At 35.1% G+C, this 64,927-nt stretch overlaps 1 protein-coding gene, 1 long non-coding RNA gene and 18 other non-coding genes across 20 annotated transcripts; 2 read left to right on the top strand and 18 right to left on the bottom strand.

Moving 5' to 3' along the window:
* Positions 1 to 12,157: 12,157 nt before the first annotated feature.
* On the bottom strand, positions 12,158 to 12,238 carry TRNAL-UAG (transfer RNA leucine (anticodon UAG)). Its single transcript has one exon. It is a non-coding gene; the product is annotated as a tRNA-Leu (tRNA).
* Positions 12,239 to 15,584: 3,346 nt separating this feature from the next.
* Positions 15,585 to 15,665, bottom strand: TRNAL-UAG (transfer RNA leucine (anticodon UAG)). Its single transcript has one exon. It is a non-coding gene; the product is annotated as a tRNA-Leu (tRNA).
* Positions 15,666 to 18,749: 3,084 nt separating this feature from the next.
* TRNAL-UAG (transfer RNA leucine (anticodon UAG)) lies at positions 18,750 to 18,830 on the bottom strand. The gene has a single exon. It is a non-coding gene; the product is annotated as a tRNA-Leu (tRNA).
* A 5,331-nt stretch (positions 18,831 to 24,161) lies between these two features.
* TRNAL-UAG (transfer RNA leucine (anticodon UAG)) lies at positions 24,162 to 24,241 on the bottom strand. The gene has a single exon. It is a non-coding gene; the product is annotated as a tRNA-Leu (tRNA).
* A 1,648-nt stretch (positions 24,242 to 25,889) lies between these two features.
* On the bottom strand, positions 25,890 to 25,970 carry TRNAL-UAG (transfer RNA leucine (anticodon UAG)). The gene has a single exon. It is a non-coding gene; the product is annotated as a tRNA-Leu (tRNA).
* A 1,647-nt stretch (positions 25,971 to 27,617) lies between these two features.
* On the bottom strand, positions 27,618 to 27,698 carry TRNAL-UAG (transfer RNA leucine (anticodon UAG)). The gene has a single exon. It is a non-coding gene; the product is annotated as a tRNA-Leu (tRNA).
* A 1,626-nt stretch (positions 27,699 to 29,324) lies between these two features.
* TRNAL-UAG (transfer RNA leucine (anticodon UAG)) lies at positions 29,325 to 29,404 on the bottom strand. Its single transcript has one exon. It is a non-coding gene; the product is annotated as a tRNA-Leu (tRNA).
* A 1,648-nt stretch (positions 29,405 to 31,052) lies between these two features.
* TRNAL-UAG (transfer RNA leucine (anticodon UAG)) lies at positions 31,053 to 31,133 on the bottom strand. Its single transcript has one exon. It is a non-coding gene; the product is annotated as a tRNA-Leu (tRNA).
* A 1,559-nt stretch (positions 31,134 to 32,692) lies between these two features.
* TRNAL-UAG (transfer RNA leucine (anticodon UAG)) lies at positions 32,693 to 32,772 on the bottom strand. Its single transcript has one exon. It is a non-coding gene; the product is annotated as a tRNA-Leu (tRNA).
* Positions 32,773 to 34,344: 1,572 nt separating this feature from the next.
* TRNAL-UAG (transfer RNA leucine (anticodon UAG)) lies at positions 34,345 to 34,425 on the bottom strand. The gene has a single exon. It is a non-coding gene; the product is annotated as a tRNA-Leu (tRNA).
* Positions 34,426 to 35,984: 1,559 nt separating this feature from the next.
* On the bottom strand, positions 35,985 to 36,064 carry TRNAL-UAG (transfer RNA leucine (anticodon UAG)). Its single transcript has one exon. It is a non-coding gene; the product is annotated as a tRNA-Leu (tRNA).
* Positions 36,065 to 37,623: 1,559 nt separating this feature from the next.
* On the bottom strand, positions 37,624 to 37,703 carry TRNAL-UAG (transfer RNA leucine (anticodon UAG)). Its single transcript has one exon. It is a non-coding gene; the product is annotated as a tRNA-Leu (tRNA).
* Positions 37,704 to 39,351: 1,648 nt separating this feature from the next.
* On the bottom strand, positions 39,352 to 39,432 carry TRNAL-UAG (transfer RNA leucine (anticodon UAG)). The gene has a single exon. It is a non-coding gene; the product is annotated as a tRNA-Leu (tRNA).
* Positions 39,433 to 40,991: 1,559 nt separating this feature from the next.
* On the bottom strand, positions 40,992 to 41,071 carry TRNAL-UAG (transfer RNA leucine (anticodon UAG)). The gene has a single exon. It is a non-coding gene; the product is annotated as a tRNA-Leu (tRNA).
* Positions 41,072 to 42,718: 1,647 nt separating this feature from the next.
* Positions 42,719 to 42,799, bottom strand: TRNAL-UAG (transfer RNA leucine (anticodon UAG)). Its single transcript has one exon. It is a non-coding gene; the product is annotated as a tRNA-Leu (tRNA).
* A 1,559-nt stretch (positions 42,800 to 44,358) lies between these two features.
* Positions 44,359 to 44,438, bottom strand: TRNAL-UAG (transfer RNA leucine (anticodon UAG)). Its single transcript has one exon. It is a non-coding gene; the product is annotated as a tRNA-Leu (tRNA).
* Positions 44,439 to 46,086: 1,648 nt separating this feature from the next.
* On the bottom strand, positions 46,087 to 46,167 carry TRNAL-UAG (transfer RNA leucine (anticodon UAG)). Its single transcript has one exon. It is a non-coding gene; the product is annotated as a tRNA-Leu (tRNA).
* Positions 46,168 to 47,726: 1,559 nt separating this feature from the next.
* TRNAL-UAG (transfer RNA leucine (anticodon UAG)) lies at positions 47,727 to 47,806 on the bottom strand. The gene has a single exon. It is a non-coding gene; the product is annotated as a tRNA-Leu (tRNA).
* A 4,376-nt stretch (positions 47,807 to 52,182) lies between these two features.
* On the top strand, positions 52,183 to 53,767 carry LOC127128835 (uncharacterized). The gene is made up of 2 exons (XM_051058199.1): positions 52,183 to 52,590; positions 52,839 to 53,767. The coding sequence occupies exons 1-2, from the start codon at positions 52,416 to 52,418 to the stop codon at positions 53,015 to 53,017; spliced, it is 354 nt and encodes a 117-aa protein (XP_050914156.1). The 5' UTR covers positions 52,183 to 52,415; the 3' UTR covers positions 53,018 to 53,767.
* Positions 53,768 to 53,780: 13 nt separating this feature from the next.
* LOC127128838 (uncharacterized) lies at positions 53,781 to 55,114 on the top strand. Its single transcript, XR_007806048.1, has 2 exons — positions 53,781 to 54,475; positions 54,570 to 55,114. It is a non-coding gene; the product is annotated as an uncharacterized LOC127128838 (long non-coding RNA).
* Positions 55,115 to 64,927: the final 9,813 nt, after the last annotated feature.

The following is a 64,927-nucleotide window of genomic DNA, read 5'->3' on the forward strand; positions in this document are numbered from 1 at the left end:
GCCTGCGTTAACCGGTTAACCCAGGGTGTTAACCGGTTAACACTGTTATAAATTGAGAAAATGTTGAGTTTTGCCTGCGTTAACCGGTTAACCTATAGCGTTAACCGGTTAACACTGTTGCGTTTTGCCTGGAAGTGTAATTTTCCTGCGTTAACCGGTTAACCTATAGCGTTAACCGGTTAACACTGTTACAGTAAAGAAAAATAGTTGATTTTTATGTTGTCAATGCAATTGGTAGCTAGCCTATCATAGTAAATTGTGATGAACGAAATTATTGAGTTTATGTTGTGAAATATTGATGCAAATATGTTGATAAGTTGTTTTGTGGAAAACATTAAGTTGTAGGCTGATGAGCCAAAGTTGAATATAAGTTGTTCTGTTGAAAATACTAAGTTGTAGGCTGATGAGCCAACGTTGATTTTAAGTTGTTTTGTTGAAAAAGCTGTTGTGTTGCTGTTGTTATTATGTTGTTGAAGTTGCAAGTCGTACATGCCATATACATTCATATGCATTAAGTCGGGGCTTTTGCTCACACCACGTTGGCCTGGATTGGCAAAATTATGGGGCTTTTGCTCACACCACGTTGGCCTGGATTGGCAAATTTTTAAGTTGAAAGTTGAAGGCTTATGCCTTGATGCCCACCAAACTGGCAATGATTTTAAGTTGGGAGTTTTACTCCAAATGGTACCACATGCATGAAGAGTCGAGTCTCATTTGAGTTGCATTTACGTTGTGTTTGAATATGATGTTGAGTTGAATATGCTGCTACCGAATGCATGATATGATGTGGGTGATTAACGTGTAAAGTTACTTAACATAACATGATGATTTATAATATTTGTTATATCGATTGAGGAACTCACCCTTACAGTTATATTTTTCAGGTAACGAGCAGTGAGTCGAATAGAAGCTAGTGCTTGAAGTCTAGTGTGGTTAGAGGGTCATGCTCTGATAGATGTAACATCGGGACGGGATGTTGAATTGTTGAATAAATGTTAATTTTGATGAATTACAGATGTTGAAATATTTTATCCGCTGCGTATTGTTAAAGAAGTTTTTATGTTGAATAAAATTGAGTATGACTGCTTTTATGTTGAAATTTGTGAAGAAGTTGTTATGTGACACCCTTGAGTTGCAATATTTACTCTGATATGTATGATTTAATTGTTGTTGTTTTAATTAAATAATTGGGGTATTTAGAAGGGTGTTACATTAGTGGTATCAGAGCAGGTCGGTCTGTCCGGCCAGTTGTCGTGTCGTTACTGTCTAACAATTGTGTAATTGTTACTAGTCTAACTTTTAAGTTGTGTTGTAGTGACAAGTTGAAATGGCTGGAAGGAATGACGCTGCAATGGCTGCCGCAATGCAAGCAATGGCACAAGCTGTGCAGAACTTGCCAAATGCTGGTGGAGATGCTGGATCACGTAGCTTGGCGACTTTTCAGAGAGAGAATCCGCCGGTGTTTAAAGGGAAGCATGATCCAGATGCAGCCTTGGGATGGTTGAAAGAGATTGAGCGAATCTTTCGTGTTATGGATTGCACTCCAGCTCAGAAGGTTCGGTATGGTACTCACATGCTAGCAGTCGAAGCTGATGACTGGTGGCTAGAGACTCACGAGAGGTTGACCGTGGCAGGTGAAGACGTTACTTGGGATGTATTCCGTAGGGAATTTCTGAGGAAGTATTATCCAGAGGATGTCCGTGGTAAGAAGGAAATTGAATTCCTTGAGCTGAAGCAAGGAAGCATGTCTGTCACTGATTATGCTGCAAAAATTGTGGAGTTGTCCAAATTTTATCCTCATTACACTGGTGCTGGTGCTGAATTTTCAAAGTGCATCAAGTTTGAGAACGGATTGCGCTCTGAGATTAAGAAGGCTGTTGGGTATCAGAAGATACGCATTTTTACTGAATTGGTTGATAGCTGCAGGATATTTGAAGAGGACAATAATGCTCATTATAAGATTGTCAGTGACCGCAGGGGAAAGCAGCATCAAAATCGTGGCAAGCCATATGATGTTCCAGCTGGAAAGGGGAAGCAAAGAGCTGCTCCGGCCCAGAGAACTAGTGGGGGAGGTACTCCTGCTGGTATAGTTTGCTTCAAATGTGGTCAGGCTGGTCATAAGAGTAATGTATGCACTGCTGAAGTAAAGAGGTGTTTTCGCTGTGGTAAGATTGGCCATGCATTAGCTGATTGCAAGCACAAGGAAGTGATTTGTTTTAATTGTGGTGAAGAAGGGCATATTGGAAGCCAGTGTCAGAAGCCGAAGAAAGGGAATCAGTCCGGAGGCAAGGTCTTTGCTTTATCGGGTCTGAGACTTCTGCTGATGATCGTTTGATCCGAGGTACGTGTTATATTAATGGCTTTCCTCTTGTAGCTATTATTGACACAGGTGCGACTCATTCCTTTATATCTTTGGATTGTGCTGTGAAACTTAAGTTAGAGATATCTGATATGTTTGGTAGTATGGTAATTGATACTCCTGCGAAGGGTTCAGTGACTACTACGTCGGTTTGTTTAAGTTGTCCTTTGAGTATTTTTGGTAGAGACTTTGGGATGGACCTAGTGTGTCTTCCACTAGTGCAGATTGATGTTATTCTGGGTATGAACTGGTTGGTGTTTAATCGAGTTTCTATCAATTGTTTTGATAAGACTGTGGTCTTTCCGGAGATTGAGGAAGGAAAGAGTTTGTTTCTATCAGCAAGACAGGTGAATGAAGAAGTAGTTGATGGAGCAGAGTTGTTTATGCTGTTAGCGACTTTGGAGGCTAAAGATAAACTGGTGATTGGCGATCTAGCCGTGGTGTGTGATTTTCCTGATGTGTTTCCTGAAGAGGTGAATGAATTGCCGCCAGAGCGTGAAGTGGAGTTCTCGATTGATTTGGTACCTGGTACTAGACTGATATCGATGGCTCCGTACCGTATGTCTGCTGTTGAGTTAACTGAATTGAAGAGTCAGTTGGAAGATCTGTTGGATAAGAAATTTATTCGTCCGAGTGTGTCACCGTGGGGTGCACCAGTGTTGTTGGTTAAGAAGAAAGAAGGTACTATGAGGTTGTGTGTGGACTACAGGCAACTGAATAAAGTGACGATCAAGAATCGGTATCCGTTGCCGAGGATTGATGATTTGATGGATCAGTTGGTTGGTGCAAGTGTGTTCAGCAAGATAGATTTGAGATCTGGGTATCATCAGATTCGTGTGAAAACCGAGGATATTCAGAAGACTGCTTTCAGAACAAGGTATGGACATTATGAGTATTCTGTAATGCCTTTTGGTGTGACTAATGCGCCTGGAGTATTTATGGAGTATATGAATAGGATTTTCCATCCGTACCTAGATAAGTTTGTTGTGGTGTTTATTGATGACATTTTGGTGTATTCGAAATCGGAAGAAGAGCATGCTGAGCATTTGAGAATGGTTTTAGAAGTTCTACGAGAAAAGAAGTTATTTGCTAAATTGTCCAAATGTGAATTTTGGTTGGAAGAGGTTAGTTTTCTGGGTCATGTGATTTCAAGAGGTGGTGTTGCTGTTGATCCTTCTAAGATAGAAGCGGTATCTAAGTGGGAAGCTCCGAAGTCTGTTGCTGAGATTCGAAGTTTCCTTGGTTTGGCTGGTTATTATAGGAAGTTCATTGAGGGATTTTCTAAGTTGGCATTACCGTTGACAATGTTGACTAGAAAGGGGCAAGCGTTTATTTGGGATTCAAAATGTGAAGGAGGTTTCCAAGAGTTAAAGAGAAGGTTAACTAGTGCTCCTATTCTGATATTACCGAGTTCGTCGGAATCATTTGAAGTTTATTGCGATGCTTCATTGTTGGGTTTGGGTGGCGTGTTGATGCAGAATAAGCAGGTTATAGCTTATGCTTCAAGACAGCTGAGGGTTCATGAGAGGAATTATCCGACGCACGATTTAGAGTTGGCAGCCGTGGTATTTGTTCTGAAGTTATGGAGGCATTACTTGTATGGGTCAAGATTTGAGGTTTTCAGTGACCATAAGAGTTTAAAGTATTTGTTTGATCAGAAAGAGCTGAATATGAGACAGAGAAGATGGTTAGAGTTTCTGAAGGATTATGACTTTGGTTTGAATTACCATCCGGGTAAAGCAAACGTAGTGGCGGATGCATTGAGTCGGAAATCATTGCATATGTCTATGCTAATGGTTAAGGAATTGGATTTAATTGAGCAGTTTAGAGACTTGAGTTTGGTGTGTGAGAGTACTCACAATAGTGTTAAATTGGGAATGTTGAAGTTAACAAGTGGTATTCTGGATGAGATCAGAGAGGGTCAGAAATCTGATATGCGTTTGGTTGATAAGTTGACTCTAGTGAATCAAGGTCAAGGTGGCGAATTCAGAGTTGATGAGAATGGTGTTTTGAGATTTGGTAGTCGGGTGTGCGTTCCGGATGTTACCGAACTTAAGAAGAGTATTCTGGAAGAAGGACATCGTAGTGGGTTGAGTATTCACCCTGGAGCTACGAAGATGTACCATGATTTGAAAAAGTTATTTTGGTGGCCGGGAATGAAAAGAGAAATTGCAAGTTTTGTCTATTCTTGTTTGACTTGTCAGAAGTCAAAGATTGAGCACCAGAAGCCGTCTGGGCTAATGCAACCGTTGGCTATTCCAGAGTGGAAGTGGGATAGTATCAGTATGGATTTTGTTTCTGGTTTACCGAGGACAAGTAAGAATTTTGAAGCCATTTGGGTGATTGTTGATAGATTGACGAAATCGGCTCATTTTATTCCGATCAGAATGGATTATCCGTTAGAGAAATTGGCTGAGTTGTATATTGAGAAGATTGTAAGTCTGCATGGTATTCCGTCGAGTATTGTTTCGGACAGAGATCCTAGATTTACATCGAAGTTCTGGGAAGGTTTGCAGAAGGCTTTGGGAACTAAGCTGAGATTGAGTTCTGCATATCATCCGCAGACTGATGGTCAGACTGAGAGGACGATTCAGTCACTAGAGGATCTTTTGAGAGCTTGCGTTTTGGAAAAGGGAGGTGCTTGGGATTGTTATTTACCTTTGATTGAGTTTACCTACAACAATAGTTTTCATTCGAGCATTGGTATGGCGCCGTTTGAAGCTTTGTATGGTAGGAGATGTCGGACACCGTTATGTTGGTATGAGTCCGGTGAGAGTGCTGTGGTTGGACCGGAGATTGTTCAACAGACTACAGAAAAGATTAAGATGATTCAGGAAAAGATGAGAATTGCTCAGAGTCGTCAGAAGAGTTATCATGATAAGAGGAGGAAGTCACTTGAGTTCCAAGAGGGAGATCATGTGTTTCTTCGTGTTACTCCGATAACAGGTGTTGGTCGAGCTTTGAAGTCGAAGAAGTTGACACCGCGATTTATTGGTCCTTATCAGATTCTGGAGAGGATAGGAGAAGTAGCCTATCGTATCGCTTTACCGCCGTCACTTGCGAATTTGCATGAGGTTTTTCATGTGTCTCAGTTGAGGAGGTACATTCATGATCCGTCGCATGTAGTCCAAGTAGATGATGTACAGGTGAAAGATAACCTGACTGTTGAAACATCGCCTATGAGGATTGAAGATCGAGAGTTGAAGCAGTTGCGGGGTAAAGAGATTGCCTTGGTGAAGGTAGCTTGGGGAGGACCAGCGGGTGGCAATGTGACTTGGGAACTGGAGAGTCAGATGAAAGAGTCCTATCCAGAGTTATTTGTTTGAGGTATGTTTTCGAGGACGAAAACTCTTTTAGTAGGGGAGAGTTGTAACACCCCAAATAAAGAAAAAAGAATTATTTAATTAAGTTGATAATATATTTATTAATTTAATTAAATAAATTGGATTATTATTATTATTATTATTTTGGAATAATAATATTTGGAAAATATATAAGTGGGAATAAAGAAAAGGTTTTCATTTGTTGGAAAAGGTTTTCACGTGAAATTCTGAGAAGCTGCAGAGAAGAGGAAAAAGGGCAAAGAGCCGAAAAGCGCGGTTGAGGAACGGAAGAGCTAAAGCTTGGAGATTTGCCGGATTATCTCAGGTAAGGGGGGTTTATCGTCGTTTAATGGGTATTATCGATTAACATGTAATGGGTAGTGATAAGCCGTCGATTGACCCTAATTGGGATTTAGAATGCTGAGAAATTATGTTGAATAAGTTGTATTAAAGCTGAAATTGAATTGTGTTTGAGTGTATTGTGAAATTCTGAGCGTATAGCTTTTTACGGAAGTTGAATCGGAGGTCCGGAAGTCCTCCAACGGCGGAAAATGCGGAAACTCTGCATTCTGCCTTGTGTTAGCGCAGGAACTGCTGTTTCGCCTGCGTTAACCGGTTAACCCAGGGTGTTAACCGGTTAACACTGTTATAAATTGAGAAAATGTTGAGTTTTGCCTGCGTTAACCGGTTAACCTATAGCGTTAACCGGTTAACACTGTTGCGTTTTGCCTGGAAGTGTAATTTTCCTGCGTTAACCGGTTAACCTATAGCGTTAACCGGTTAACACTGTTACAGTAAAGAAAAATAGTTGATTTTTATGTTGTCAATGCAATTGGTAGCTAGCCTATCATAGTAAATTGTGATGAACGAAATTATTGAGTTTATGTTGTGAAATATTGATGCAAATATGTTGATAAGTTGTTTTGTGGAAAACATTAAGTTGTAGGCTGATGAGCCAAAGTTGAATATAAGTTGTTCTGTTGAAAATACTAAGTTGTAGGCTGATGAGCCAACGTTGATTTTAAGTTGTTTTGTTGAAAAAGCTGTTGTGTTGCTGTTGTTATTATGTTGTTGAAGTTGCAAGTCGTACATGCCATATACATTCATATGCATTAAGTCGGGGCTTTTGCTCACACCACGTTGGCCTGGATTGGCAAAATTATGGGGCTTTTGCTCACACCACGTTGGCCTGGATTGGCAAATTTTTAAGTTGAAAGTTGAAGGCTTATGCCTTGATGCCCACCAAACTGGCAATGATTTTAAGTTGGGAGTTTTACTCCAAATGGTACCACATGCATGAAGAGTCGAGTCTCATTTGAGTTGCATTTACGTTGTGTTTGAATATGATGTTGAGTTGAATATGCTGCTACCGAATGCATGATATGATGTGGGTGATTAACGTGTAAAGTTACTTAACATAACATGATGATTTATAATATTTGTTATATCGATTGAGGAACTCACCCTTACAGTTATATTTTTCAGGTAACGAGCAGTGAGTCGAATAGAAGCTAGTGCTTGAAGTCTAGTGTGGTTAGAGGGTCATGCTCTGATAGATGTAACATCGGGACGGGATGTTGAATTGTTGAATAAATGTTAATTTTGATGAATTACAGATGTTGAAATATTTTATCCGCTGCGTATTGTTAAAGAAGTTTTTATGTTGAATAAAATTGAGTATGACTGCTTTTATGTTGAAATTTGTGAAGAAGTTGTTATGTGACACCCTTGAGTTGCAATATTTACTCTGATATGTATGATTTAATTGTTGTTGTTTTAATTAAATAATTGGGGTATTTAGAAGGGTGTTACATATCCAACTCATTTCCACCTCCAAATCCATCAGATCATGTACAGTTGACCACAATTGACTTTTTCATCTGATAGATGAATCTGGCAATGCATAGATCAATCTGAGCTCCAATCTTCAACTGAAATGGCTCAAGGGTGAAACCCTAGCCTCAATAAGCACAAAATAATCATATTATGAACCCCATAACCATCATAAACCCCATCTCCTGATTATGCCCTGATTGGCCCAATGCAACTGATTAGGGTTGACCAGTGGTCAAAACCCTAATCTCAAGGAATCTGCTTCAACACTTGATTCTTCTGATGATAACCAACCATGATGATGATGATGTATCATTGTAATCAAGATGAAGACCAATATCCTTTGAGAATCACCAAACCCTAATTCACAGCCCAATCCTCAGATGGCCCATGATCAGTCAATAAACCCTAGGCTTGCACTTGACCTCCTCATCTTCTGATCAAGACTTGGGAGGATAGCTTGCACAGTGTAACCATATGATATGCAATATGCAATTCCTAATGACCTAAAATGATATGCAATATGTTAAGCTTAGTCCCAAGAGAGGAGGGCAAATTTTGAGGTGTTACACTAGTTAACTGACTTTATAATCGTCTTATGACAAACAATGTTTGACGCTACTAAAATGATTAACTCCTCAATGTCCTTTTGTATGGACTTAATGGTTTCCGGTCAAATGGTAGCATACACCACTGTGATTATAAAAATAACTTATGAGACTTACATAACAAACTATGTAGTATTCTTATCGCAGGTCATTCCAATATAAATATTACTTATAACATTCTCTATGCATTGGCGTTGCTATATTCGATAGTAAGACATACATATAGATACTTTTAGAGTGATATCTTTTGTATTTAATGATGTCTCACATTTAAGTCACATTTAATGTTCCATGAAACCAACTAAATACTATAAAAAACTAATTACTTTGAAAATAAACATAATAAAAATGTATTTTTATTATAAATAATCAACTTGATACAAGTTTTAAATACATTAATCATAAATATGTTGGCCTATGAGTCTTACACCAATAGTTTATGGATAAATTTGGACTAATCTCACACCTTATAGAAATTTGGTGGAATAACTTATTTACCTCACTAACACAAGACTATCTAGACCTTTCATACACAGTCCAACAACTCAGTCAATTCCCGAACCAACCAACAACTGCTAACTTGAAAGTAGTTGTGAGAATCAAGACTTTTTGTATTTATGATTGGGCCATTAGCTAAGATATAAGGAAGTCCATCACTGATTTTTGAATATTTTTAGACAACTCCTTCATTTAAGATTGTTCATAGTTAATTATGTCAAAATTTTGAATTGAATCGAATTATTATAAAATGGTAGCATACACCACTGTGATTATAAAAATAAGTTATGAGACTTACATAACAAACTATGTAGTATTCTTATCGCGGGTCATTCCAATATAAATATTACTTATAACATTCTCTATGCATTGGCGTTGCTATATTCGATAGTAAGACATACATATAGATACTTTTAGAGTGATATCTTTATATTTAATGATGTCTCACATTTAAGTCACACTTAATGTTCCATGAAACCAATTAAATACTATAAAAAACTAATTACTTTGAAAATAAACATAATTAAAATGTATTTTTATTATAAATAATCAACTTGATACAAGTTTTAAATACATTAATCATAAATATGTTGGCCTATGAGTCTTACACTAATAGTTTATGGATAAATTTGGACTAATCTCACACCTTATAGAAATTTGGTGGAATAACTTATTTACCTCACTAACACAAGACTATCTAGACCTTTCATACACAGTCCAACAACTCAGTCAATTCCCGAACCAACCAACAACTGCTAACTTGAAAGTAGTTTTGAGAATCAAGACTTTTTGTATTTATGATTGGGCCATTAGCTAAGATATAAGGAAGTCCATCACTGATTTTTGAATATTTTTAGACAACTCCTTCATTTAAGATTGTTCATAGTTAATTATGTCAAAATTTTGAATTGAATCGAATTATTATAGCATAAGAAGGATTCAAAAGAAACAAATTGAACCGGTATAGTTTTATAAAATGCCCTTTCAGACCAGAGCCTAAATCTGGCGCCTTAGACCACTCGGCCAAACTGTCTCAATGTTGTTATTGTTTATTAAATTTAAACACGTATACAATACTCACCCTATGCTAGCTTCCCGTGGGCCGTATTTTCCTAATTAACATTAGTGTATCGTAACAATGTACCACAAAATCATAAATGTATCTTATTAATTTATTTTATCTCTCGTTTATTTATCCTTACGTGTGCGACCTTTTACGTTCTCGTAACATTGACAACAATGTTAAATAATTTACTTAATATTATAAAGAGAGAGAGGGTGTCTAGCCAGACATCATTGCTTTCCAATTAACGATAATTTCATGTGATCTCATATAACCTTTATACGATAATGATCATATGTATAATTATTGTTTTGCCCTTATATGTATACCTAACACAAGACATAATTCTTACCTCCTCTGTATAATTCAATATTATGTTTCTTGATGCCCGAGTGTACTTAGTATTAACAAATAAGCTCAATATCGCATATTCATTTATTTCAGCATTATAATGCATTTTAAAATCAAACTTAATTAAGGAGTATGTAGATATTACTCATGCATATGTAGGATGAGAAAAATCCTTCCAGGCCGCTCATGTCCATCCACATGACTCATTGAATACCTAGTTAACTGACTTTATAATCGTCTTATGACAAACAATGTTTGACGCTACTAAAATGATTAACTCCTCAATGTCCTTTTGTATGGACTTAATGGTTTCCGGTCAAATGGTAGCATACACCACTGTGATTATAAAAATAACTTATGACACTTACATAACAAACTACGTAGTACTCTTATCGCGGGTCATTCCTAATTAACATTGACAATAATGTTAAATAATTTACTTAATATTATAAAGAGAGAGAGGGTGTCTAGCCAGACATCATTGCTTTCCAATTAACCATAATTTCATGTGATCTCATATAACCTTTATACGATAATGATCATATGTATAATTATTGTTTTGCCCTTATATGTATACCTAACACAAGACATAATTCTTACCTCCCCTGTATAATTCAATATTATGTTTCTTGATGCCCGAGTGTACTTAGTATTAACAAATAAGCTCAATATCGCATATTCATTTATTTCAGCATGATAATGCATTTTAAAATCAAACTTAATTAAGGAGTATGTAGATATTACTCATGCATATGTAGGATGAGAAAAATCCTTCCAGGCCGCTCATGTCCATCCACATGACTCATTGAATACCTAGTTAACTGACTTTATAATCGTCTTATGACAAACAATGTTTGACGCTACTAAAATGATTAACTCCTCAATGTCCTTTTGTATGGACTTAATGGTTTCCGGTCAAATGGTAGCATACACCATTGTGATTATGAAAATAACTTATGAGACTTACATAACAAACTACGTAGTATTCTTATCGCGGGTCATTCCAATATAAATATTACTTATAACATTCTCTATGCATTGGCGTTGCTATATTCGATAGTTAGACATACATATAGATACTTTTAGAGTGATATCTTTATATTTAATGATGTCTCACATTTAAGTCACACTTAATGTTCCATGAAACCAATTAAATACTATAAAAAACTAATTACTTTGAAAATAAACATAATAAAAATGTATTTTTATTATAAATAATCAACTTGATACAAGTTTTAAATACATTAATCATAAATATGTTGGCCTATGAGTCTTAGGCCAATAGTTTATGCATATGTAGGATGAGAAAAATCCTTCCAGGCCGCTCATGTCCATCCACATGACTCATTGAATACCTAGTTAACTGACTTTATAATCGTCTTATGACAAACAATGTTTGACGCTACTAAAATGATTAACTCCTCAATGTCCTTTTGTATGGACTTAATGGTTTCCGGTCAAATGGTAGCATACACCATTGTGATTATGAAAATAACTTATGAGACTTACATAACAAACTACGTAGTATTCTTATCGCGGGTCATTCCAATATAAATATTACTTATAACATTCTCTATGCATTGGCGTTGCTATATTCGATAGTTAGACATACATATAGATACTTTTAGAGTGATATCTTTATATTTAATGATGTCTCACATTTAAGTCACACTTAATGTTCCATGAAACCAATTAAATACTATAAAAAACTAATTACTTTGAAAATAAACATAATAAAAATGTATTTTTATTATAAATAATCAACTTGATACAAGTTTTAAATACATTAATCATAAATATGTTGGCCTATGAGTCTTAGGCCAATAGTTTATGGATAAATTTGGACTAATCTCACACCTTATAGAAATTTGGTGGAATCACTTATTTACCTCACTAACACAAGACTATCTAGACCTTTCATACACAGTCCAACAACTCAGTCAATTCCCGAACCAACCAACAACTGCTAACTTGAAAGTAGTTGTGAGAATCAAGACTTTTTGTATTTATGATTGGGCCATTAGCTAAGATATACGGAAGTCCATCACTGATTTTTGAATATTTTTAGACAACTCCTTCATTTTTTAGAAGTCTAAACGAAATGACAGAAACAAGAAAAAGTTGACAGCTGTGGGATTTGAACCCACAGCCCTTTCGGACCAGAGCCTAAATCTGACGCCTTAGACCACTCGGCCAATCTGTCTCAATGTTGTTATTGTTTATTAAATTTAAACACGTATACAATACTCACCCTATGCTAGCTTCCCGTGGGCCGTATTTTCCTAATTAACATTAGTGTATCGTAACAATGTACCACAAAATCATAAATGTATCTTATTAATTTATTTTATCTCTTGTTTATTTATCCTTACGTGTGCGACCTTTTACGTTCTCGTAACATTGACAATAATGCTAAATAATTTACTTAATATTACAAATAGAGAGAGGGTGTCTAGCCAGACATCATTGCTTTCCTATTAACCATAATTTCATGTGATCTCATATAACCTTTATACGATAATGATCATATGTATAATTATTGTTTTGCCCTTATATGTATACCTAACACAAGACATAATTCTTACCTCCCCTGTATAATTCAATATTATGTTTCTTGATGCCCGAGTGTACTTAGTATTAACAAATAAGCTCAATATCGCATATTCATTTATTTCAGCATGATAATGCATTTTAAAATCAAACTTAATTAAGGAGTATGTAGATATTACTCATGCATATGTAGGATGAGAAAAATCCTTCCAGACCACTCATGTCCATCCACATGACTCATTGAATACCTAGTTAACTGACTTTATAATCGTCTTATGACAAACAATGTTTGACGCTACTAAAATGATTAACTCCTCAATGTCCTTTTGTATGGACTTAATGGTTTCCGGTCAAATGGTAGCATACACCACTGTGATTATAAAAATAACTTATGAGACTTACATAACAAACTATGTAGTATTCTTATCGCGGGTCATTCCAATATAAATATTACTTATAACATTCTCTATGCATTGGCGTTGCTATATTCGATAGTAAGACATACATATAGATACTTTTAGAGTGATATCTTTATATTTAATGATGTCTCACATTTAAGTCACACTTAATGTTCCATGAAACCAATTAAATACTATAAAAAACTAATAACTTTGAAAATAAACATAATAAAAATGTATTTTTATTATAAATAATCAGCTTGATACAAGTTTTAAATACATTAATCATAAATATGCTGGCCTATGAGTCTTACACCAATAGTTTATGGATAAATTTGGACTAATCTCACACCTTATAGAAATTTGGTGGAATCACTTATTTACCTCACTAACACAAGACTATCTAGACCTTTCATACACAGTCCAACTGCTAACTTGAAAGTAGTTGTGAGAATCAAGACTTTTTGTATTTATGATTGGGCCATTAACTAAGATATACGGAAGTCCATCACTGATTTTTGAATATTTTTAGACAACTCCTTCATTTTTTAGAAGTCTAAGCAACAAACGTGTGTGAAAATCATCGTATGAGATCGAGTACCAGGACGGTAATGACCACAACTAAGATTGTTCATAGTTAATTATGTCAAAATTTTGAATTGAATCGAATTATTATAGCATAAGAAGGATTCAAAAGAAACAAATTGAACCGGTATAGTTTTATAAAATCATATCGACCCAAATAAATTGTTTGGTGAACCAAATTTTTATTTATAACTAAAGTGAACCAATATTAAGAAAATTTCCCCAACCTAGTCTATTTAATAGATTAAATTATAATTTGGAACGAAATGACAGAAACAAGAAAAAGTTGACAGCTATGGGATTTGAACCCACGCCCTTTCGGACCAGAGCCTAAATCTGGCACCTTAGACCTCTCGGCCAAACTATCTCAATGTTGGTATCGTTTATTAAATTTAAACACGTATACAATACTCACCCTATGCTAGCTTCCCATGGGCCGTATTTTCCTAATTAACATTAGTGTATCGTAACAATGTACCACAAAATCATAAATGTATCTTATTAATTTATTTTATCTCTCGTTTATTTATCCTTACGTGTGCGACCTTTTACGTTCTCGTAACATTGACAATAATGTTAAATAATTTACTTAATATTATAAATAGAGAGAGGGTGTCTAGCCAGACATCATTGCTTTCCAATTAACCATAATTTCATATGATCTCATATAACCTTTATACGATAATGATCATATGTATAATTATTGTTTTGCCCTTATATGTATACCTAACACAAGACATAATTCTTACCTCCCCTGTATAATTCAATATTATGTTTCTTGATGCCCGAGTGTACTTAGTATTAACAAATAAGCTCAATATCGCATATTCATTTATTTCAGCATGATAATGCATTTTAAAATCAAACTTAATTAAGGAGTATGTAGATATTACTCATGCATATGTAGGATGAGAAAAATCCTTCCAGGCCGCTCATGTCCATCCACATGACTCATTGAATACCTAGTTAACTGACTTTATAATCGTCTTATGACAAACAATGTTTGACGCTACTAAAATGATTAACTCCTCAATGTCCTTTTGTATGGACTTAATGGTTTCCGGTCAAATGGTAGCATACACCACTGTGATTATAAAAATAACTTATGAGACTTACATAACAAACTATGTAGTATTCTTATCGCGGGTCATTCCAATATAAATATTACTTATAACATTCTCTATGCATTGGCGTTGCTATATTCGATAGTAAGACATACATATAGATACTTTTAGAGTGATATCTTTTGTATTTAATGATGTCTCACATTTAAGTCACACTTAATGTTCCATGAAACTAATTAAATACTATAAAAAACTAATTACTTTGAAAATAAACATAATAAAAATGTATTTTTATTATAAATAATCAACTTGATACAAGTTTTAAATACATTAATCATAAATATGTTGGCCTATGAGTCTTACACCAATAGTTTATGGATAAATTTGGACTAATCTCACACCTTATAGAAATTTGGTGGAATCACTTATTTACCTCACTAACACAAGACTATCTAGACCTTTCATACACAGTCCAACAACTCAGTCAATTCCCGAACCAACCAACAACTGCTAACTTGAAAGTAGTTGTGAGAATCAAGACTTTTTGTATTTATGATTGGGCCATTAGCTAAGATATAAGGAAGTCCATCACTGATTTTTGAATATTTTTAGACAACTCCTTCATTTTTTAGAAGTCCAAGCAACAAACGTGTGTGAAAATCATCGTATGAGATCGAGTACCAGGACGGTAATGACCACAACTAAGATTGTTCATAGTTAATTATGTCAAAATTTTGAATTGAATCGAATTATTATAGCATAAGAAGGATTCAAAAGAAACAAATTGAACCGGTATAGTTTTATAAAATCATATCAACACAAATAAATTGTTTGGTGAACCAAATTTTTATTTATAACTAAAGTGAACCAATATTAAGAAAATTTCCCCAACCTAGTCTATTTAATACAGTAAATTATAATTTGGAACGAAATGACAGAAATAAGAAAAAGTTGACAGCTGTGGGATTTGAACCCACAGCCCTTTCGGACCAGAGCCTAAATCTGGCGCCTTAGACCACTCGGCCATACTGTCTCAATGTTGTTATTGTTTATTAAATTTAAACACGTATACAATACTCACCCTATGCTAGCTTCCCGTGGGCCGTATTTTCCTAATTAACATTAGTGTATCGTAACAATGTACCACAAAATCATAAATGTATCTTATTAATTTATTTTATCTCTCGTTTATTTATCCTTACGTGTGCGACCTTTTACGTTCTCGTAACATTGACAATAATGTTAAATAATTTACTTAATATTATAAATAGAGAGAGGGTGTCTAGCCAGACATCATTGCTTTCCAATTAACCATAATTTCATGTGATCTCATATAACCTTTATACGATAATGATCATATGTATAATTATTGTTTTGCCCTTATATGTATACCTAACACAAGACATAATTCTTACCTCCCCTGTATAATTCAATATTATGTTTCTTGATGCCCGAGTGTACTTAGTATTAACAAATAAGCTCAATATCGCATATTCATTTATTTCAGCATGATAATGCATTTTAAAATCAAACTTAATTAAGGAGTATGTAGATATTACTCATGCATATGTAGGATGAGAAAAATCCTTCCAGGCCGCTCATGTCCATCCACATGACTCATTGAATACCTAGTTAACTGACTTTATAATCGTCTTATGACAAATAATGTTTGACGCTACTAAAATGATTAACTCCTCAATGTCCTTTTGTATGGACTTAATGGTTTCCGGTCAAATGGTAGCATACACCACTGTGATTATAAAAATAACTTATGAGACTTACAAAACAAACTATGTAGTATTCTTATCGCGGGTCATTCTAATATAAATATTACTTATAACATTCTCTATGCATTGACGTTGCTATATTCGATAGTAAGACATACATATAGATACTTTTAGAGTGATATCTTTATATTTAATGATGTCTCACATTTAAGTCACACTTAATGTTCCATGAAACCAATTAAATACTATAAAAAACTAATAACTTTGAAAATAAACATAATAAAAATGTATTTTTATTATAAATAATTAACTTGATACAAGTTTTAAATACATTAATCATAAATATGTTGGCCTATGAGTCTTACACCAATAGTTTATGGATAAATTTGGACTAATCTCACACCTTATACAAATTTGGTGGAATAACTTATTTACCTCACTAACACAAGACTATCTAGACCTTTCATACACAGTCCAACAACTCAGTCAATTCCCGAACCAACCAACAACTGCTAACTTGAAAGTAGTTGTGAGAATCAAGACTTTTTGTATTTATGATTGGGCCATTAGCTAAGATATAAGGAAATCCATCACTGATTTTGAATATTTTTAGACAACTCCTTCATTTAAGATTGTTCATAGTTAATTATGTCAAAATTTTGAATTGAATCGAATTATTATAGCATAAGAAGGATTCAAAAGAAACAAATTGAACCGGTATAGTTTTATAAAATCATATCGACCCAAATAAATTGTTTGGTGAACCAAATTTTTATTTATAACTAAAGTGAACCAATATTAAGAAAATTTCCCCAACCTAGTCTATTTAATACTTGGAACGAAATGACAGAAACAAGAAAAAGTTGACAGCTATGGGATTTGAACCCACGCCCTTTCGGACCAGAGCCTAAATCTGGCACCTTAGACCTCTCAGTTAAACTGTCTCAATGTTGTTATTGTATATTAAATTTAAACACGTATACAATACTCACCCTATGCTAGCTTCCCGTGGGCCGTATTTTCCTAATTAACATTAGTGTATCGTAACAATGTACCACAAAATCATAAATGTATCTTATTAATTTATTTTATCTCTCGTTTATTTATCCTTACGTGTGCGACCTTTTACGTTCTCGTAACATTGACAATAATGTTAAATAATTTACTTAATATTATAAATAAAGAGAGGGTGTCTAGCCAGACATCATTGCTTTCCAATTAACCATAATTTCATGTGATCTCATATAACCTTTATACGATAATGATCATATGTATAATTATTGTTTTTCCCTTATATGTATACCTAACACAAGACATAATTCTTACCTCCCCTGTATAATTGAATATTATGTTTCTTGATGCCCGAGTGTACTTAGTATTAACAAATAAGCTCAATACCGCATATTCATTTATTTCAGCATGATAATGCATTTTAAAATCAAACTTAATTAAGGAATATGTAGATATTACTCATGCATATGTAGGATGAGAAAAATCCTTCCAGGCCGCTCATGTCCATCCACATGACTCATTGAATACCTAGTTAACTGACTTTATAATCGTCTTATGACAAACAATGTTTGACGCTACTAAAATGATTAACTCCTCAATGTCCTTTTGTATGGACTTAATGGTTTCCGGTCAAATGGTAACATACACCACTGTGATTATAAAAATAACTTATGAGACTTAAATAACAAACTATGTAGTATTCTTATCGCGGGTCATTCCAATATAAATATTACTTATAACATTCTCTATGCATTGGCGTTGCTATATTAGATAGTAAGACATACATATAGATACTTTTAGAGTGATATCTTTATATTTAATGATGTCTCACATTTAAGTCACACTTAATGTTCCATGAAACAAATTAAATACTATAAAAAACAAATTACTTTGAAAATAAACATAATAAAAATGTATTTTTATTATAAATAATCAACTTGATACAAGTTTTAAATACATTAATCATAAATATGTTGGCCTATGAGTCTTACACCAATAGTTTATGGATAAATTTGGACTAATCTCACACCTTATAGAAATTTGGTGGAATCACTTATTTACCTCACTAACACAAGAATATCTAGACCTTTCATACACAGTCCAACAACTCAGAACCAACCAACAACTGCTAACTTGAAAGTAGTTGTGAGAATCAAGACTTTTTTTATTTATGATTGGGCCATTAGCTAAGATATAAGGAAGTCCATCACTGATTTTTGAATATTTTTAGACAACTCCTTCATTTTTTAGAAGTCCAAGCAACAAACGTGTGTGAAAATCATCTTATGAGATCGAGTACCAGGACGGTAATGACCAACCTAGTCTATTTAATACAGTAAATTATAATTTGGAACGAAATGACAGAAACAAGAAAAACTTGACACTTGTGGGATTTGAACCCACAGCCCTTTCGGACCAGAGCCTAAATCTGGCGCCTTAGACCACTCGGCCAAACTGTCTCAATGTTGTTATTGTTTATTAAATTTAAACACGTATACAATACTCACCCTATGCTAGCTTCCCGTGGGCCGTATTTTCCTAATTAACATTAGTGTATCGTAACAATGTACCACAAAATCATAAATGTATCTTATTAATTTATTTTATCTCTCGTTTATTTATCCTTACGTGTGCGACCTTTTACGTTCTCGTAACATTGATAATAATGTTAAATAATTTACTTAATATTATAAATAGAGAGAGGGTGTCTAGCCAGACATCATTGCTTTCCAATTAACCATAATTTCATGTGATCTCATATAACCTTTATACGATAATGATCATATGTATAATTATTGTTTTGCCCTTATATGTATACCTAACACAAGACATAATTCTTACCTCCCCTGTATAATTCAATATTATGTTTCTTGATGCCCGAGTGTACTTAGTATTAACAAATAAGCTCAATATCGCATATTCATTTATTTCAGCATGATAATGCATTTTAAAATCAAACTTAATTAAGGAGTATGTAGATATTACTCATGCATATGTAGGATGAGAAAAATCCTTCCAGGCCGCTCATGTCCATCCACATGACTCATTGAATACCTAGTTAACTGACTTTATAATCGTCTTATGACAAATAATGTTTGACGCTACTAAAATGATTAACTCCTCAATGTCCTTTTGTATGGACTTAATGGTTTCTGGTCAAATGGTAGCATACACCACTGTGATTATAAAAATAACTTATGAGACTTACAAAACAAACTATGTAGTATTCTTATCGCGTGTCATTCTAATATAAATATTACTTATAACATTCTCTATGCATTGACGTTGCTATATTCGATAGTAAGACATACATATAGATACTTTTAGAGTGATATCTTTATATTTAATGATGTCTCACATTTAAGTCACACTTAATGTTCCATGAAACCAATTAAATACTATAAAAAACTAATAACTTTGAAAATAAACATAATAAAAATGTATTTTTATTATAAATAATTAACTTGATACAAGTTTTAAATACATTAATCATAAATATGTTGGCCTATGAGTCTTACACCAATAGTTTATGGATAAATTTGGACTAATCTCACACCTTATACAAATTTGGTGGAATAACTTATTTACCTCACCAACACAAGACTATCTAGACCTTTCATACACAGTCCAACAACTCAGTCAATTCCCGAACCAACCAACAACTGCTAACTTGAAAGTAGTTGTGAGAATCAAGACTTTTTGTATTTATGATTGGGCCATTAGCTAAGATATAAGGAAATCCATCACTGATTTTTGAATATTTTTAGACAACTCCTTCATTTAAGATTGTTCATAGTTAATTATGTCAAAATTTTGAATTGAATCGAATTATTATAGCATAAGAAGGATTCAAAAGAAACAAATTGAACCGGTATAGTTTTATAAAATCATATCGACCCAAATAAATTGTTTGGTGAACCAAATTTTTATTTATAACTAAAGTGAACCAATATTAAGAAAATTTCCCCAACCTAGTCTATTTAATACTTGGAACGAAATGACAGAAACAAGAAAAAGTTGACAGCTATGGGATTTGAACCCACGCCCTTTCGGACCAGAGCCTAAATCTGGCACCTTAGACCTCTCAGCCAAACTGTCTCAATGTTGTTATTGTTTATTAAATTTAAACACGTATACAATACTCACCCTATGCTAGCTTCCCGTGGGCCGTATTTTCCTAATTAACATTAGTGTATCGTAATAATGTACCACAAAATCATAAATGTATCTTATTAATTTATTTTATCTCTCGTTTATTTATCCTTACGTGTGCGACCTTTTACGTTCTCGTAACATTGATAATAATGTTAAATAATTTACTTAATATTATAAATAGAGAGAGGGTGTCTAGCCAGACATCATTGCTTTCCAATTAACCATAATTTCATGTGATCTCATATAACCTTTATACGATAATGATCATATGTATAATTATTGTTTTTCCCTTATATGTATACCTAACACAAGACATAATTCTTACCTCCCCTGTATAATTCAATATTATGTTTCTTGATGCCCGAGTGTACTTAGTATTAACAAATAAGCTCAATATCGCATATTCATTTATTTCAGCATGATAATGCATTTTAAAATCAAACTTAATTAAGGAGTATGTAGATATTACTCATGCATATGTAGGATGAGAAAAATCCTTCCAGGCCGCTCATGTCCATCCACATGACTCATTGAATACCTAGTTAACTGACTTTATAATCGTCTTATGACAAACAATGTTTGACGCTAGTAAAATGATTAACTCCTCAATGTCCTTTTGTTTGGACTTAATGGTTTCCGGTCAAATGGTAACATACACCACTGTGATTATAAAAATAACTTATGAGACTTAAATAACAAACTATGTAGTATTCTTATCGCGGGTCATTCCAATATAAATATTACTTATAACATTCTCTATGCATTGGCGTTGCTATATTAGATAGTAAGACATACATATAGATGCTTTTAGAGTGATATCTTTATATTTAATGATGTCTCACATTTAAGTCACACTTAATGTTCCATGAAACAAATTAAATACTATAAAAAACAAATTACTTTGAAAATAAACATAATAAAAATGTATTTTTATTATAAATAATCAACTTGATACAAGTTTTAAATACATTAATCATAAATATGTTGGCCTATGAGTCTTACACCAATAGTTTATGGATAAATTTGGACTAATCTCACACCTTATAGAAATTTGGTGGAATCACTTATTTACCTCACCAACACAAGACTATCTAGACCTTTCATACACAGTCCAACAACTCAGTCAATTCCCGAACCAACCAACAACTGCTAACTTGAAAGTAGTTGTGAGAATCAAGACTTTTTTTATTTATGATTGGGCCATTAGCTAAGATATAAGGAAGTCCATCACTGATTTTTGAATATTTTTAGACAACTCCTTCATTTTTAGAAGTCCAAGCAACAAACGTGTGTGAAAATCATCTTATGAGATCGAGTACCAGGACGGTAATGACCACAACTAAGATTGTTCATAGTTAATTATGTCAAAATTTTGAATTGAATCGAATTATTATAGCATAAGTGGGATTCAAATGAAACAAATTGAACCGGTATAGTTTTATAAAATCATATCGACCCAAATAAATTGTTTGGTGAACCAAATTTTTATTTATAACTAAAGTGAACCAATATTAAGAAAATTTCCCCAACCTAGTCTATTGAATACAGTAAATTATAATTTGGAACGAAATGACAGAAACAAGAAAAAGTTGACACTTGTGGGATTTGAACCCACAGCCCTTTCGGACCAGAGCCTATATCTGGCGCCTTAGACCACTCGGCCAAACTGTCTCAATGTTGTTATTGTTTATTAAATTTAAACACGTATACAATACTCACCCTATGCTAGCTTCCCGTGGGCCGTATTTTCCTAATTAACATTAGTGTATCGTAACAATGTACCACAAAATCATAAATGTATCTTATTAATTTATTTTATCTCTCGTTTATTTATCCTTACGTGTGCGACCTTTTACGTTCTCGTAACATTGACAATAATGTTAAATAATTTACTTAATATTATAAATAGAGAGAGGGTGTCTAGCCAGACATCATTGCTTTCCAATTAACCATAATTTCATGTGATCTCATATAACCTTTATACGATAATGATCATATGTATAATTATTGTTTTGCCCTTATATGTATACCTAACACAAGACATAATTCTTACCTCCCCTGTATAATTCAATATTATGTTTCTTGATGCCCGAGTGTACTTAGTATTAACAAATAAGCTCAATATCGCATATTCATTTATTTCAGCATGATAATGCATTTTAAAATCAAACTTAATTAAGGAGTATGTAGATATTACTCATGCATATCGTATAGAGAATGTTATCTCTCGTTTATTTATCCTTACGTGTGCGACCTTTTACGTTCTCGTAACATTGACAATAATGTTAAATAATTTACTTAATATTATAAATAGAGAGAGGGTGTCTAGCCAGACATCATTGCTTTCCAATTAACCATAATTTCATGTGATCTCATATAACCTTTATACGATAATGATCATATGTATAATTATTGTTTTGCCCTTATATGTATACCTAACACAAGACATAATTCTTACCTCCCCTGTATAATTCAATATTATGTTTCTTGATGCCCGAGTGTACTTAGTATTAACAAATAAGCTCAATATCGCATATTCATTTATTTCAGCATGATAATGCATTTTAAAATCAAACTTAATTAAGGAGTATGTAGATATTACTCATGCATATGTAGGATGAGAAAAATCCTTCCAGTCCGCTCATGTCCATCCACATGACTCATTGAATACCTAGTTAACTGACTTTATAATCGTCTTATGACAAATAATGTTTGACGCTACTAAAATGATTAACTCCTCAATGTCCTTTTGTATGGACTTAATGGTTTCTGGTCAAATGGTAGCATACACCACTGTGATTATAAAAATAACTTATGAGACTTACAAAACAAACTATGTAGTATTCTTATCGCGTGTCATTCTAATATAAATATTACTTATAACATTCTCTATGCATTGACGTTGCTATATTCGATAGTAAGACATACATATAGATACTTTTAGAGTGATATCTTTATATTTAATGATGTCTCACATTTAAGTCACACTTAATGTTCCATGAAACCAATTAAATACTATAAAAAACTAATAACTTTGAAAATAAACATAATAAAAATGTATTTTTATTATAAATAATTAACTTGATACAAGTTTTAAATACATTAATCATAAATATGTTGGCCTATGAGTCTTACACCAATAGTTTATGGATAAATTTGGACTAATCTCACACCTTATACAAATTTGGTGGAATAACTTATTTACCTCACTAACACAAGACTATCTAGACCTTTCATACACAGTCCAACAACTCAGTCAATTCCCGAACCAACCAACAACTGCTAACTTGAAAGTAGTTGTGAGAATCAAGACTTTTTGTATTTATGATTGGGCCATTAGCTAAGATATAAGGAAATCCATCACTGATTTTTGAATATTTTTAGACAACTCCTTCATTTAAGATTGTTCATAGTTAATTATGTCAAAATTTTGAATTGAATCGAATTATTATAGCATAAGAAGGATTCAAAAGAAACAAATTGAACCGGTATAGTTTTATAAAATCATATCGACCCAAATAAATTGTTTGGTGAACCAAATTTTTATTTATAACTAAAGTGAACCAATATTAAGAAAATTTCCCCAACCTAGTCTATTTAATACTTGGAACGAAATGACAGAAACAAGAAAAAGTTGACAGCTATGGGATTTGAACCCACGCCCTTTAGGACCAGAGCCTAAATCTGGCACCTTAGACCTCTCAGCCAAACTGTCTCAATGTTGTTATTGTTTATTAAATTTAAACACGTATACAATACTCACCCTATGCTAGCTTCCCGTGGGCCGTATTTTCCTAATTAACATTAGTGTATCGTAACAATGTACCACAAAATCATAAATGTATCTTATTAATTTATTTTATCTCTCGTTTATTTATCCTTACGTGCGCGACCTTTTACGTTCTCGTAACATTGATAATAATGTTAAATAATTTACTTAATATTATAAATAGAGAGAGGGTGTCTAGCCAGACATCATTGCTTTCCAATTAACCATAATTTCATGTGATCTCATATAACCTTTATACGATAATGATCATATGTATAATTATTGTTTTTCCCTTATATGTATACCTAACACAAGACATAATTCTTACCTCCCCTGTATAATTCAATATTATGTTTCTTGATGCCCGAGTGTACTTAGTATTAACAAATAAGCTCAATATCGCATATTCATTTATTTCAGCATGATAATGCATTTTAAAATCAAACTTAATTAAGGAGTATGTAGATATTACTCATGCATATGTAGGATGAGAAAAATCCTTCCAGGCCGCTCATGTCCATCCACATGACTCATTGAATACCTAGTTAACTGACTTTATAATCGTCTTATGACAAATAATGTTTGACGCTACTAAAATGATTAACTCCTCAATGTCCTTTTGTTTGGACTTAATGGTTTCCGGTCAAATGGTAACATACACCACTGTGATTATAAAAATAACTTATGAGACTTAAATAACAAACTATGTAGTATTCTTATCGCGGGTCATTCCAATATAAATATTACTTATAACATTCTCTATGCATTGGCGTTGCTATATTAGATAGTAAGACATACATATAGATACTTTTAGAGTGATATCTTTATATTTAATGATGTCTCACATTTAAGTCACACTTAATGTTCCATGAAACCAATTAAATACTATAAAAAACAAATTACTTTGAAAATAAACATAATAAAAATGTATTTTTATTATAAATAATCAACTTGATACAAGTTTTAAATACATTAATCATAAATATGTTGGCCTATGAGTCTTACACCAATAGTTTATGGATAAATTTGGACTAATCTCACACCTTATAGAAATTTGGTGGAATCACTTATTTACCTCACTAACACAAGACTATCTAGACCTTTCATACACAGTCCAACAACTCAGTCAATTCCCGAACCAACCAACAACTGCTAACTTGAAAGTAGTTGTGAGAATCAAGACTTTTTTTATTTATGATTGGGCCATTAGCTAAGATATAAGGAAGTCCATCACTGATTTTTGAATATTTTTAGACAACTCCTTCATTTTTTAGAAGTCCAAGCAACAAACGTGTGTGAAAATCATCTTATGAGATCGAGTACCAGGACGGTAATGACCACAACTAAGATTGTTCATAGTTAATTATGTCAAAATTTTGAATTGAATCGAATTATTATAGCATAAGTGGGATTCAAATGAAACAAATTGAACCGGTATAGTTTTATAAAATCATATCGACCCAAATAAATTGTTTGGTGAACCAAATTTTTATTTATAACTAAAGTGAACCAATATTAAGAAAATTTCCCCAACCTAGTCTATTGAATACAGTAAATTATAATTTGGAACGAAATGACAGAAACAAGAAAAAGTTGACACTTGTGGGATTTGAACCCACAGCCCTTTCGGACCAGAGCCTAAATCTGGCGCCTTAGACCACTCGGCCAAACTGTCTCAATGTTGTTATTGTTTATTAAATTTAAACACGTATACAATACTCACCCTATGCTAGCTTCCCGTGGGCCGTATTTTCCTAATTAACATTAGTGTATCGTAACAATGTACCACAAAATCATAAATGTATCTTATTAATTTATTTTATCTCTCGTTTATTTATCCTTACGTGTGCGACCTTTTACGTTCTCGTAACATTGACAATAATGTTAAATAATTTACTTAATATTATAAATAGAGAGAGGGTGTCTAGCCAGACATCATTGCTTTCCAATTAACCATAATTTCATGTGATCTCATATAACCTTTATACGATAATGATCATATGTATAATTATTGTTTTGCCCTTATATGTATACCTAACACAAGACATAATTCTTACCTCCCCTGTATAATTCAATATTATGTTTCTTGATGCCCGAGTGTACTTAGTATTAACAAATAAGCTCAATATCGCATATTCATTTATTTCAGCATGATAATGCAATTTAAAATCAAACTTAATTAAGGAGTATGTAGATATTACTCATGCATATGTAGGATGAGAAAAATCCTTCCAGTCCGCTCATGTCCATCCACATGACTCATTGAATACCTAGTTAACTGACTTTATAATCGTCTTATGACAAATAATGTTTGACGCTAGTAAAATGATTAACTCCTCAATGTCCTTTTGTATGGACATAATGGTTTCCGGTCAAATGGTAGCATACACCACTGTGATTATAAAAATAACTTATGAGACTTACAAAACAAACTATGTAGTATTCTTATCGCGGGTCATTCCAATATAAATATTACTTATAACATTCTCTATGCATTGACGTTGCTATATTCGATAGTAAGACATACATATAGATACTTTTAGAGTGATATCTTTATATTTAATGATGTCTCACATTTAAGTCACACTTAATGTTCCATGAAACCAATTAAATACTATAAAAAACTAATAACTTTGAAAATAAACATAATAAAAATGTATTTTTATTATAAATAATCAACTTGATACAAGTTTTAAATACATTATTCATAAATATGTTGGCCTATGAGTCTTACACCAATAGTTTATGGATAAATTTGGACTAATCTCACACCTTATAGAAATTTGGTGGAATCACTTATTTACCTCACTAACACAAGACTATCTAGACCTTTCATACACAGTCCAACAACTCAGTCAATTCCCGAACCAACCAACAACTGCTAACTTGAAAGTAGTTGTGAGAATCAAGACTTTTTTTATTTATGTTGGGCCATTAGCTAAGATATAAGGAAGTCCATCACTGATTTTTGAATATTTTTAGACAACTCCTTCATTTTTTAGAAGTCCAAGCAACAAACGTGTGTGAAAATCATCTTATGAGATCGAGTACCAGGACGGTAATGACCACAACTAAGATTGTTCATAGTTAATTATGTCAAAATTTTGAATTGAATCGAATTATTATAGCATAAGAAGGATTCAAATGAAACAAATTGAACCGGTATAGTTTTATAAAATCATATCGACCCAAATAAATTGTTTGGTGAACCAAATTTTTATTTATAACTAAAGTGAACCAATATTAAGAAAATTTCCCCAACCTAGTCTATTGAATACAGTAAATTATAATTTGGAACGAAATGACAGAAACAAGAAAAAGTTGACACTTGTGGGATTTGAACCCACAGCCCTTTCGGACCAGAGCCTAAATCTGGCGCCTTAGACCACTCGGCCAAACTGTCTCAATGTTGTTATTGTTTATTAAATTTAAACACGTATACAATACTCACCCTATGCTAGCTTCCCGTGGGCCGTATTTTCCTAATTAACATTAGTGTATCGTAACAATGTACCACAAAATCATAAATGTATCTTATTAATTTATTTTATCTCTCGTTTATTTATCCTTACGTGTGCGACCTTTTACGTTCTCGTAACATTGACAATAATGTTAAATAATTTACTTAATATTATAAATAGAGAGAGGGTGTCTAGCCAGACATCATTGCTTTCCAATTAACCATAATTTCATGTGATCTCATATAACCTTTATACGATAATGATCATATGTATAATTATTGTTTTGCCCTTATATGTATACCTAACACAAGACATAATTCTTACCTCCCCTGTATAATTCAATATTATGTTTCTTGATGCCCGAGTGTACTTAGTATTAACAAATAAGCTCAATATCGCATATTCATTTATTTCAGCATGATAATGCATTTTAAAATCAAACTTAATTAAGGAGTATGTAGATATTACTCATGCATATGTAGGATGAGAAAAATCCTTCCAGTCCGCTCATGTCCATCCACATGACTCATTGAATACCTAGTTAACTGACTTTATAATCGTCTTATGACAAATAATGTTTGACGCTAGTAAAATGATTAACTCCTCAATGTCCTTTTGTATGGACATAATGGTTTCCGGTCAAATGGTAGCATACACCACTGTGATTATAAAAATAACTTATGAGACTTACAAAACAAACTATGTAGTATTCTTATCGCGGGTCATTCCAATATAAATATTACTTATAACATTCTCTATGCATTGACGTTGCTATATTCGATAGTAAGACATACATATAGATACTTTTAGAGTGATATCTTTATATTTAATGATGTCTCACATTTAAGTCACACTTAATGTTCCATGAAACCAATTAAATACTATAAAAAACTAATAACTTTGAAAATAAACATAATAAAAATGTATTTTTATTATAAATAATCAACTTGATACAAGTTTTAAATACATTATTCATAAATATGTTGGCCTATGAGTCTTACACCAATAGTTTATGGATAAATTTGGACTAATCTCACACCTTATAGAAATTTGGTGGAATCACTTATTTACCTCACTAACACAAGACTATCTAGACCTTTCATACACAGTCCAACAACTCAGTCAATTCCCGAACCAACCAACAACTGCTAACTTGAAAGTAGTTGTGAGAATCAAGACTTTTTTTATTTATGATTGGGCCATTAGCTAAGATATAAGGAAGTCCATCACTGATTTTTGAATATTTTTAGACAACTCCTTCATTTTTAGAAGTCCAAGCAAGAAAATCATCTTAAGATGACGGTAGAATGACCACAACTAAGATTGTTCATAGTTAATTATGTCAAAATTTTGAATTGAATCGAATTATTATAGCATAAGAAGGATTCAAATGAAACAAATTGAACCGGTATAGTTTTATAAAATCATATCGACCCAAATAAATTGTTTGGTGAACCAAATTTTTATTTATAACTAAAGTGAACCAATATTAAGAAAATTTCCCCAACCTAGTCTATTTAATACAGTAAATTATAATTTGGAACGAAATGACAGAAACAAGAAAAAGTTGACACTTGTGGGATTTGAACCCACGCCCTTTCGGACCAGAGCCTAAATCTGGCGCCTTAGACCACTCGGCCAAACTGTCTCAATGTTGTTATTGTTTATTAAATTTAAACACGTATACAATACTCACCCTATGCTAGCTTCCCGTGGGCCGTATTTTCCTAATTAACATTAGTGTATCGTAACAATGTACCACAAAATCATAAATGTATCTTATTAATTTATTTTATCTCTCGTTTATTTATCCTTACGTGTGCGACCTTTTACGTTCTCGTAACATTGACAATAATGTTAAATAATTTACTTAATATTATAAATAGAGAGAGGGTGTCTAGCCAGACATCATTGCTTTCCAATTAACCATAATTTCATGTGATCTCATATAACCTTTATACGATAATGATCATATGTATAATTATTGTTTTGCCCTTATATGTATACCTAACACAAGACATAATTCTTACCTCCCCTGTATAATTCAATATTATGTTTCTTGATGCCCGAGTGTACTTAGTATTAACAAATAAGCTCAATATCGCATATTCATTTATTTCAGCATGATAATGCATTTTAAAATCAAACTTAATTAAGGAGTATGTAGATATTACTCATGCATATGTAGGATGAGAAAAATCCTTCCAGGCCGCTCATGTCCATCCACATGACTCATTGAATACCTAGTTAACTGACTTTATAATCGTCTTATGACAAATAATGTTTGACGCTAGTAAAATGATTAACTCCTCAATGTCCTTTTGTATGGACATAATGGTTTCCGGTCAAATGGTAGCATACACCACTGTGATTATAAAAATAACTTATGAGACTTACAAAACAAACTATGTAGTATTCTTATCGCGGGTCATTCCAATATAAATATTACTTATAACATTCTCTATGCATTGACGTTGCTATATTCGATAGTAAGACATACATATAGATACTTTTAGAGTGATATCTTTATATTTAATGATGTCTCACATTTAAGTCACACTTAATGTTCCATGAAACCAATTAAATACTATAAAAAACTAATAACTTTGAAAATAAACATAATAAAAATGTATTTTTATTATAAATAATCAACTTGATACAAGTTTTAAATACATTAATCATAAATATGTTGGCCTATGAGTCTTACACCAATAGTTTATGGATAAATTTGGACTAATCTCACACCTTATAGAAATTTGGTGGAATCACTTATTTACCTCACTAACACAAGACTATCTAGACCTTTCATACACAGTCCAACAACTCAGTCAATTCCCGAACCAACCAACAACTGCTAACTTGAAAGTAGTTGTGAGAATCAAGACTTTTTTTATTTATGATTGGGCCATTAGCTAAGATATAAGGAAGTCCATCACTGATTTTTGAATATTTTTAGACAACTCCTTCATTTTTTAGAAGTCCAAGCAACAAACGTGTGTGAAAATCATCTTATGAGATCGAGTACCAGGACGGTAATGACCACAACTAAGATTGTTCATAGTTAATTATGTCAAAATTTTGAATTGAATCGAATTATTATAGCATAAGAAGGATTCAAATGAAACAAATTGAACCGGTATAGTTTTATAAAATCATATCGACCCAAATAAATTGTTTGGTGAACCAAATTTTTATTTATAACTAAAGTGAACCAATATTAAGAAAATTTCCCCAACCTAGTCTATTTAATACAGTAAATTATAATTTGGAACGAAATGACAGAAACAAGAAAAAGTTGACACTTGTGGGATTTGAACCCACAGCCCTTTCGGACCAGAGCCTAAATCTGGCGCCTTAGACCACTCGGCCAAACTGTCTCAATGTTGTTATTGTTTATTAAATTTAAACACGTATACAATACTCACCCTATGCTAGCTTCCCGTGGGCCGTATTTTCCTAATTAACATTAGTGTATCGTAACAATGTACCACAAAATCATAAATGTATCTTATTAATTTATTTTATCTCTCGTTTATTTATCCTTACGTGTGCGACCTTTTACGTTCTCGTAACATTGACAATAATGTTAAATAATTTACTTAATATTATAAATAGAGAGAGGGTGTCTAGCCAGACATCATTGCTTTCCAATTAACCATAATTTCATGTGATCTCATATAACCTTTATACGATAATGATCATATGTATAATTATTGTTTTGCCCTTATATGTATACCTAACACAAGACATAATTCTTACCTCCCCTGTATAATTCAATATTATGTTTCTTGATGCCCGAGTGTACTTAGTATTAACAAATAAGCTCAATATCGCATATTCATTTATTTCAGCATGATAATGCATTTTAAAATCAAACTTAATTAAGGAGTATGTAGATATTACTCATGCATATGTAGGATGAGAAAAATCCTTCCAGTCCGCTCATGTCCATCCACATGACTCATTGAATACCTAGTTAACTGACTTTATAATCGTCTTATGACAAATAATGTTTGACGCTAGTAAAATGATTAACTCCTCAATGTCCTTTTGTATGGACATAATGGTTTCCGGTCAAATGGTAGCATACACCACTGTGATTATAAAAATAACTTATGAGACTTACAAAACAAACTATGTAGTATTCTTATCGCGGGTCATTCCAATATAAATATTACTTATAACATTCTCTATGCATTGACGTTGCTATATTCGATAGTAAGACATACATATAGATACTTTTAGAGTGATATCTTTATATTTAATGATGTCTCACATTTAAGTCACACTTAATGTTCCATGAAACCAATTAAATACTATAAAAAACTAATAACTTTGAAAATAAACATAATAAAAATGTATTTTTATTATAAATAATCAACTTGATACAAGTTTTAAATACATTATTCATAAATATGTTGGCCTATGAGTCTTACACCAATAGTTTATGGATAAATTTGGACTAATCTCACACCTTATACAAATTTGGTGGAATAACTTATTTACCTCACTAACACAAGACTATCTAGACCTTTCATACACAGTCCAACAACTCAGTCAATTCCCGAACCAACCAACAACTGCTAACTTGAAAGTAGTTGTGAGAATCAAGACTTTTTGTATTTATGATTGGGCCATTAGCTAAGATATAAGGAAATCCATCACTGATTTTTGAATATTTTTAGACAACTCCTTCATTTAAGATTGTTCATAGTTAATTATGTCAAAATTTTGAATTGAATCGAATTATTATAGCATAAGAAGGATTCAAAAGAAACAAATTGAACCGGTATAGTTTTATAAAATCATATCGACCCAAATAAATTGTTTGGTGAACCAAATTTTTATTTATAACTAAAGTGAACCAATATTAAGAAAATTTCCCCAACCTAGTCTATTTAATACTTGGAACGAAATGACAGAAACAAGAAAAAGTTGACAGCTATGGGATTTGAACCCACGCCCTTTCGGACCAGAGCCTAAATCTGGCACCTTAGACCTCTCGGCCAAACTGTCTCAATGTTGTTATTGTTTATTAAATTTAAACACGTATACAATACTCACCCTATGCTAGCTTCCCATGGGCCGTATTTTCCTAATTAACATTAGTGTATCGTGACAATGTACCACAAAATCATAAATGTATCTTATTAATTTATTTTATCTCTCGTTTATTTATCCTTACGTGTGCGACCTTTTACGTTCTCGTAACATTGACAATAATGTTAAATAATTTACTTAATATTATAAATAGAGAGAGGGTGTCTAGCCAGACATCATTGCTTTCCAATTAACCATAATTTCATGTGATCTCATATAACCTTTATACGATAATGATCATATGTATAATTATTGTTTTTCCCTTATATGTATACCTAACACAAGACATAATTCTTACCTCCCCTGTATAATTCAATATTATGTTTCTTGATGCCCGAGTGTACTTAGTATTAACAAATAAGCTCAATATCGCATATTCATTTATTTCAGCATGATAATGCATTTTAAAATCAAACTTAATTAAGGAGTATGTAGATATTACTCATGCATATGTAGGATGAGAAAAATCCTTCCAGGCCGCTCATGTCCATCCACATGACTCATTGAATACCTAGTTAACTGACTTTATAATCGTCTTATGACAAACAATGTTTGACGCTACTAAAATGATTAACTCCTCAATGTCCTTTTGTATGGACTTAATGGTTTCGGGTCAAATGGTAACATACACCACTGTGATTATAAAAATAACTTATGAGACTTAAATAACAAACTATGTAGTATTCTTATCGCGGGTCATTCCAATATAAATATTACTTATAACATTCTCTATGCATTGGCGTTGCTATATTAGATAGTAAGACATACATATAGATACTTTTAGAGTGATATCTTTATATTTAATGATGTCTCACATTTAAGTCACACTTAATGTTCCATGAAACCAATTAAATACTATAAAAAACAAATTACTTTGAAAATAAACATAATAAAAATGTATTTTTATTATAAATAATCAACTTGATACAAGTTTTAAATACATTAATCATAAATATGTTGGCCTATGAGTCTTACACCAATAGTTTATGGATAAATTTGGACTAATCTCACACCTTATAGAAATTTGGTGGAATCACTTATTTACCTCACTAACACAAGACTATCTAGACCTTTCATACACAGTCCAACAACTCAGTCAATTCCCGAACCAACCAACAACTGCTAACTTGAAAGTAGTTGTGAGAATCAAGACTTTTTTTATTTATGATTGGGCCATTAGCTAAGATATAAGGAAGTCCATCACTGATTTTTGAATATTTTTAGACAACTCCTTCATTTAAGATTGTTCATAGTTAATTATGTCAAAATTTTGAATTGAATCGAATTATTATAGCATAAGAAGGATTCAAATGAAACAAATTGAACCGGTATAGTTTTATAAAATCATATCGACCCAAATAAATTGTTTGGTGAACCAAATTTTTATTTATAACTAAAGTGAACCAATATTAAGAAAATTTCCCCAACCTAGTCTATTTAATACAGTAAATTATAATTTGGAACGAAATGACAGAAACAAGAAAAAGTTGACACTTGTGGGATTTGAACCCACAGCCCTTTCGGACCAGAGCCTAAATCTGGCGCCTTAGACCACTCGGCCAAACTGTCTCAATGTTGTTATTGTTTATTAAATTTAAACACGTATACAATACTCACCCTATGCTAGCTTCCCGTGGGCCGTATTTTCCTAATTAACATTAGTGTATCGTAACAATGTACCACAAAATCATAAATGTATCTTATTAATTTATTTTATCTCTCGTTTATTTATCCTTACGTGTGCGACCTTTTACGTTCTCGTAACATTGACAATAATGTTAAATAATTTACTTAATATTATAAATAGAGAGAGGGTGTCTAGCCAGACATCATTGCTTTCCAATTAACCATAATTTCATGTGATCTCATATAACCTTTATACGATAATGATCATATGTATAATTATTGTTTTGCCCTTATATGTATACCTAACACAAGACATAATTCTTACCTCCCCTGTATAATTCAATATTATGTTTCTTGATGCCCGAGTGTACTTAGTATTAACAAATAAGCTCAATATCGCATATTCATTTATTTCAGCATGATAATGCATTTTAAAATCAAACTTAATTAAGGAGTATGTAGATATTACTCATGCATATGTAGGATGAGAAAAATCCTTCCAGTCCGCTCATGTCCATCCACATGACTCATTGAATACCTAGTTAACTGACTTTATAATCGTCTTATGACAAATAATGTTTGACGCTAGTAAAATGATTAACTCCTCAATGTCCTTTTGTATGGACATAATGGTTTCCGGTCAAATGGTAGCATACACCACTGTGATTATAAAAATAACTTATGAGACTTACAAAACAAACTATGTAGTATTCTTATCGCGGGTCATTCCAATATAAATATTACTTATAACATTCTCTATGCATTGACGTTGCTATATTCGATAGTAAGACATACATATAGATACTTTTAGAGTGATATCTTTATATTTAATGATGTCTCACATTTAAGTCACACTTAATGTTCCATGAAACCAATTAAATACTATAAAAAACTAATAACTTTGAAAATAAACATAATAAAAATGTATTTTTATTATAAATAATCAACTTGATACAAGTTTTAAATACATTATTCATAAATATGTTGGCCTATGAGTCTTACACCAATAGTTTATGGATAAATTTGGACTAATCTCACACCTTATACAAATTTGGTGGAATAACTTATTTACCTCACTAACACAAGACTATCTAGACCTTTCATACACAGTCCAACAACTCAGTCAATTCCCGAACCAACCAACAACTGCTAACTTGAAAGTAGTTGTGAGAATCAAGACTTTTTGTATTTATGATTGGGCCATTAGCTAAGATATAAGGAAATCCATCACTGATTTTTGAATATTTTTAGACAACTCCTTCATTTAAGATTGTTCATAGTTAATTATGTCAAAATTTTGAATTGAATCGAATTATTATAGCATAAGAAGGATTCAAAAGAAACAAATTGAACCGGTATAGTTTTATAAAATCATATCGACCCAAATAAATTGTTTGGTGAACCAAATTTTTATTTATAACTAAAGTGAACCAATATTAAGAAAATTTCCCCAACCTAGTCTATTTAATACTTGGAACGAAATGACAGAAACAAGAAAAAGTTGACAGCTATGGGATTTGAACCCACGCCCTTTCGGACCAGAGCCTAAATCTGGCACCTTAGACCTCTCGGCCAAACTGTCTCAATGTTGTTATTGTTTATTAAATTTAAACACGTATACAATACTCACCCTATGCTAGCTTCCCGTGGGCCGTATTTTCCTAATTAACATTAGTGTATCGTAACAATGTACCACAAAATCATAAATGTATCTTATTAATTTATTTTATCTCTCGTTTATTTATCCTTACGTGTGCGACCTTTTACGTTCTCGTAACATTGACAATAATGTTAAATAATTTACTTAATATTATAAATAGAGAGAGGGTGTCTAGCCAGACATCATTGCTTTCCAATTAACCATAATTTCATGTGATCTCATATAACCTTTATACGATAATGATCATATGTATAATTATTGTTTTTCCCTTATATGTATACCTAACACAAGACATAATTCTTACCTCCCCTGTATAATTCAATATTATGTTTCTTGATGCCCGAGTGTACTTAGTATTAACAAATAAGCTCAATATCGCATATTCATTTATTTCAGCATGATAATGCATTTTAAAATCAAACTTAATTAAGGAGTATGTAGATATTACTCATGCATATGTAGGATGAGAAAAATCCTTCCAGGCCGCTCATGTCCATCCACATGACTCATTGAATACCTAGTTAACTGACTTTATAATCGTCTTATGACAAACAATGTTTGACGCTACTAAAATGATTAACTCCTCAATGTCCTTTTGTATGGACTTAATGGTTTCGGGTCAAATGGTAACATACACCACTGTGATTATAAAAATAACTTATGAGACTTACAAAACAAACTATGTAGTATTCTTATCGCGGGTCATTCCAATATAAATATTACTTATAACATTCTCTATGCATTGACGTTGCTATATTCGATAGTAAGACATACATATAGATACTTTTAGAGTGATATCTTTATATTTAATGATGTCTCACATTTAAGTCACACTTAATGTTCCATGAAACCAATTAAATACTATAAAAAACTAATAACTTTGAAAATAAACATAATAAAAATGTATTTTTATTATAAATAATCAACTTGATACAAGTTTTAAATACATTATTCATAAATATGTTGGCCTATGAGTCTTACACCAATAGTTTATGGATTATTTTGGACTAATCTCACACCTTATACAAATTTGGTGGAATAACTTATTTACCTCACTAACACAAGACTATCTAGACCTTTCATACACAGTCCAACAACTCAGTCAATTCCCGAACCAACCAACAACTGCTAACTTGAAAGTAGTTGTGAGAATCAAGACTTTTTGTATTTATGATTGGGCCATTAGCTAAGATATAAGGAAATCCATCACTGATTTTTGAATATTTTTAGACAACTCCTTCATTTAAGATTGTTCATAGTTAATTATGTCAAAATTTTGAATTGAATCGAATTATTATAGCATAAGAAGGATTCAAAAGAAACAAATTGAACCGGTATAGTTTTATAAAATCATATCGACCCAAATAAATTGTTTGGTGAACCAAATTTTTATTTATAACTAAAGTGAACCAATATTAAGAAAATTTCCCCAACCTAGTCTATTTAATACTTGGAACGAAATGACAGAAACAAGAAAAAGTTGACAGCTATGGGATTTGAACCCACGCCCTTTCGGACCAGAGCCTAAATCTGGCACCTTAGACCTCTCGGCCAAACTGTCTCAATGTTGTTATTGTTTATTAAATTTAAACACGTATACAATACTCACCCTATGCTAGCTTCCCATGGGCCGTATTTTCCTAATTAACATTAGTGTATCGTGACAATGTACCACAAAATCATAAATGTATCTTATTAATTTATTTTATCTCTCGTTTATTTATCCTTACGTGTGCGACCTTTTACGTTCTCGTAACATTGACAATAATGTTAAATAATTTACTTAATATTATAAATAGAGAGAGGGTGTCTAGCCAGACATCATTGCTTTCCAATTAACCATAATTTCATGTGATCTCATATAACCTTTATACGATAATGATCATATGTATAATTATTGTTTTTCCCTTATATGTATACCTAACACAAGACATAATTCTTACCTCCCCTGTATAATTCAATATTATGTTTCTTGATGCCCGAGTGTACTTAGTATTAACAAATAAGCTCAATATCGCATATTCATTTATTTCAGCATGATAATGCATTTTAAAATCAAACTTAATTAAGGAGTATGTAGATATTACTCATGCATATGTAGGATGAGAAAAATCCTTCCAGGCCGCTCATGTCCATCCACATGACTCATTGAATACCTAGTTAACTGACTTTATAATCGTCTTATGACAAACAATGTTTGACGCTACTAAAATGATTAACTCCTCAATGTCCTTTTGTATGGACTTAATGGTTTCCGGTCAAATGGTAACATACACCACTGTGATTATAAAAATAACTTATGAGACTTAAATAACAAACTATGTAGTATTCTTATCGCGGGTCATTCCAATATAAATATTACTTATAACATTCTCTATGCATTGGCGTTGCTATATTAGATAGTAAGACATACATATAGATACTTTTAGAGTGATATCTTTATATTTAATGATGTCTCACATTTAAGTCACACTTAATGTTCCATGAAACCAATTAAATACTATAAAAAACAAATTACTTTGAAAATAAACATAATAAAAATGTATTTTTATTATAAATAATCAACTTGATACAAGTTTTAAATACATTAATCATAAATATGTTGGCCTATGAGTCTTACACCAATAGTTTATGGATAAATTTGGACTAATCTCACACCTTATAGAAATTTGGTGGAATCACTTATTTACCTCACTAACACAAGACTATCTAGACCTTTCATACACAGTCCAACAACTCAGTCAATTCCCGAACCAACCAACAACTGCTAACTTGAAAGTAGTTGTGAGAATCAAGACTTTTTTTATTTATGATTGGGCCATTAGCTAAGATATAAGGAAGTCCATCACTGATTTTTGAATATTTTTAGACAACTCCTTCATTTTTTAGAAGTCCAAGCAACAAACGTGTGTGAAAATCATCTTATGAGATCGAGTACCAGGACGGTAATGACCACAACTAAGATTGTTCATAGTTAATTATGTCAAAATTTTGAATTGAATCGAATTATTATAGCATAAGAAGGATTCAAATGAAACAAATTGAACCGGTATAGTTTTATAAAATCATATCGACCCAAATAAATTGTTTGGTGAACCAAATTTTTATTTATAACTAAAGTGAACCAATATTAAGAAAATTTCCCCAACCTAGTCTATTTAATACAGTAAATTATAATTTGGAACGAAATGACAGAAACAAGAAAAAGTTGACACTTGTGGGATTTGAACCCACAGCCCTTTCGGACCAGAGCCTAAATCTGGCGCCTTAGACCACTCGGCCAAACTGTCTCAATGTTGTTATTGTTTATTAAATTTAAACACGTATACAATACTCACCCTATGCTAGCTTCCCGTGGGCCGTATTTTCCTAATTAACATTAGTGTATCGTAACAATGTACCACAAAATCATAAATGTATCTTATTAATTTATTTTATCTCTCGTTTATTTATCCTTACGTGTGCGACCTTTTACGTTCTCGTAACATTGACAATAATGTTAAATAATTTACTTAATATTATAAATAGAGAGAGGGTGTCTAGCCAGACATCATTGCTTTCCAATTAACCATAATTTCATGTGATCTCATATAACCTTTATACGATAATGATCATATGTATAATTATTGTTTTGCCCTTATATGTATACCTAACACAAGACATAATTCTTACCTCCCCTGTATAATTCAATATTATGTTTCTTGATGCCCGAGTGTACTTAGTATTAACAAATAAGCTCAATATCGCATATTCATTTATTTCAGCATGATAATGCATTTTAAAATCAAACTTAATTAAGGAGTATGTAGATATTACTCATGCATATGTAGGATGAGAAAAATCCTTCCAGTCCGCTCATGTCCATCCACATGACTCATTGAATACCTAGTTAACTGACTTTATAATCGTCTTATGACAAATAATGTTTGACGCTAGTAAAATGATTAACTCCTCAATGTCCTTTTGTATGGACATAATGGTTTCCGGTCAAATGGTAGCATACACCACTGTGATTATAAAAATAACTTATGAGACTTACAAAACAAACTATGTAGTATTCTTATCGCGGGTCATTCCAATATAAATATTACTTATAACATTCTCTATGCATTGACGTTGCTATATTCGATAGTAAGACATACATATAGATACTTTTAGAGTGATATCTTTATATTTAATGATGTCTCACATTTAAGTCACACTTAATGTTCCATGAAACCAATTAAATACTATAAAAAACTAATAACTTTGAAAATAAACATAATAAAAATGTATTTTTATTATAAATAATCAACTTGATACAAGTTTTAAATACATTATTCATAAATATGTTGGCCTATGAGTCTTACACCAATAGTTTATGGATTATTTTGGACTAATCTCACACCTTATACAAATTTGGTGGAATAACTTATTTACCTCACTAACACAAGACTATCTAGACCTTTCATACACAGTCCAACAACTCAGTCAATTCCCGAACCAACCAACAACTGCTAACTTGAAAGTAGTTGTGAGAATCAAGACTTTTTGTATTTATGATTGGGCCATTAGCTAAGATATAAGGAAATCCATCACTGATTTTTGAATATTTTTAGACAACTCCTTCATTTAAGATTGTTCATAGTTAATTATGTCAAAATTTTGAATTGAATCGAATTATTATAGCATAAGAAGGATTCAAAAGAAACAAATTGAACCGGTATAGTTTTATAAAATCATATCGACCCAAATAAATTGTTTGGTGAACCAAATTTTTATTTATAACTAAAGTGAACCAATATTAAGAAAATTTCCCCAACCTAGTCTATTTAATACTTGGAACGAAATGACAGAAACAAGAAAAAGTTGACAGCTATGGGATTTGAACCCACGCCCTTTCGGACCAGAGCCTAAATCTGGCACCTTAGACCTCTCGGCCAAACTGTCTCAATGTTGTTATTGTTTATTAAATTTAAACACGTATACAATACTCACCCTATGCTAGCTTCCCATGGGCCGTATTTTCCTAATTAACATTAGTGTATCGTGACAATGTACCACAAAATCATAAATGTATCTTATTAATTTATTTTATCTCTCGTTTATTTATCCTTACGTGTGCGACCTTTTACGTTCTCGTAACATTGACAATAATGTTAAATAATTTACTTAATATTATAAATAGAGAGAGGGTGTCTAGCCAGACATCATTGCTTTCCAATTAACCATAATTTCATGTGATCTCATATAACCTTTATACGATAATGATCATATGTATAATTATTGTTTTTCCCTTATATGTATACCTAACACAAGACATAATTCTTACCTCCCCTGTATAATTCAATATTATGTTTCTTGATGCCCGAGTGTACTTAGTATTAACAAATAAGCTCAATATCGCATATTCATTTATTTCAGCATGATAATGCATTTTAAAATCAAACTTAATTAAGGAGTATGTAGATATTACTCATGCATATGTAGGATGAGAAAAATCCTTCCAGGCCGCTCATGTCCATCCACATGACTCATTGAATACCTAGTTAACTGACTTTATAATCGTCTTATGACAAACAATGTTTGACGCTACTAAAATGATTAACTCCTCAATGTCCTTTTGTATGGACTTAATGGTTTCCGGTCAAATGGTAACATACACCACTGTGATTATAAAAATAACTTATGAGACTTAAATAACAAACTATGTAGTATTCTTATCGCGGGTCATTCCAATATAAATATTACTTATAACATTCTCTATGCATTGGCGTTGCTATATTAGATAGTAAGACATACATATAGATACTTTTAGAGTGATATCTTTATATTTAATGATGTCTCACATTTAAGTCACACTTAATGTTCCATGAAACCAATTAAATACTATAAAAAACAAATTACTTTGAAAATAAACATAATAAAAATGTATTTTTATTATAAATAATCAACTTGATACAAGTTTTAAATACATTAATCATAAATATGTTGGCCTATGAGTCTTACACCAATAGTTTATGGATAAATTTGGACTAATCTCACACCTTATAGAAATTTGGTGGAATCACTTATTTACCTCACTAACACAAGACTATCTAGACCTTTCATACACAGTCCAACAACTCAGTCAATTCCCGAACCAACCAACAACTGCTAACTTGAAAGTAGTTGTGAGAATCAAGACTTTTTTTATTTATGATTGGGCCATTAGCTAAGATATAAGGAAGTCCATCACTGATTTTTGAATATTTTTAGACAACTCCTTCATTTTTAGAAGTCCAAGCAACAAACGTGTGTGAAAATCATCTTATGAGATCGAGTACCAGGACGGTAATGACCACAACTAAGATTGTTCATAGTTAATTATGTCAAAATTTTGAATTGAATCGAATTATTATAGCATAAGAAGGATTCAAATGAAACAAATTGAACCGGTATAGTTTTATAAAATCATATCGACCCAAATAAATTGTTTGGTGAACCAAATTTTTATTTATAACTAAAGTGAACCAATATTAAGAAAATTTCCCCAATCTAGTCTATTTAATACAGTAAATTATAATTTGGAACGAAATGACAGAAACAAGAAAAAGTTGACACTTGTGGGATTTGAACCCACAGCCCTTTCGGACCAGAGCCTAAATCTGGCGCCTTAGACCACTCGGCCAAACTGTCTCAATGTTGTTATTGTTTATTAAATTTAAACACGTATACAATACTCACCCTATGCTAGCTTCCCGTGGGCCGTATTTTCCTAATTAACATTAGTGTATCGTAACAATGTACCACAAAATCATAAATGTATCTTATTAATTTATTTTATCTCTCGTTTATTTATCCTTACGTGTGCGACCTTTTACGTTCTCGTAACATTGACAATAATGTTAAATAATTTACTTAATATTATAAATAGAGAGAGGGTGTCTAGCCAGACATCATTGCTTTCCAATTAACCATAATTTCATGTGATCTCATATAACCTTTATACGATAATGATCATATGTATAATTATTGTTTTGCCCTTATATGTATACCTAACACAAGACATAATTCTTACCTCCCCTGTATAATTCAATATTATGTTTCTTGATGCCCGAGTGTACTTAGTATTAACAAATAAGCTCAATATCGCATATTCATTTATTTCAGCATGATAATGCATTTTAAAATCAAACTTAATTAAGGAGTATGTAGATATTACTCATGCATATGTAGGATGAGAAAAATCCTTCCAGTCCGCTCATGTCCATCCACATGACTCATTGAATACCTAGTTAACTGACTTTATAATCGTCTTATGACAAATATTGTTTGACGCTAGTAAAATGATTAACTCCTCAATGTCCTTTTGTATGGACATAATGGTTTCCGGTCAAATGGTAGCATACACCACTGTGATTATAAAAATAACTTATGAGACTTACAAAACAAACTATGTAGTATTCTTATCGCGGGTCATTCCAATATAAATATTACTTATAACATTCTCTATGCATTGACGTTGCTATATTCGATAGTAAGACATACATATAGATACTTTTATAGTGATATCTTTATATTTAATGATGTCTCACATTTAAGTCACACTTAATGTTCCATGAAACCAATTAAATACTATAAAAAACTAATAACTTTGAAAATAAACATAATAAAAATGTATTTTTATTATAAATAATCAACTTGATACAAGTTTTAAATACATTATTCATAAATATGTTGGCCTATGAGTCTTACACCAATAGTTTATGGATTATTTTGGACTAATCTCACACCTTATACAAATTTGGTGGAATAACTTATTTACCTCACTAACACAAGACTATCTAGACCTTTCATACACAGTCCAACAACTTAGTCAATTCCCGAACCAACCAACAACTGCTAACTTGAAAGTAGTTGTGAGAATCAAGACTTTTTGTATTTATGATTGGGCCATTAGCTAAGATATAAGGAAATCCATCACTGATTTTTGAATATTTTTAGACAACTCCTTCATTTAAGATTGTTCATAGTTAATTATGTCAAAATTTTGAATTGAATCGAATTATTATAGCATAAGAAGGATTCAAAAGAAACAAATTGAACCGGTATAGTTTTATAAAATCATATCGACCCAAATAAATTGTTTGGTGAACCAAATTTTTATTTATAACTAAAGTGAACCAATATTAAGAAAATTTCCCCAACCTAGTCTATTTAATACTTGGAACGAAATGACAGAAACAAGAAAAAGTTGACAGCTATGGGATTTGAACCCACGCCCTTTCGGACCAGAGCCTAAATCTGGCACCTTAGACCTCTCGGCCAAACTGTCTCAATGTTGTTATTGTTTATTAAATTTAAACACGTATACAATACTCACCCTATGCTAGCTTCCCATGGGCCGTATTTTCCTAATTAACATTAGTGTATCGTGACAATGTACCACAAAATCATAAATGTATCTTATTAATTTATTTTATCTCTCGTTTATTTATCCTTACGTGTGCGACCTTTTACGTTCTCGTAACATTGACAATAATGTTAAATAATTTACTTAATATTATAAATAGAGAGAGGGTGTCTAGCCAGACATCATTGCTTTCCAATTAACCATAATTTCATGTGATCTCATATAACCTTTATACGATAATGATCATATGTATAATTATTGTTTTTCCCTTATATGTATACCTAACACAAGACATAATTCTTACCTCCCCTGTATAATTCAATATTATGTTTCTTGATGCCCGAGTGTACTTAGTATTAACAAATAAGCTGAATATCGCATATTCATTTATTTCAGCATGATAATGCATTTTAAAATCAAACTTAATTAAGGAGTATGTAGATATTACTCATGCATATGTAGGATGAGAAAAATCCTTCCAGGCCGCTCATGTCCATCCACATGACTCATTGAATACCTAGTTAACTGACTTTATAATCGTCTTATGACAAACAATATTTGACGCTACTAAAATGATTAACTCCTCAATGTCCTTTTGTATGGACTTAATGGTTTCGGGTCAAATGGTAACATACACCACTGTGATTATGAAAATAACTTATGAGACTTAAATAACAAACTATGTAGTATTCTTATCGCGGGTCATTCCAATATAAATATTACTTATAACATTCTCTATGCATTGGCGTTGCTATATTAGATAGTAAGACATACATATAGATACTTTTAGAGTGATATCTGTATATTTAATGATGTCTCACATTTAAGTCACACTTAATGTTCCATGAAACCAATTAAATACTATAAAAAACAAATTACTTTGAAAATAAACATAATAAAAATGTATTTTTATTATAAATAATCAACTTGATACAAGTTTTAAATACATTAATCATAAATATGTTGGCCTATGAGTCTTACACCAATAGTTTATGGATAAATTTGGACTAATCTCACACCTTATAGAAATTTGGTGGAATCACTTATTTACCTCACTAACACAAGACTATCTAGACCTTTCATACACAGTCCAACAACTCAGTCAATTCCCGAACCAACCAACAACTGCTAACTTGAAAGTAGTTGTGAGAATCAAGACTTTTTTTATTTATGATTGGGCCATTAGCTAAGATATAAGGAAGTCCATCACTGATTTTTGAATATTTTTAGACAACTCCTTCATTTTTTAGAAGTCCAAGCAACAAACGTGTGTGAAAATCATCTTATGAGATCGAGTACCAGGACGGTAATGACCACAACTAAGATTGTTCATAGTTAATTATGTCAAAATTTTGAATTGAATCGAATTATTATAGCATAAGAAGGATTCAAATGAAACAAATTGAACCGGTATAGTTTTATAAAATCATATCGACCCAAATAAATTGTTTGGTGAACCAAATTTTTATTTATAACTAAAGTGAACCAATATTAAGAAAATTTCCCCAATCTAGTCTATTTAATACAGTAAATTATAATTTGGAACGAAATGACAGAAACAAGAAAAAGTTGACACTTGTGGGATTTGAACCCACAGCCCTTTCGGACCAGAGCCTAAATCTGGCGCCTTAGACCACTCGGCCAAACTGTCTCAATGTTGTTATTGTTTATTAAATTTAAACACGTATACAATACTCACCCTATGCTAGCTTCCCGTGGGCCGTATTTTCCTAATTAACATTAGTGTATCGTAACAATGTACCACAAAATCATAAATGTATCTTATTAATTTATTTTATCTCTCGTTTATTTATCCTTACGTGTGCGACCTTTTACGTTCTCGTAACATTGACAATAATGTTAAATAATTTACTTAATATTATAAATAGAGAGAGGGTGTCTAGCCAGACATCATTGCTTTCCAATTAACCATAATTTCATGTGATCTCATATAACCTTTATACGATAATGATCATATGTATAATTATTGTTTTGCCCTTATATGTATACCTAACACAAGACATAATTCTTACCTCCCCTGTATAATTCAATATTATGTTTCTTGATGCCCGAGTGTACTTAGTATTAACAAATAAGCTCAATATCGCATATTCATTTATTTCAGCATGATAATGCATTTTAAAATCAAACTTAATTAAGGAGTATGTAGATATTACTCATGCATATGTAGGATGAGAAAAATCCTTCCAGTCCGCTCATGTCCATCCACATGACTCATTGAATACCTAGTTAACTGACTTTATAATCGTCTTATGACAAATAATGTTTGACGCTAGTAAAATGATTAACTCCTCAATGTCCTTTTGTATGGACATAATGGTTTCCGGTCAAATGGTAGCATACACCACTGTGATTATAAAAATAACTTATGAGACTTACAAAACAAACTATGTAGTATTCTTATCGCGGGTCATTCCAATATAAATATTACTTATAACATTCTCTATGCATTGACGTTGCTATATTCGATAGTAAGACATACATATAGATACTTTTAGAGTGATATCTTTATATTTAATGATGTCTCACATTTAAGTCACACTTAATGTTCCATGAAACCAATTAAATACTATAAAAAACTAATAACTTTGAAAATAAACATAATAAAAATGTATTTTTATTATAAATAATCAACTTGATACAAGTTTTAAATACATTATTCATAAATATGTTGGCCTATGAGTCTTACACCAATAGTTTATGGATTATTTTGGACTAATCTCACACCTTATACAAATTTGGTGGAATAACTTATTTACCTCACTAACACAAGACTATCTAGACCTTTCATACACAGTCCAACAACTTAGTCAATTCCCGAACCAACCAACAACTGCTAACTTGAAAGTAGTTGTGAGAATCAAGACTTTTTGTATTTATGATTGGGCCATTAGCTAAGATATAAGGAAATCCATCACTGATTTTTGAATATTTTTAGACAACTCCTTCATTTAAGATTGTTCATAGTTAATTATGTCAAAATTTTGAATTGAATCGAATTATTATAGCATAAGAAGGATTCAAAAGAAACAAATTGAACCGGTATAGTTTTATAAAATCATATCGACCCAAATAAATTGTTTGGTGAACCAAATTTTTATTTATAACTAAAGTGAACCAATATTAAGAAAATTTCCCCAACCTAGTCTATTTAATACTTGGAACGAAATGACAGAAACAAGAAAAAGTTGACAGCTATGGGATTTGAACCCACGCCCTTTCGGACCAGAGCCTAAATCTGGCACCTTAGACCTCTCGGCCAAACTGTCTCAATGTTGTTATTGTTTATTAAATTTAAACACGTATACAATACTCACCCTATGCTAGCTTCCCATGGGCCGTATTTTCCTAATTAACATTAGTGTATCGTGACAATGTACCACAAAATCATAAATGTATCTTATTAATTTATTTTATCTCTCGTTTATTTATCCTTACGTGTGCGACCTTTTACGTTCTCGTAACATTGACAATAATGTTAAATAATTTACTTAATATTATAAATAGAGAGAGGGTGTCTAGCCAGACATCATTGCTTTCCAATTAACCATAATTTCATGTGATCTCATATAACCTTTATACGATAATGATCATATGTATAATTATTGTTTTTCCCTTATATGTATACCTAACACAAGACATAATTCTTACCTCCCCTGTATAATTCAATATTATGTTTCTTGATGCTCGAGTGTACTTAGTATTAACAAATAAGCTCAATATCGCATATTCATTTATTTCAGCATGATAATGCATTTTAAAATCAAACTTAATTAAGGAGTATGTAGATATTACTCATGCATATGTAGGATGAGAAAAATCCTTCCAGGCCGCTCATGTCCATCCACATGACTCATTGAATACCTAGTTAACTGACTTTATAATCGTCTTATGACAAACAATATTTGACGCTACTAAAATGATTAACTCCTCAATGTCCTTTTGTATGGACTTAATGGTTTCGGGTCAAATGGTAACATACACCACTGTGATTATAAAAATAACTTATGAGACTTAAATAACAAACTATGTAGTATTCTTATCGCGGGTCATTCCAATATAAATATTACTTATAACATTCTCTATGCATTGGCGTTGCTATATTAGATAGTAAGACATACATATAGATACTTTTAGAGTGATATCTTTATATTTAATGATGTCTCACATTTAAGTCACACTTAATGTTCCATGAAACCAATTAAATACTATAAAAAACAAATTACTTTGAAAATAAACATAATAAAAATGTATTTTTATTATAAATAATCAACTTGATACAAGTTTTAAATACATTAATCATAAATATGTTGGCCTATGAGTCTTACACCAATAGTTTATGGATAAATTTGGACTAATCTCACACCTTATAGAAATTTGGTGGAATCACTTATTTACCTCACTAACACAAGACTATCTAGACCTTTCATACACAGTCCAACAACTCAGTCAATTCCCGAACCAACCAACAACTGCTAACTTGAAAGTAGTTGTGAGAATCAAGACTTTTTTTATTTATGATTGGGCCATTAGCTAAGATATAAGGAAGTCCATCACTGATTTTTGAATATTTTTAGACAACTCCTTCATTTTTTAGAAGTCCAAGCTGTCGCATTACGCGAAAAACCGGCGGGAAAAGAAGAACAACAGAGCCGCCACCGTGCGTTATTTATCCCAAAAAGAGGGAAAGGAAACGCTCAGAGTAAACCTGGAAAAGACGTGGTCTCGCGACCAAAGAGAATGGGATCGGGAGTCGGTTATGCGAAGGGAAGGTATTAGCACCCCTACGCATCCGTCGTACTCGACGGGATCCACGCACTAAAGGAAGGGAAAAAGGTTGCTAAAACACTGCTCATAAACAATCATCTACACAGGCTGAAAGAGACACAAGAAACAAACAAGACTGAAACTGACTCGGCAGGATATCGTATCCTGGGCCTACTTAGTCTATCAAGCATAGACATCAGAGTCAAAGTAGTTCGGACTGGGGAAACGACACATGCTCGCTAGGATGTCGCATCCTATGCATACGTATCTCCTTTGGACGAAGGAGAATCAGAGCATCCGTAGCTCGGCTGACACGCACACAAACAGAAACAGGCAAAGGCAAACGTGGAGCCTGAATGCCAATCACTGGACTTACATCAGCATCCGAACCAAAAACGCACTCAAAAGGGCAAACATGGAGCCCGACAACCAATTGATGGGATTATGTCGGCATCCGAACCCAAAACACACAACAACATGCAACAAGAAGAAGGGTCTCGATTGCAACTAGGGCAAGAGAAGGGGAAGGTCTCAATCGCAACGGGGGCGAGAGAAAAGCATTAGTGTTAGTCGTTAGTCAAACTCGACAAGACATCGCATCTCGTGCCTACGTATCTCATCTGGACATGAGAATCAGAGTTGCCGTAGTTCGGCTAAACTATTCCTGTTGGTTTGTGTTTTTTAAGTGGACAACGTCACTACGCAATCTACCGGATGCTCGACCTTTGGAGACTTACTCACCTGTAGTAGAAGGAGTTGACGTATCCTTAAGAGGGGATAATGTTTGTTTGTATTTTAGGAAAGCTCAAGCAAGAAAGGAAGTCCTATACGAAGGAACCGTGCTACCTTAATTGTCATGCAAACGAGACTACGCGGAGTCTAGCAAACCTAGGGGATACAATCACACCACACAAACATATACAGCATGAAATAAACACACCAACAAGGGGCTCAAACATCAGGGCTAGGCTTTAGTCGAGGGGTCATATCAACCTCAACAAACAAGCCTCTGTATCGGGGTCAGGTTAGCTCTTAACCTTGCCATTGAGGGGCTAAGGTGAAGCTAGATGAAAGGTGATGAGGGGTGTGCCTCATTGCTTCTATCTCAAGTCAGAGAGAGCATCAGACAAGGGAGCGTGGGTCCAGAATGGGGGGACCCTTCTACGCTCAGGACATAGACTCGACTGTACAATGTACAAGATCTTGGGCTTGGGATCTCAATGCTACAACCATGTAATGGGAGCAAGGAGAAGACTCACAGAATAGTGGGGGATAGATTGCTTATCCCTACCTTCCACCAATTGCCTCAAATGAGGACTTTTCCTGCTTGGGACAAATATAAACATACACAAGCATTGCCTCTTAAGGAGGACTTCAGACAGTTTGCCCGGCCCGATAACAGCCGGGTCTCCAGACTACATGAAGTCAGAAGATTATACCTCAGTGGTAAGCAACCACAAGCTAGCAAAGCAAAGTTCAAAATGAACTCAAAGCCACTTAGGTACCTGTGAAAAAATCTAAAACAATCAGTTACTGTATAGACAAACAACCAACAGTCAATATTAAACAGACAGACAAAGCATCATCAGACAATGAGCAAGGCACAAGCACAAGTGAATTTATTCTCAAAGCCTACAAAACACACAATTGTTAGCCAACAACAACAAATGGTTAAGCTCAAATGAAGGAGCATCATCACTCATGGAGATGTATTCTTGAACCTGAAATCACAATTCAAATGATAAGTCCAAACCACTAGGTCGAAGCCCAGGGTCAAAAGAGGATAAAAAATCCAAAACAGAAGCTCAAACTCCACATGAAGTTCATTTACTCAAGTGACAACATGTCCTAAAATTAAGGGAGCATGCAAGATCGAATTATCTCTAAGCCTAGGGGTAGAATGGTCATTTCACAGTTAATGGATTAATATTGGATTAAAATCTATTTACAACATTCTAATTAAAAGTCAACTAAAATCTAAACTAGATTTAACAATTTAGAAAAACCAAGAGATTACCTAATATTTCTTTTTAATATTTTCACAATTAATCTCTAATCCTAAAGTCGTCTGAATCCTAGTATTTCTAAAATTAATTCTAAAATTATTTCTAATTCTAACAGCATATCTAAAGATATTCTAATCCTAATTATCTCTAGAAATGCTTATAACAATGTCTAACTAAAATCTCTATCTAATTAACTCTAATATTTTCAGTTTTTTTCTAAATCATTATCTAATATTCTACATACTTAATCCTAAAATCAACATTTCTAATTATCTCTAAAAACTCCTAATCAAACATCACCTATTAAACTTCTAAATCAAGATTAACAATTAAATCTACACAGCAAATCAGGATGGACCTAACTGGAAAATAATAAGCCCAATCGCATGGGGGTGTACTGGTCATTGGATGGTGTATGGGAGAAACTCGCTATGGTCTGGGCCCAAGCAAGATCTTCAACGATCGGAAACAAAGGACACATGCATGGTAGAAAAGAAGATTCCACAAAACGCAAATGGAACAAAAGCCAGAGCCACCGTCGCGTTCTCCGCCATATCACTGATCGCGCCGTCGTCGTGGCTCTAGGAGGAAGAAGATGAATCCGATTTGTCATCGTAATCGCCATAGGTGATGGCTCGGTCCAAGCGAAGAGAAAAACGAATACGATCAAAGCGCGCTCTCATCCACATCTCGCGGCGGCTCAATAATCATTCGACAGAGGATTCGTTCTTTAATCAGTTATCGGATTCGAATTCGAATCGATCCATTATCGGCGAAGCTCATACTATTAAATTCGACTCAATTCGTCTCCATATGAACAAACAGTAACAAGTGATATCTGAATCGAATTCGGGACTTACCGTATGAAGCGACGGTTGGATCTTCAGTCAACTCTTCTTCTTCTTCCTTTCTTGGAGCGATTCCGGTGAGATGTTGATTGTTGACGGTGAAGGTGTCGTGAATCGGTTACGGTGGTTGAAGATTCTACGAGGATGATCGGAGGTTGGTACAGTGAATGTGGTTGAAGAACCGAGGTGGAAGAGGAGGTTGAAGTGGTGGCTTAGCTCTGCCGTGTGGAGCTTCGAATGATGAAGCTCCCACAACAATGGAGGATGAGCGTGTGCTGAAGGTGAGGATTGAGTGCAGAAGCTTCTGGGAATCAGGAAAAAATCGTTCGAACCCAATGATTGGCAATGATTGCAGCTTATATAGCACAATCCCAAGGGTAAATTGGAGAATTAAGTATGAATCATCCAGCTGGCACCTGAGTGAACGAGAAGGTGAGTTTTGAATTAAGTCACGTGGTTTTTACCACAAGTTCACTCTCTAATCCCTTTGCTTTAAGTTCTTTGATCCAACTGTGGATAACTGTTATTGAACCAAACTGATTTGGACTGTTGCTTAACTTCCTGAACTGCTCTTTCATGAACTGTTTATTATTTTGAAACTCATCGCCTTGAACTGAACTGCTTTTTTTGGATTAGATGTCTGTGTTGGTATGCTTAGACAACTTGCTCTGTTTCTGCAGGTTTTCTTGGTTTTGATCTCTTGGCTTTTCACGTGCCGTCTTGTTTTTTCAATTTTCTTTTGGCTTGGTGCTGCTGCGTGCCGCTCATGTTTCAGCTTTTGGTAGTTGAGTTTGGACTGCAGTCGTACAGTTGCCGTTGGATTGTGAAGTTTGTTGCATTGCGGGATTTGTGGCATTGAAGATTACGCAACATGATTGATTGTATTTCCATTTCGTTGTCGCACATTGCCAACTATTGATACCATGGTATTGCTGGCTTGCAGGTAGCTTGACACTCATGCACTTGATTCAAGGATTATGATGGTGTGTGAAGGGTCGAGTAGTGATCGAGACAAACGGCATAGCAGGTGGATCACTGGCTTATGGAATGGTTTTGACAGTTCTGCTTGAACTGATGTGAATATGGTTGGTTGTTGTACAAGGTTGAGTTGCTAGGTTTGGTGTCAAGTATTTGATTGCCTCAGCACGCTGAAGATTTTCTAAGCAATTTGGATCAGCTGACAAGTGATTACTGCAGTATCTTCATCAACAAAACGAGTGGTTCTACCCTATTAAACATCTGGAAAAGTAGACCGAGTAAGCTTCGACTACACATATAAGACTTCACCGCTGTATCCGCTTGTGCAAACTCAAGCAAAAGATCTGCCACTTTTTCAAGGTACTCTTTTGCAACTTATGCATGCAATGATGAAACCATGTGGGAAAGTAATCCAGATGAAGTAGCACTACTTGTCTAGCATTTAGAACACCTGAACCAGACAGTACACCGGACGCCGTCTGAGATGCGATCCCAGATGTGGAGGCAGCTCCTTCACTAGAACCAAAAGTCCCTAATTTCTTGGGAGCAACTCTTTGAGACACTCTAGCATCGGAGTCAAGATTTCCGTTTTCCCTTCCACGTTGAGAAACATCTGCAACTTCTGCCATCAAAAAGTGCAGTTCACCATTTGCTTTCTTATCAGGTGCGTGCAACAAAGGAACTACACTCTCATGTTTTTCTAACGTTGAAAACTGATGTGCATATTCAAGTTGTGCAGATAAACGAATAGATGGGAGCTCTTTCTTCAACAAGCTAAGAAGAGGCCTAACTTGCTCTTGCTGGGTTACTCCTGTTCAAGTGTTGCAAAGTTCTGCAGTATTCCATGACAGGATGAAAGCGGCTCTGCAGGTGAGATTGGTTGCAAATGATCAAATGCAGGTTGAATTTACTGGTTACGGTCGCAGCATGCCGATGGCTTTACATTGATGCAGCACACTTTTTGCATTAGTTTCTGGTTATTCCGCTGATGTTTCCCATGCCACTCACTTTGGGAAGTTTTGTTGTACTGTAAGTGACTTAAAACCAATTCAGCTGCTTTAGAAAGCCTCTCTTTAGCATCAACAGAATCCAACATTGATAATTGTTTTTCAAGACTTATCTCAAAGCTAGCAACAAATATATCAGCCCACTTATGAACAGGAACAGTCTCCAAAAGAACTTCTGTCCTTCCACCAATACTTTGTTTCTGCTCCAGAACAGATATAAGTTCCACGGCATTTGCTTTAAATTGGCGTGATAACATTATGAAATCCGGGTCATGCTCCACCTGTTCCATCGCTGTCCTAGTCATCTAAAGGGAAAAGATTTTTGCAGTATGGTATGTTCCTCTGGTGCTGAATTCCTGAACACTAAATCTGCACAAACCTTTAAGAACAACTATATATATGTGACCCTTGGTCCCCTTTTTGCAGGCTAATACCGGTCACGGCGCAGACTCCTTCACGGCCTGATGGGTTAGAATGAATTGCAGCAAAGTGTTGCAATATATGACAAATTGGATGTGATTCTGCAGGTGAGATTCCAACTGCTTGATGATTTTGGGTGTCAAGCCCTATGTGAAGCTGCTGAATGGCTCTTGCCTCCTTTGTAAGCCATGAATGCAAATGGTGTATGCGATTGTTCCCAGCATGCCACCAAATGACCAAATCTTAATTTGAAGCACATGCACACATGGGAAGCTCAAGGACCATGAAGGAAAAATCAACCTGAGAATTAGACATAGGATAGGGATTCCGGGATGAGAAGGGTTTGAGTTGACTTTGGTCAAAGTTGACCAAAAAGTCAACTGTTGACCAAAGTCAACAATTGGTCAACACATCTTTCTTTGTATTTTTCCTGTAATGATCATGTAATGAACGAAATTTCTTCACTTGAATGAACTTGGATTTGTATTTGGCCTGAATGGCTTTTGAAATGAATTTGAAATTATCTTACATGAATGAATGGATTTTGAATATGTATTGGAACAGAGTGAAATGGATATGACACTGACTGAATTAATCATGGGTGACACTCCAAAAATAATCATGAAACAAAGGACTTAGAAAGGATCAAGAGGTACTGAACTACAACCTACATAGACCAAACACTAGAGCCACTGATCAAGAGCATGGTGAATAGAAACACAACCAAGAATCCACCTGGATGAACCAGGACCAAGAAATTGTTGAATGCGAGTTAACCAAGCAAGGAAATCAAGCACCTTGAACGATGATGTACCAGCCGAACTAGGCTTAGGAGGCTACAATATAGGAGTTTGACCTGATCAGGGTATGGAACCATGACCAAGTAAAGGCCTTTAAATCAGGTCTTGATACCTCCAGAAACCACCATTGACACCAGATTTAAGCATAATACCCGAACATCTCCACACTAGGCTTCGATTGGGGCCACCCCGAATTCACTGAGAAATCCTAGTTGCCACTAGGTGTGAACATAAATTTTTGAATTCGAGTCACTACCGTCTTGTGTTGAACCTTGCTTGTGTAGATGAAATGCATGCTCATGATGATATGCAAATGTTAATAACCTAAAAATGAAATGAATATACAAAATGGTAGGGTGCAAATTTGAGGTGCTACAGCTGCCCCTATTCAATCAACTGGGAACCCGAATGGATGAGAGCAACGGCTGTCAGACTTTCAGGGTAAACAGGGATTGAATACCGAGTACCGTAGAAATTTGCACACTGTTGGGACTTATTTCTCTATTTTCCTTTTTTCCGAGGTACAACCACATCCAGACATCGACACACGATGAATGGGATCAGAAATCATCTCAACTAGATGCCAACGGACACCCAGAAAAAACTCAACGTTTACCAAGACCAACGGAGAGGTACGTCAACTCTACTGGGACGACCAGGAAAGGATACAACCACACGTCAGCGGACGTAGCGGGAAAAACTCAACGTTTACCGAAACCAACGGAGAGGTAAATCCACGTGGGGATAGGTACAACTAGACGTCATAGGACGCATAGGGAAAAACTCAGCGTTTATCGAAACCAACGGGGAGGTAAATCAACTGGGGACGACCAGGACAACTCGACCAGACGTCATAGGACGAAAGGGAGACTCAACGTTTATCGACACCAACGGAGAAGGAGAAAACTCAACCAGACATCATAGGATGAAAGGGAGACTCAACGTTTATCGACACCAACGGAGAAGGAGAAAACTCAACCAGACATCATAGGATGAAAGGGAGACTCGACCAGACGTCATCGGACGAAAGGGAGAAGGAGAAAGCCACTTCACGAGGGAAAGACATCACAACCGGAAACCGAATAGGACGTCTACTGGGAATTCTGGCTGGGAATCAACCAGACATTAATGAATGACTGGGAAGAGGGTATACAATCAAACGTTCGCGGACGAATGAGAAAAACACAACGTTTATCGAAACCAACGCGGAGGTAGATCCACTGGGGGAAGGATACAACCAGACGTCATCGGACGACTAGGAAAAACTCGACGTTTATCGACACCAACGGAGAGGAGGAATATTTTGAGGGGAATCATCTGGCATTACCAAATGATCTGCGGGGAATAATCAACTATACGCCATAGGACGTACAGGAAAAACTCGACGTTTATCGACACCAACGGAGAGGAGGAAACTTCTGGGGACGACCCTGTGGGGAAAGATATCAACTATACGCCAACGGACGCATAGGAAAAACTCGACGTTTATCGACACCAACGGAGAGGAGGGCTCTTCTAGGGAGAGCGAACACAACCAAATCATCAACGGATGATCGGGAAAAACTCGACGTTTATCGACACCAACGGAGAGGAGGAAACTTCTGGGGACGACCCTGTGGGGAAAGATATCAACTATACGCCAACGGACGCATAGGAAAAACTCGACGTTTATCGACACCAACGGAGAGGAGGGCTCTTCTAGGGAGAGCGAACACAACCAAATCATCAACGGATGATCGGGAAAAACTCGACGTTTATCGACACCAACGGAGAGGAGGAACTTCACTAGGGAAGGAACGACGTTACAAACATCGAAATATGATGCTTACAGACATCAAAGAAGACCAGACACTTACGCATGACTGGAAATCACCGAAAGATGGTGTTTACCGACACCAAAGAAATAACACACGCGGGTGTTGACGGGATACTGACATCTACAAGATGACAGGGCAAGGCTGATCACTTGCAAGGGATCTCACTGGGGAACAAGGTCACGACAGCGAGCAAACAGGAAGGAACACCAAGGATACCGGGTTGTAGGTATGAAACGGGTGACCGACCAAACGTGAATTGGTTTGGTTCCAAAACACTCAACATCCTGAAGAGGGCTAGAAAAAGCAGTCTTGTTAGAGGATGGACATTCGATTCCACAAGGAATACGAATCTTACTCGACTGGGGAGGACGACTTCGACCCAAGAGCGCATGAGACATATTATCTATAGCCGTCAAAACGTAGATAATATACTCGCATGGAAGATTATCCATAACCGGATTGGTTGTTAAATGGACAGATCGACCGACCTCATCCTAAACAGAGCAAAGGCAAACTTGTTAAAGGATGGGCATCCGTTTCCACGAGGAATACGAATCTTACTCTGCTGGAGAAAACAATCAAAAGACTGACCAGAGAGTGCATGAGATATATTATCTATAGCCGTCAAAACGTAGATAATAACCTCGCATGGAAGATTATCCATAACCGGGTTGTAGGTTGTTAGATGGATAAACGACCGAAAAGAAAGGCATCAGGGTACCAGACTAGGTATGCAAAAGATGACCAATCAAAAAAGGATAAAGTTGCTAACTCGGAGCAAATACCCAAAAGAAAGGGGAAGACCCACTGGGGACAATACTGCTTGATCAAGGCAAGTATCCAGGGGGAAAAGAATATCAATACCGCAAACTGTGTACTGATAACTGCAAAGAGGGGATTACATCTACCGGTTAATAGGCAGAAAACCACGGAAGAGTAACCGTCATCAATCATGATGAGAACAAAGGGTTAACTCCACCAAGGGGACAAAAATGGGATTTTACAACTGCCAGCTTGTGGGTAGAAAACCACAAAGATAGGACTTACAACTACCGGTTTGTAGGTAGAGGCCAACAAACAGAATGAACCACAAAGGCTACCTCTGCTAGGGGATGAAAGTGGGATTTTACAACTACCGGCTTGTAGGTAGAAAACCACGACGATAGGACTTACAGCTACCGGTTTGTAGGTAGAAGCCATCAAAACTCCGCTGAGGATAGGATGAATGAGTGCCGGTTTAGTGAGCAACTATTCATTTATGCCCCAGGGAAAAACAGGAGACAGCCACAAGGAAGCCAATTCGGGATCGATCCAAAAAGGCAAACTGAACCAAGACATCCTAATGAGGAAAGAACTCACTAGGGAAAACCCATCCCGTGAGGGAGGGAACGGAAACAACCGTCATCCACGAGGACACAACTCGTGGGGAACGCAGAAGGAAATGACAGACATTTTCTGCTTAAAGGGTCAACTCTACATGGAGGGATCAGACACACCCACATCTGCTAAGGAAAAAGATCCAAGCTGGCAAGATGCTACCAATTGGGGAGTAACAATGCTGGGGATACCCCCTCACTTGCGGGGTCACTTGTTGGGAAAACACCTCTCTCAACCCTGCTGGGGAACCCAATTCTAAAATCGATCCAAGCGATGCCAAACTCTTTCCAACGACCCATTCTTGGTCAATTCACCACGGCCTCGGGCTAATGGATATGCTTGCAATGCAGATGCATGAGTTTTTTTTTTTTAGCGTAATGCCCCATGATCATGGAAATGCTATGCACTAATGATGCAGTATGTTATGCTTATCTACATGATGAATGCATAAAAACACGTCTCCTCCAGAGACAACATCGGGGAGCTCCAAGAACTGTGCTGAGGATTTCAATACCACGTCCATTTCCACCCTGCTGGGGAAAGGCAAACCTCGCTGGGGATGAACTCCATCGAACCCGGACTTGCTTGGCGATTACCCTGCTAGGGGAAGCAACCCATGCTTGTCTCTACTGGGGATGATTCCACCGGACTCGGTCCGCTTGGGAACCTTGCTGGGGGGAAAACCATCAACACAAACTCTGCTGGGAAGACAGCTTCAGATTTGGAAAACAATCACAACTCCGCTGGGGATACGGTAACCTTCAGGCTTGCTGAGGAGGCACCGACCTCGAATCTGCTAGGGAGATGACAGTCTCAAATCCATTGGGGAAATACAGCTTATCGGACACGGGTCGTTCTTCGATTCGTCGAACACTGGTGTTCATCGTCCACCCACAGTGTTGACTTTCTACTTTTGAGAACTCCCAGGCTCGCCTGGACTCTTCTGATTCATCCCACGAAGATCGAATTCCTGGGATCCAAACAAACTTTCCGGTCCTTAGACTTTGAAGAGTCTTCTTGATTAAACCTTCCAGGATCGTCGTCCTTCTTTCGTCGTCCTTTCACCGTTCGTCTATCCTTTGCCCCTGGTTGGACTCTGTGGGGATCTTTTGTCAAAAGGCTCCATATCACTATTTGCCAGCGAATGAAGATATCTAACAGCACCTGCACAAGAGATTGTTAGATAAAAGCGTGCCCCAGGCGTGCCAACACTTCAACATCTTGGTCACTCAAACTTCCGAATAAGATTTCCAGATTTCAATCTTATAAGCATGCATCGGAAGGGACCTCCATGTTTCAAAATGCAAATATTCTTATCAAAATAAACGGCTGTTTTCGTAATCAAAGCGGTAATGAAAACAAAAACAAAAATATTTGACTGAACACACGCTTTATTGACCGAAACAAAAAGGATGGCTCAGAATTGAGCAACCCACAGGAGGCAATCCCTGAAAAGAGGTGATTGCGCACAAAGGAAAAAATCTATCCTATTGGCAATGCGGAACCGTGATCTCATCGGGTTCCAACTCGGTTACACCCCATATGTCCTCAAGACTTTCCGCACTTTCTGTCTTCTAAACAAGACGCTTCCGATCGATCTCTGTCGGAGACTAGCCGAGATGTCTTAACCAAAGCACAAACGATTATGCTAGACGCAGTTGTTCGTTTCAATCCCTCTTTTGGTTGGACCGCCCTTTCGAGTTTCAGTCCACCGGGATACCCATTTTTGCCCAAGCCGCCCTTGTGGGGTTTTCGACTTGCCGGGTGTACAGTTCTTTTCTTTTATTATCCCTAACTTTTGCCCGAACCTTTTCTCCCTTTTTTTTTCGGTTCGCCGGGATGCCCCTTTTTGCCTGGACTTTTTCTTTTTTGTCCAGCGGGTCTCTTTTTCCACGAAGTATCTTTTAACTGCGTCCGCGCTCAGGGGATGGAAAATCGTCGTCATTCGTGGTCATTAACAACATGGCCTGGTCTGAGAAAACCTTTTCGACCACGAATGGACATTCATAACTGTTTATCCACTTGCCCCACGATCGTCTCGAGGAGGAAGGATCCTTTTCAACACCGCATCTCTTCCATGCTACCCACGAGGTCACACGTCTCGGTTAACAACACGCTTCATTTACTGGGTACAACTGCCCTACGACAAGTAACTGTCGAACCCTTCTCTCAATCAGGCTCAACGCGTCATACCGAGTCCTCATCCACTCGCCCTTTTCTAACTTCTCATCCGTCTGGACTCTCCACAATGAGATCTAGCCTCCAGCAGGCGATATCACTTTCATCCCATACTGAATGAGGAAGGCACTGCCCCAGTAGATGCACGTACCAAAGTACAACACTCAGGACCAACTTCGTACTCAGCCACCATCGTTGGTGCATTCAAATGTTGTCGGGGAAGCCCCAACTCATTCACTTTAAACTTTCCCCATCAGACATCAGAATCCGTTCGGATTCAGGGTCAGGCCCCTCCTCCGGGATCGGTCACTCTCAATCTTTCGATTTGAGTACCTCGAGATGTCCTCATCAGGGACTTCAGACTTCCTTGGTTGAGAATCATCAATGGGTTGTTGGGCGAGATAACCATACAATACCCTCCTCTTGATTGCTTTCTGGGAGGTATACCGAATATCGTATTCAGTCGACATCTTTTGCCCTCTCGCAACTCGTCCGGTCACTGCTAGCTTCCCAAGCACATACTTGATCAGATCCATTTTGGACATCCACAAGGTGGTATGAACCAGCATACTGTCTCAGTCGGCGAGCAGCCTATGCCAAAGTACATCAAGTTTTCTCGAACAGTGAGTGTATTGTTTCACGGTCGATAAACTTTTTGCTTAGGTAAATTGCATGCTCTTTTCGACAAGACTCGTCATGCTGACACAATACGCACCTCATAGACCCCTTAAGGGCTGTCAAGTACCAGATTAACAGTTGTTTCTTCCAAGGAAGGCATCAGAATCAGAGGTTCCTGCTACTCATTTTTTCTTTCCATGCCCCTTGGCAGTCATCATTCCACCTGACCATTTGATTTCTTTTCTCTCTTTTTTTTGTTTGTTTTTGGTTCAGGCGTTTCTTGCACTGTTTTTTTTCTTTTTTTTTTTTTTCAGGAAAAACCTCTATTCCTCTTTCATTCACAACATGCCTCGGCAGCTTGCTGGACAGCACTCCATAAGTGCACTGACTTAGACTCAACAGTATGAGTTATCTCCACCGGTCAAACAACTTGATCAAGTCCACCGGGTGCCCCTCTTCTGCTTGGGACTTTGTCATCATGTCATCAACATGGCATTCGCTTTCACGATGAGTCATATCATGAAACAAAGTCACCGTAGCCCTTTGATTCGTGGCACCGGCCTTCTTCTTCACTAGAGGATAGTCTTCTCTCGATGGTAGCTCGTGCCCCATAACATGGGTATTCCACCCTGGTGTATCTGGATGCAACCAGGTGAAGATATCAACCTGCTCTTTCAACAGGGCTACCATTCTGCTCTTGACTTGCCTCTGAAGCGACCTCAACTTTCATTTCCCTTCTGACCTCGGCGGTACTTGGGATTACCATCTTGACTCGCTCCTCGTGTGGTTGAATCACCTTCTCCTCTTGTTTCAACAACCTAGCTAATTCCAGCAGATCACAATCTTCTTCGCCTTTTTCTTCGGCATGATAGCTTGGATTGTCGAAGTCATATAGAGGTGTAACCAAATTGTTATCAATGAGATCAGGAGGGTAATCACTTTTGTGGTCGGAACCAAATGAGTCAAAAGGAAAGAAAATAAAAACATTGCCATTTTTATTTTATTTTTTTAAACTGCAAAAAGTGAAAAACAGGGAACACCGCTTTTGATCACAAAAACATCCATTTATTACTGATGCAAAATGTTGCAAAATGAGACACATGAGATGGCCCTTACAATGGACCATTACGTTTCGGGCAAAACGTATGGCTTTCATGCAAACAAAATTAACACAGGAAAACTACTCTTCCGGATGAGCGACAATGATGCTTTTGGAGGCTTTCCAATCGCCTGGTACGCACGACTTTATCCACAGCTCGAGCTCGTGGTCGCGGTCGATCCCTTCACTCACTGAACAAGCATGATCAGAATCCAACATTCCTGCACTGACAAAGATGTACGGTGGACGACGTCCTCTGTTTGGTCTAGACGACTCTTGATCTGGCCGATAACCGATCCCAAACATGTCTGCCTTTATCGGTGTTGAGTGGATCCATCAGTTTGGATTTGTGGCCCCTAGCAGGAAATTTGAACAGACGAGCTATGCGCACTGGTTGACACCTACAAAACGGCAAATGGGTTAGTATGACTCACACATGCAATGTCTACCCGTATCAGGAATATTCTGTCCTTTGATTCCAGCATCACTGAGACAAATAATTTTTCATCAACAACATTCTGACATCTGGATATCTCTCAACCAGAATCTTAATCAAAAATGGACCCTGAATACGGACAGACATGGGTTGAATGCAGATGAATGCGAAATGAGACCGATGCAAATGCATGAATGCAGGTCACTGTGCCACCAAGTCATCTGAGGACCCATCAAATCTCTGGACCAGTCACAGTCATCGGGACTAAGTCACCATAAATCCGAATTGGGGAGTTCCGAAATAAACGGAACCGGAGATTACATTACTATCACAGGAACATCCACTGAACGGATGACAGCCAGATCCTCTGAACAAGTACTCTCAACTCAACCCGGGGATCCGAAATAAACGGAACCCGCTGATAAACCACGGACAGAACTCCGGCGTCCCAGAAATAAATGTCCACAATTCACAGTCACCATCAGTACCAAGAGTCACCAACAAGTCACCAACCAGTCAGCAACTGTACCTGTAATAATCATTCCCTCCCACTCACGGGTGTCATCTAGGCCAGGGTAAGGTCGAGAGAAACGCAGCATAAATAACCTTTCGCAGAATATCATCCTGTGCACACCCGATGTATGCACCGATAATATCCCACCAGGGTCTGAACTGCTCGTGATATCAATGTTCCGCTAAGTGGCGCCATACCACCCGCTTCCCATGAATCACTCTATTCCTAGGTTTCCTAGATTTCACTCATAGCCTGGGTATTGGGCCTTTTACCTCGAGTAAATCCCACCCCAAACAGAGAAACACAGCCAGCACAGCATATGAATAGGAATGAATGCAAACATTAATGCACACATTGAATGCAAACAGTAAACGACATGAATGCAATAAATAAAGCAGCATATAACAACCAAAGCCCTAACCTAGAGAGCGCTAGGAGAGACTCGCTTAGGGAAGAAGGACCAGCACAGGTCAACTTCTCTCTATAGTCCCCAGCAGAGTCGCCAGCTGTCGCATTACACGAAAAACCGGCGGGAAAACAAGGACAACAGAGCCGCCACCGTGCGTTATTTATCCCAAAAAGAGGGAAAGGAAACGCTCAGAGTAAACCTGGAAAAGACGTGGTCTCGCGACCAAAGAGAATGGGATCGGGAGTCGGTTATGCGAAGGGAAGGTATTAGCACCCCTACGCATCCGTCGTACTCGACGGGATCCACGCACAATAAGAAGGAAAATGGTTGCTAAAACACTGCTCATAAACAATCATCTACACAGGCTGAAAGAGACACAAGAAACAAACAAGACTGAAACTGACTCGGCAGGATATCGTATCCTGGGCCTACTTAGTCTATCAAGCATAGACATCAGAGTCAAAGTAGTTCGGACTGGGGAAACGACACATGCTCGCTAGGATGTCGCATCCTATGCATACGTATCTCCTTTGGACGAAGGAGAATCAGAGCATCCGTAGCTCGGCTGACACGCACACAAACAGAAACAGGCAAAGGCAAACGTGGAGCCTGAATGCCAATCACTGGACTTACATCAGCATCCGAACCAAAAACGCACTCAAAAGGGCAAACATGGAGCCCGACAACCAATTGATGGGATTATGTCGGCATCCGAACCCAAAACACACAACAGCATGCAACAAGAAGAAGGGTCTCGATTGCAACTAGGGCAAGAGAAGGGGAAGGTCTCAATCGCAACGGGGGCGAGAGAAAAGCATTAGTGTTAGTCGTTAGTCAAACTCGACAAGACATCGCATCTCGTGCCTACGTATCTCATCTGGACATGAGAATCAGAGTTGCCGTAGTTCGGCTAAACTATTCCTGTTGGTTTGTGTTTTTTAAGTGGACAACGTCACTACGCAATCTACCGGATGCTCGACCTTTGGAGACTTACTCACCTGTAGTAGAAGGAGTTGACGTATCCTTAAGAGGGGATAATGTTTGTTTGTATTTTAGGAAAGCTCAAGCAAGAAAGGAAGTCCTATACGAAGGAACCGTGCTACCTTAATTGTCATG

The sequence above is a fragment of the Lathyrus oleraceus genome, chromosome 3 (assembly GCF_024323335.1).
Source record: "Lathyrus oleraceus cultivar Zhongwan6 chromosome 3, CAAS_Psat_ZW6_1.0, whole genome shotgun sequence".
Classification (NCBI taxonomy): Eukaryota; Viridiplantae; Streptophyta; class Magnoliopsida; order Fabales; family Fabaceae; genus Lathyrus; species Lathyrus oleraceus.

Coding starts and splice junctions, on each gene's coding strand:
- LOC127128835 (XM_051058199.1), top strand. CDS start 52,416: ATGGAGGATGAGCGTGTGCTGAAGGTGAGGATTGAGTGCAGAAGCTTC. Junction 52,591..52,838: donor GCACCTGAGTGAACGAGAAG/GTGAGTTTTGAA, acceptor CTGTTTCTGCAG/GTTTTCTTGGTTTTGATCTC.